Raw genomic sequence first — 72,089 nt, 5'->3', positions numbered from 1 at the left:
CCTAGTTGTCCAGGAGAAGGAAGATTCAGTGAGGAAGGAACAGGAATCTGTTTCCAGGAGAGTCCTAACCTTCCTCTGAAAGCCTTCCAAGTGACTAATCAGGCTCAGTCATGATAATCTTCCTTTTGATTAACTTAAAGTCAACAGATTACAGACTTCAACTAGATCTGCAAGTTCCCTTCACTGCAGCAGCGAGATTAGTGTTTGAACAACTGTGGGAATGTGTGTGAATGGCTCAAAACTGCTGCTGCCTCCTTTCCATTCTCCAGCGCTCAAGAGAGATTGTCTCTTGTGGGACTACATAACTGGAAACATCCTTGAAAGAGAATTCTTGGCCAGATCAAAATTATTAAGGGGAGCGGGTGTAGTTTAGTGGGTGAGTGCTTGCTTCCCATGTGCAAAGTCCCCTGGTGCCTCCTAAAAAATAAAAATAAAACAAAAATTATTAACCAAAATTTTCTTCAGGTAGGAAATACTCCTGTTTGGGGTTTTCTTAGTTACATGCACAAAGCTAAAACTTGTGGAATAATATTTGTAAATAAGTTCCCTCAAAGACAAAGTTTAAGCAATTACACAGCAAAGAGGAGGTTATTAGCTAAGACTCAAAACTTTCATATACTTACACTAAGCAAACTAATGAAGATTATTCTGTGATGATGCTCTCATTTCTTCATTCTCCAGACTTATAACCTTATGGTAAGGACACTGTAGAACTTTTTCCTTCTATATGTGGCATTTATGCCAATGTCAGTAACTGAGTGAATGGCACACATTATTTCATTCTAGTATGTGTGTGGTGGGGAAGGAGCAAATGTGTAGAATCATCAACTATTAGAGATGCTATTAGAGACTTTAGAATGAAAAGATATTTTAAACTTTGTCCTTAATGAGAATTCAAATATTTTTCATTTAAGTCAACAGCTGCAGTAATTGCTATTATGTTACACTTAACTCTGGGTAAATATTCTGTATATTTAGTACATTACAGATTCTTCTTTTTCACATTATAAAAAATGGAGTATGCGCAAGGATCTCATAATTTTGCATCAGGCTTTCAAAAGACTGAATTCCAAAATAAAGGAGGATGTGGGAAAACAGCACTTTATCAATAGTTCTCTATTTACATAAAACTTACCTAAGGATGATAAAAATTAAGAAACTAGGGTTCAGCTGCAGAGATCTTTATTTCATAAGACTAAGGGAACTAGTATTTTTAACAAACAGCTAAGGGTATGAGTCTGACAAAATTGATTTCCATTCCCAGTTTGAAACTGGATGAGAGAGATTATCAGAACTTCTGTTAGGTGAAAGCAAAACTCAAACTCCCTACTGATGTCCACCACGCAGGGTCATAATTGTCCTTGCACTGTTTCCCATAATTCACAAGTGAACATCACTTGGTGCTGGGTCTTTAGCAAAGGGGTTACACAATGAATAAAATTTCCTTTTCTTGTAGTTCAGGGTGGGAGTAGGGTCAGGAAAAGGGCTAATCCTGCCTGGGGGTAGCAATGTCAAAAAGGAATCACTGTGAGCTCAGATGTGAAATATTCAATATACTGAATTTCCCATTTTCCTGTCACCTCTTGGACACATAGACGCACACTAGTTGTCTTTAATATCTCATCTCCTCTCTAAGATCCCACATTCTGAGAATCGCTTTCATGAATAAATATAGTGGTCAAAGTCCAAATAGATGAAGAAAAGATGTATTTGGTCTGATGATGAAAAAGCAAGAAGTAAAATGCCAACTGGCAATTTTTTTATCTTCGCGATAAATATTCCTTTATTCTCATATCTAACACAAACTAATTGATAATCAAAACACTTTTAAAATGGAAAGAAAGACATTTAACCCTTTAGGAAAACATTTCTATTTTTAATTAAATAAGATTTGATGGATAATAAGAAGGAAAAAGTAAATAATAAATTTAAACATTATTGTAGAATGAAATGGGTTTATAAAGAACATAAATCTTCCTGTCTCTCCAGTGTAATTTCTCCTTTAAAAAACATATTGGTTGTTATTTGCTGCAGAACATTATATGTACCCCATTTTCCCAAGGATTTTATTATATAAGGTAATCAGAGTATAGTAGGCTTATTACACAACTTGAAAAGAAAATATGGTTCCCTATTATTTGGGTTTGTTCCTTTTCCAATAAATAAACTTACCCTATGCGTAAGTGTAAATCTTGTAGTTGCAGTATATGATAAGGCAAGCACAGAAAGAATCATAAATAAGGTTTTACTCTTTTCTACAGAAGATGAGATACAAACTATTGGGAAATAACCCTAGAATTTTTGTTCTGATTTAGTGTGGCAAAGCTAATGGTGAAGGATGAAAATCTGCTTGTAGGCAGAAAAAAGACAAACTTCTTGGTATTTACTGGGATATACCAGGGGATCTGTGTGTGCACACAGTGGAAGGGTGATACCTAAACAGTTTCAAATTTCTCATGAATAATTATCCACTTGGCTGCTGTCAAATATTTCAAGCATCACCTAACGATAGAGTGATTTCTCTGGAATGCCAAAGAAGCACGCCCTTGTGGAGAGTGGAGCACAAATCAGTACTGTGATTTTAAAATTAGGATTGAATAATATCAAAATATCTCTTAGGAAAAGGAAACAGCAGTTTATTTTCCTATATGTGAGTAAATAATTAAATCATGTTTTTTTTGTCAAATCTACTAGCAGAGCAGAATAAAAGGCAGTCTCTAAAAGTTTAAATTTAAATATTCAATCCTGGTAAGTGTGCTTTGAGACAGGCACTCATACAATATTACCACAAAATTCAGATCATCAGGAAGAAAATCTATCATTAAACATTATAAATTTATGCATATATAAATTTATTAAACATTAAATAATATTAAACATTATTAATTATTAAACATTATAAATTTATATATACATCTACACCAAAAAATTTCACATCTAGAATTTTACTCTGTGGTTGGAGTCAACATTCTTTGTTCTATAAAGGACAAGTTTGTAATATTTAAGGCTTTATAGTCTAAACATGGGTTCTGTCCCAGCTAGTCAACTCTGCTATTGTAGCATGCAAGCAATCTTAGACAATATGATTGCTTGTTCTGATAAAACTGGCAGTGCTCTGATAAAACTTTATTTACAAAAATAAGCAGGAGGCCATAGTTTGTCAATCACTGTCCTAAAAAATTAAACAGAGTTAGCAAGAATTATTTACAGTTATTCTGCACATGTTATTTATAATAGCAAAGATTAAATATAATGAAAATGAGCAATGAAGTGTAAATGAATGATTAGTGCATATCCACATAATGATATAATATTGGTCTGTTTATACTTTGTAGTATTAGGTGACTAAAGTAGAAGATACAAATATATATATATATACACACACACATAAAATATGACCCAAATTTTACCATATATAGAAATACTAAATATGTGTATCTTTAAGGGGAATACACAAAATATTGACAATGTTGCCTCTGGGTGAAAGGAATTCAGAGATTTTATTTTCTTCTTTATTATTTTCCCTTTATCCCAGATTTTTGTAATGAGTAAATATTACCTTTTTGGTAAGAAAACTTATTTTTAATTAAAGCTAAATTTAGACTGATCTAAATTTAACAAAACATAACTAAAATCTTTATTTAGCTGATTACTGGATTCCATAAACATTTAGAAAATACAACTTATGCTGAGGATTTAGTTGAAATATATGATAGCAAATTTAAGTAATATAAAAATAAGCCAAAAGCAGAGTAATCTATGGAAAGTTTGAATGTAATAAGGTTGTCAATTTTCCCAAAATTAATCTGTAAACTCAATATAACATCAATAAAGGTCACAACTTATTTTCATGGAACTTGACAAAGAAAAAGGAAGGACCAAGATAATTTTGAACAAGAAGCACAAGTTCATTCTTCTCATCTTACATAAAAAATAATTTAAAACTATTATAATTAAGAAGGTGTGATAGAGACACATGGATAGACTAATAGCCTAGAAACAGACTAAGATCTACAGAAAAACTTACTGTATATCAGAATTTTGACAATAAGTGACAATGTTGAACTTTATCTGAACAATGTGCTACCAGAAAACTGCAATGGTTAAGAAAGTCATCACCCTGCCCATTTGTTCTCTAAAATACCACCCTCCTTGCTTTTCTGACACTTTAGTGCTCCAGGAAATGGCTAACTGCAAAGAACATCCCTGTGGACAAATATTCCCAGGTAAGACACTTCTGCATTCTTCCTCATGACTTTCCTATGATTTTCCTATAGCTCTCTTTTTATACCTCCCTGTAAAATTCCAGGTCACCTTCCTCTCTTTTGAGACATTCCCCATTAATAAATATTCTGCTGATTACAATAGCCTGAATAAAATCACCTCCTTACTTGTCTGGTGCATTTTGTCTTTCACAAATGTCAAAGGGGGAAATATGGACCATTCAATATATGGAGCTTGGACCATTGGTTACCCCTGGTAAGATTAAAAACAAAATAAAGCAAAAATAAATAAAAACTATCTTTTTTTTCACAACATAGAGAAATTTGTATGGGAATAAGGTATAATGTAAAATGTAAAACTTTAAATTCTTTAGGAAAAAATATAAGAGAATATGTTTATGACTTCAAGGTAGGAAAATATTTTCCTAATCAAGACTCAGAAACACATACCAGAAAGGTAGAGGGTGAATCAGTTTGAGTCTCTTAAAATGAAAACCTTGTATTTTAAGAAATATTGAAAAAAATGAAACAGAAAATAAAACTGAATGGGAAAATCAAAATGGATTTGTTATCTACAGTTAATTTGTGTCAGAAATATTTCAAAATTTTTAAAATAGTAAGTTTGAGATTTCATCTTTGGCAATCATTGGCACTGGGTAAATTATTCAAATCACTTAAAGCTCTCAGCCATTAGTCACCAGACCCAGTTCAGATCAAGCAATGGTCATAGATAGTATTCAAAGTCACATGCTTTAGGAGCCTAATCTTAAATGATACTGGAGGAAAGACAAAAGTCCAAATTACCCACTCTTTGGATGACAGGGGATTTTCCTCAGCATTGTTCTAAGTGGCCCTGTCTAATCTGTGTCAGGGCAGAGCACTGGCCAATTAGCCAAGTCATTTCACCATGTGGGGTCTTGACAACAGGACTTGTTCCCTCTCAGTGAGTAGCATGATATTCTCTTGGGAGTACAGCAATGCTTCTAATACTCAGGTTCCTTTGAAGGTTGCTCTTAGAGATAATGAAATAATATATGTGAAAGGAATATTAGAAAGATAAGCTCTGCTTTGGGAAAGAATGTAGGAAAAAGAGGAAGATAGAGATGGCTTCCTATTGAGGAAATTAATTCAGTGGTGCATAAAAGAGAATAATAAAACTGCCCTGGATTTGTAGATCACTGTTTCTTCCTAAGAGTGCTGAGGGATTTCTCATTCTATTATTTTGTTTTATCTTTGTGAACAGATACACAGTGGAGACTGGAGCTTAAGATTTCTGAAGTTAGAAAATGGCCAAGTCAGAGGTTACAAATAGTTTTTGTCTTATTGACTGAAGATTGGTATTTGTCTTGGGGCAGACCTTCCTTTATTTGGGAAGGACAACTTGGTTGGACTAGCCTTTTATGTCATACAAAATAACAGACAAATAAGGTAAATTCTTAAAAGCATTCTTGCGAAAGACCTGATTCAAAAAAGAGAGACAAATTAAGATGCTTTTATAATAAATAAGAAGTGGTTTATTTAATACTGTAAATTGTATGGATCTATATGGCAGCAGCAGCTCTTGGTGAATATGAGTATGTTATTTGAATTACTTTGCTGAGCTGCTATGATAAATACCACATAATATGTTGCCTTCAACAAGAATTTATTGGCTTCGCTGTTTCCAGCAAGATGGTATTGGCTTAAGAGTGCACTCCTGAGCTCTCTCACAGAAACAAAAACAACAATACAACAAAAAACGACTGAGAAGGGGCAAAATCCTTCCTGAGTGAGCTGTTTTGGGAACCCACAGAACAGAAGGCTTCAGGGCATCAATCTGAACCGAGAGATAAAAAGCCCAAGGGAAAACATGAGTTTCTCACCTCTGTAGCTAGAAATGGTGGGCAACTAAGCTCCACTCCCAAAGCAAAAACTTATGGAAACCCCCTGACTCCCATCAGCCACTGGGAGGAAGAGGGCTCTGGCAAAAGGTGGAGAGGGGTTTCCTTTTTGTGGGTTTGGTTACCTGGTTTCATTTTGAACTTTGGGAAGCACACCAGCCAGCACCGAGGTGGCCTGGGGAAAAAGGGAAAGGGTAATCTGTTCAGGCAACCTGATGTACTCAGCCACACTGGGAGAGAGGAACTCGGGTGGGGAGAAGGCAGAGAAAGACAACAGACTAGAAAACTATCAAAATTCCAACTCCCCTAAGGGAGGCAAGTGATAGGAAGCCTCAATAAGTTTTCAAGGGCCTATTTAGGGTCCCCTGGGAGGAAGAGGGGTCTGGAAGAGGGTCGAGAGAGTTTTCTTTGTGGTGGGTTCCATCAAAGTGTCCCTTTTGAATCTTGGAAGGAACCTTGACCTGACCAGGAGTGGGGGAGAGGGGAACCACTCTCACATACTGTCATGCCCAGCTGCCCTGGGAAAGAAAGCAATTAGAACAGAAAGGGGGCAGGGACAGACAGGACCCTAATCAGCAGAATCTGGCCAAGTGCAAACATTCTAACCTGCTTGAGGGCAAGTGGATTGATAGCTTTCTCAAAGGCTAGTTGGCCCAAGGAGAGAGTTTAGCTCCGTGAATTTCCTGCCTTGAATAAAAGAGGTACCTGGCTAGATTCCCCGTTCTTCTTAAAGAAGTGATCTACCAAGTTATCAGCACACACTTTAGGACAGGAAACATGTAGATATTCTTTTTGTATTAGCCTTTCTTGGATCTCTTATTTTTCCTAAAAAGTTTCCTTTTTACAATTTAACTTAGTTTTTCAGCTTAAACCCAGTTCAAAACCTGCAGAGGGCAAGCTGCAGGGTAATTGTTTCATGAATATTGGCAGACTGAGAAGCTCCTTAGGGACCTAAGATGTAAGGCTGTTTTTCCATGGTTCCTGTTTTTTGCTTATTTATTTGTTGTTCTTTTTTTTTCTTTTTCCCCCATTTTCTTTGTTAAACAGTTGTTGATGTCCTGTTTATTCTTTGTTGTGTCTGTCCTTCCTTTGTTTCCCTTTTTTTTTTTTTTTGGTTTACTAACTTTGTCTACCTATGCTTTTCTTTTCCTTCCTTCATCTTTCTATCTCATGTTTTCTGTTGTTATTCTTTCATTTTACCTCTTTTTATTTGGTCTTCAGTTTTTCTTGTTCTTATTTCTCTCTTCTTTTTCTCTGTTTTTTCTCTCTTTTTTTAGTTTTTTCTCTTTTTGTCTTTTCTTTTTCTCACTCTTCTCATCATCCTGGCCTTTTAATTCATTCTATAATATATATTTTTCTCTTGTGGGTTTCTCATTTCACTGTTTGTATTCCACTTTTTTTCCCTATTTCTCTGCACTTCTTACTCTAGTTAATTATTCATTTTCCTAGGTCTTATATAGATCTTCTTCTACCTTTTACTATTATTATTACTATTATCCTTTTCCCCTTCCCACTCCTTTCCTTTTCTCTTTCCCTAATTTTTTTTCCCAAAGGATACATAGACAACAGCAAAGAAATATAATAAGAGGAATGAAGTGTCAAAGTGAAAACTTCCCACACATACAACAACAAAATAAAACCCTAGATTTGAAAAAAGAAGCTAATCAACTGAGCAAACCCATCAAGATAAACTGATATCTAGATGCCAACAAAAAAGTACAACCCATACTAAGAAACACAAAGACATGGCTCACTCCAATGAGCCAACTAAAAAACAGGAGAAGATGCAGAACTGGAACAACTAATCAGAAATGTCCAAAAAGCATTATGAATTAATGAAGTAAAGGAAGAGAATAAGGATATTAAGAAGACACAGAGAGAATACACTGAAGAAAGTATAAACATACATAAAAAGATAACAGACATGATGGTGATGAGAGACACAAAACAAGAAATCAAAAATACAATGGAGCACATAACAACAAATTTGAACATGCAGAGGAAAGAATCAGTGATGTGGAAGACAGTAAAACTAAAATCAAAACAATACTAGAACAGATAAATAAAAAGGTAGAAAAAAATCCAGCAGGGATTCAGGGATTTGCATGACAACATGAAACATACAAACATACACGTTATAGGCATCCCAGAAGGAGAAGAGAATGGAAAGGAGATAGAAGGTATGTTGGAGGAAATAATGGCTGAAAACTTCCCAACCCTATTGAAGGACATAGACCTACATGCCCAGGAAGCACAGCACACTCCAAACAGTATAAATACTAACAGGCCTATTCCAAGACATTTACTTGTCAAATTGTCCAATGCCCAAGACAAACAAAGAATACTGAAAGCAACAAGAGAAAAGAGATCCATCACATACATGGGAAGTGCAATAAGATTAAGTGCTGATTTCTCATCTGAAACCTTGGAGGCAAGAAGGCAGTGGTGTGACATAGTTAAGGTGTGAAGAGAAAAAAAAATTTCCAGCCAAGAATTCTCTATCCAGCAAAATTGGCACTCAAAATATTGGCACTCAAAATATTCACAGATAAACAGATATTAAGAGAGTATGTTGATAAGAAATCTGCACTTTAAGAAATACTAAAGGCAGTTCTGCAAGTTGAAGGAAAAAATGGGAGAAAGAATTGGAGGAGAGTGTAAGAACAACTAAAAAGATAAGAAAAGAAATGAAAAGAACATATGGCATACATGTGCCAAAAGAACATATGTCTAATGTAAGTAATTCCTTGACAGTAATAACATTGAATGCTAATGGATTAAACTCACCAGTCAATAGACACAGACTAGCAGAACAGATAAGGAAATATGACCCATCTACATGCTGTCTACAAGAAACCCACCTTAGACCCAGGGATGCAAAGAGGGTGGAAGTAAATGGTTGGAAAATAATTTTACAAGCAAACAATAACCAAAAAAGGGTGGAAGTAACTATACTAATATTGGATAAAATACTTTAAAAGCAAAACTATTGTAAGAGACAGTAATGAACACTATATAGTAATAAAAGGGATATCCTTTCAAAAAGAAAGAACAATCATAAACATTTACGCACCTAACCAAGGTGAATCAAAATACACGAGGCAAACAATGAAAAAACTAAGTGGAGAAATAGATGCCTCTACAATTATAGTAGAGGACTTTAATATACCTTTATTGCCATTAGACAGAACAGCTCAACAGAGAATCAATAAAAAACAAAGACTTTGAATAATACATTAGAGTATCTGGACCTCGTAGACATATACAGAAGATTACACCCAATACAGCAGGATATATATTCTTCTATAGTGCACATCTATCATTCTTCAGGACAGACCACATGCAAGGTCACAGAACAACTCTCCATGAATTCAGAAAGATTGAAATTATGCAAAGTAATTTCTCTGACCACTATACAATGAAGCCGGAAATTAGAAAGGGATAGAGAAACAGATTAGATATGAAGATATAGAAGTTGAACAACACACCCTTGGACAAACAGTGGGTCAAGTAGGAAATTGCAAAAGAAATCAGTAATTACCTTGAAATGAATGGAAATGACAACAGGACAACACAATGTATCAAAATCTATGGGATAGAGCAAAAGCTGTACTGAGAAAGAAATTCATAGCTATAAATGCCTATATTAAAAAAGAAGAAGGGGAAGGGGGAAAATAAATAAATAAATAAATAAATAAATAAATAAATAAATAAGAAGCTATGGTGTTTCACTTTAAAAACAAAATCCCTTTCCCTTATGTTTAAAATAAATAAAGAGCTAAAATCAAAGACCTAAATGCACACCTGGAGAAATTAGAAAAAGAACAAATAGATTGAAAGGAAAAAATCAAATGATCATTTCAAAAGATGCAGAAGAAGAGTTTGATAAAATACAATACCATTTCCTGATAAAAATACTACAAAATATAGGAAGGGTAAGAGGTTCCGAATAGCCAAAGATATATTTGAAAAGTAAAATGAAATTGGAGGGATCACTCTACCTGACTTTAAAACATACTCAGTCGAAATTTCATGGTATTGGCATGAAAACTGAATTGAGAGTTCTGATATAGACCTCACATATATGATCAACTGATCTTCAAAAAGGTCACCAATCCCATTCAAGTGGGAGAGAATGACCTCTTCAACAAATGGTGCTTGGAGAACTGGATACCCATATGCAAAAGAATGAGAGAGGAATACCATTTCACACCATATACATCTATATCTAAAGACCATAAAGACGTTGGAAGATAATATAGGGAAGCATCTACAGGATCTTATACTAGGAAATGGATTCATGAACTTCACACCCAAAGCATGAGCAGTGAAAGAAAAAATAGATAAACGGGACCTCCTCAAAATTAAAAACTTTTGCATCTCAAAGGAGTTTGTCAAGAAAGTGAAATGGCAGTCTGCTCAAAGGGAGAAAATATATAGTAACCATATATCTGGTAGGGGCCTAATCTCCTGCATATATAAAGAAATTCTACACCTTGAAAACAAAATGACAAATAATCCATTTAACAAATGGGCAAGTGATTTGAATAGACACTTCTCCAGGAAGAAATAGAAATGACTAAAAAAAACACATGAAAAGATGTTCAACATCACTAGCTGTTGGGGAAATGCAAATCAAAACTACAATGAGATATCATCTTACACCAATTAGAGTGGCAGCTAAAAAAATAGAGGACTGCAAGTGTTGGAGAGGATGTAGAGGAATGGGAACACTCATCCACTGCTGGTGGGAATATAGAATGGTGCAGCCACTGTGGAGGACAGTTTGGCAGTTCCTCAGCAAACTATTTATAGAACTGCCATATGATTCAGCAATTCCACTGCTGGGTATATACCTAGAAGAATTGAAAACAAGAACGCAAACAGATATATGCACAACAATGTTCATAGCAGCATTATTCACCATTACCAAAAGTTGGAATGAACCCAAATGCTCTTCAACAGATGAATGGATAAGCAAATTGTGATATAGATAGAAAGATAGATAGATAGATAGATAGATAGATAGATAGATAGATAGATAAATGATAGCTAGATAATGGAATGTTACTCAACTGCAAGAAGAAATACAGTATTTTTTTTTAATTTTTTTAATTTTTTATTGACTTTGTAATAATATTACATTAAAAATATATATGTGAGGTCCCATTCAACCCCACCCCCCACCCCCCCTCTCCCCCCCCCCCAACAACACTCGTTCCCATCATCATGACACATCCATTGGTTTTGGTAAGTACATCTCTGGGCACCTCTGCACCTCATATACATTGGTTCACATCATGGCCCATACTCTCCTCTATTCCATCATGTAGGCCCTGTGAGGATTTACAATGTCCGGTGATTACCTCTGAAGCACCATCCAGGGCAGCTCCATGTCCCGAAGACGCCTCCACCTCTCATCTCTTCCTGCCTTTCCCCATACCCTTTGTCCATTATGTCCACTTTTCCCAATCCAATGCCACCTCTTCTATGTGGACACTGGATTGGTTGTGTCCATTGCACCTTTATGTCAAGAGGAGGCTCAGATTCCACCTGGATGCTGGATGCAATATTAACATATGGGCTAACATGGATGCATCTTGAGGATCTTATGTTTTAATGAAGCAAGCCAGGACCTGAAGGACAAATATTACATCACCTTACTGATATGAATTAAGCAAATTGAGCAGATTCACAGCATTAGAGTCTGGAAGATAAGTTTACAGAAAATTGAAAGGGAGAAGAAGGTTGTGAGCCAACATCATAAAGGCAAAATCTCTGATAATGTGGAACTGAGTAGTTGTACAGTGGGTGGGAATGACAGTGGTGTAATGATACTGTTGGTATGGGCAGTGCTGGTTAGTAAGAGGGTGGGGTGGGGAGGGTGGGTTGGACTGTCCTTGGAACTTGGGGGAGGGTTGGCGGAAGGAGCAGGTGACACTGTGGATTGGTGGGTACATGGTTGAAACTACAATGTTGGAAATGCTCTTGGAAGTATGGCAAGTTAGGGTTGCAGGTTTGGGGTGTTGGATATGTGGGGCATTTGCGATAGGGCGCACCTGGGGTAGGTTTCTAGAGAGTGTGTATCTTGCCATAATGTGTTATATCAGTGGGAAGAAACCCACATAATGTGCACCAAGGTGGTGCATTCCCATAGGCCCACTATGTTCTCAAATAGAAGAGTAAGAGTCTCTTGAAAGCATGGGAGGTGCCTAATAGTAGATGACAGACCAGTGCGTCAAGCCCTCAGTGTTGCTGAATGTAATTATGACTCTTCTTTCAAGAAGTGCAGCCTGGTGGTTGCCATGGGTCCCAGGGGAGAGGGAGGGAGGAATAGAATAGATAGAACAGGGGGCATTTTGGAGGAGATGGAAGTGTTCTACATGATCTTGGTATGATGGATACACGCCATGTTAAATTATATCAAAACTTATAAAAGTGTATGTTCCAAAATGTAAACCATAATTTAAATCATTGACCATGGTTGGTACATCATATTTGTACATCAGCTATAACAAATGTACCATCCACATATAAAATGTTATTAATAAGGGAAGGGGGAAAAGGAGGATGATACTGGGTATATAGGAGTTCCCTGTATTTAGTTTGTGACCTTTCTCTAACTTAAAACTTCTTTGAAGACAAAATGAAAAAAGTAAGACACTGAGAGAATAATGGGAAGAAAAATGTCACTGTACATTTGGGACAACAGATCTTATAGTGATGAAAGGCAAAATGTCAAAAAAATTTTAATTTTTTTCATTAGTTTCTATTATCCCAATTTTTTTATTAAAACTTTTTTGTACTTTCTTATTTTTCAAACTCATTATTATTTCATTTTCTTATTAATTGTACTTGACTATTTTATTGGCTTCAATTTTAAAGAAGTTTTGGATCACAGAAGGGTAACAAATGTGGTAGGGAAAGATCATTGTTTTGGGGTGTCAGTGATGGAGGATATATGGGAAGAAGCTCACCTGGGCATACATATAAGGCATATAAATGTGTTTAAGTGTTCATGGGGCATTGTCACAGTGGGTGGAAATTCACACAATAACCGAATGAATATCAAATTCCCATCCTGGGGAGCTCTGCCACATTCTGTAATGGAACATCAAGGATTCCCTGAGTAGAGGGGCAATGACTAGTGAAGGAGGATGATCCATTGAAGGCCCTTGATATTGGTGACTGTGCTTATGAAATTTTATTCCTGAAATGGAAACTAAGCCTTGTATTATAGTTTGCCTAAAAGTTACCTCCTGGGAACCTCCTTGTTGCTCAAGTGTGGCCTCTTTCTAAGCCAAAGTCATCAAGTAAATATATTACTATCCTCCCAGTGTGGGACATGACCCCCAAGGATGAGCCTCTCTGGCACCAAGGGATTACCACCTAGCACAAACTAGCAATGCAACTGGAAAAAGAACTTGCCCCAAAGGGGTAAAGGTAAAGACAAATGAGTTTATATGACTGAGAGACTTAAAAATGAGTTGGGAGGTCATTCCAGAGGTTATGCTTATGCGTGTCTCAGCAGGATCTCATTGACTGCCAAAGTAGAAACTACCCAAAATAGCAGGGGTCCTGAGGGCTCTGAAGATATCCAGATATCAGGACAGATAGCTCAGAAGTTTGGTGCCATACCAGTGGACCCTACTTTGGAATTTATGCTCCCCAGGGTGACAGAGTAGGTCTCAGTTGTGGTTTCCCTACACATGGCTCTTCTGTTCTTCTATTTGATCCTATAATTAGTACTAGAGTTGGTAGGTGCACATCCAAGAGTCTTAAATCTTTGGGCCTTCCATGTGCCAGCTGGGCCTCAAATCCCAACGGAGTTTCAATGCCTACTCTCCAGTTCATTGTTCTCACCTAGAATAACTAACAAGGAGGTGATAATGGTCAGCTACCACTCTAGGAACTGAAGGAGTCTACAACTGCAAGAGAGCCCCATCCATTGGCCCTAATGGATTGCAGCATCCTCTTAATTAGAGGTGGAGTGGACATCGCCATCCCAGAATCCTCAGGATTGGGGAATGAACAAGGGACTAAAGTAGACTTACTGGTATTCTACTATTGACTTACTGTGATTCTAGCAATGGAAGAGCTTCTATCACTGATGTGGATGCATTGGCCATTGGAGGTTCTAAGGGCAGGGAAAGGAAAAAACAGGTGTAATTTTGGGACATTTTTAGACTTGGGAATTGTTCTGAATGACATTGCAAAGACAGATACAGGTCATTATATATCTTGCTAAAACCTACAGAATTGAGTGGGAGAGAGGGTAAACTACAAATGTAAACATTAATCCATGCTTATTGGCAATGCTTCAAAATGTGTTCATCAATTGCAATGAATTTACCACAGTAATGAAGAATGCTGTTAATGTGGGAAAATGTAGGAGGTGTGGGGAGCAGGGCATGTGGGAATCCCTTACATTTTTTTATGTAACATTCATGCAACCTAAGTATTTAAAAAATAGGTAAATAATAATAATAATTTATTGGCTTCTGGTTTGGGAGGCTAGAAGTCCAAAATCATGGTGTCAGCAAGGTCTTGCTTTCTCCCCAAAGTCTGTAGTATTCTGATGATAGCTTGTTGCATTTCTTGAGGTTCAGTGGCTTTCATCTCTGTTTCCTGCCACATGGTATCTCTCTCTCCTTGTGTCTGCTCATCTGGTTTCTGCTGACATTTGGCTGTATGTCTGGTTTCTTGATCCTACTTTTTGCATCCAAATGTCCTCTTTTTTATAAGGCCTCCAATTACATGGATTAAGACCTACCCTGATTCAATTTGGCCATACCTTTATTAATGATAATATCCTCAAATGGTTTAATTACATTTGGGTTCATTCCCACAGGAACATGAATTAAGATTTAAATATGTCTTCTGTGAGGACATGAATAACCACAATATGAGTTTAGTTTAGTCTGGTTTTCTCTAAATCTGGATTTAGAAAATTTTATGATTCAAATTTATGTATTTGTGATGCATGTGTATGTACGTGTTACAGAGAGAGGGAGATTGTGTTTTGCCTTATGCAATTATTTTGCTTTCACCTGCAGCCTAGATAATCCTTAGCCAGAATAGAAGTTCAAATCTAATTTTTTCTTAAAGTCCCAGTGGTTGAAAGGCAATCAGAAGGAGGTGGAATGAGGAATCTCACGTAGAGTGTTACATAATACAAAATATCAGATTTGGGAAATATACTGTCAATTACTGAGTTTGCTGAAAGCTGCCCATGTGACCCAGACCATGTCATATTCATGGGAATGGGTGTTAAATTCTAATGTGTTGGGTATTCTGACAGTCAGTAGTCCTGAAAAGAAAGTAAGTGGGATGAAATTAATTAGAACTTGGGGGTTCAGGAGAGTTTTTCTCATGTCTCTGGGGATTAGGTAAAGCTAGGCTTAGTATTTTTGCTGTTGTTTGTTTGAATTGTATGATGTATTAATACATATTAACAAAATCAATTTGGGAAAAATTGTATGTATCCTCTGATTACAGCACTATAACCATTAAAAATGCATAAATTTAAAAAAATGGAAGAAACCAAGTTTCATAACAGGTGATGGAGGTAGGTCCTGAGACGGCTTCTCTATCTTTTCTAGTTTGAACTTGCTTACCAAGTATTGCCACTGAAACAACATGTAATTAAATAAAAGCACTTTGGCCTCCACCCTCAGTCTGCCTGTGGTCTGTAGGGCTCAAAATTTACCTGCTTTCTGCCACTTTCTGCCCCATGTGGCCTGCTTCCCTGCTCCCCTGCTGGGAGGGGGTGAAAGACAGCATCCTGGACCAGCCAGCCCAGCCCTCTTGCTCCTACTCCCCGTTGCTAACATGCCACCTCCACCTGCAGAGGGACCCATGTGCAGCCAGACTGGCTCCTCCTACTTTGAAATTTGTGTTCCTGGGTGTGATGGAGTTGGACTCAGATGTGACCTTTCTACATATGTCTCTTCTGTCACTTTTACTGAACCTGTGATTGGTGCTAGGCTTGGTGTATACTCAGAAAACGAATCTCTGGACTGTCCATGTGCCAGCTGGGCCCTGAGCCTCAGCAGAGCTGTAACACCTACTCTCCGGTTCATTGGACTTACCCAGGCCAGCTAATAGGGAGGTGAAGATGGTCAACCACCACAGCAGGAAACTGAGAGTGCCTACAACTGCAAGCAGGAGAACTGCAACTATCATCCATGTGGAATCTAAGGCCTCTCTCGATATAGAGGTGGAGTGGACATCACCACCCCAGGGTCCACAGGATGGAGGAATAAAATATGGATTAAAGTGGATTTACTGATATTCTACTAAAGAACTATAGTGACTAGTAATGGAAGAAATTGTAGCATTGATGTGGAGAAAGTGGCCACGGTAGTTGCTGAGAGCAGGGAGTGGGAAGAAGAGATGCTGTATGGGGGCATTTCCATTACTTGGAGTTGTCCTAAATGATATTGCAGGGACAGATGCTGGACATTATATATCTCTGAGGGAGAGTGCAAACTACAATGTAAACTATATCCATGTGGCTTAGTCTTGTAGTCATAGAGATACTGTATATTTCCTTTTGTTTGAAATAAGCTAGAACCCAGCATGTAAAGGCCTAAATATATTTAGGCAATGGCTTGTTTGGGAGTTTTGGTCTGTGGGGCCTAAGAATAGCCCCTTCTCATTCGGGCTTTAAGTTCCCTTAACATTTTACTTACCTTAACATCAAGCTTTTTGTAAATTTTTAAAAAATGTCACTTCATGGTTTGAGTTGCACTGTGAAAACTAGGTGAAGCAGTAGTTATTGCCAGGGAAGAAGACTGTTCTATCAGATAATCTAATATAAATGAAGAAGTATGATAGCAAAACGAGTAGACAGAAACAGGACAGCCTTGTTCCGGGACACCCAAGAGGCAATTACAGGGGAACCTTTAGAAGTAAATAGGAAACAGTCATGAGGAAGTCCAGATTTTTGACACACAAGATAATAAGAGGTCCAGCAAATAATAATTTGATATTCAAACACTATTTTTATGTCATCTTTGTCGACATCGTATGGTGAAGCTGTTATCTATGAGTTACATCCCCACAACATCCAGTAGTGTTTGCCACATGGTAGGTGCTCAATGAACATGCCTCAATTAAGGTTTGTTTCTATTTTAAGGTAGAGCAAATGAGGAATGGAAAGGATGGGAAGGGACAACAGACTTGGCATGGGTAAGGTTGAGACTTCAATACATGGATATGAAGTCTCCAAAGATGGCCCCCTAATTCCTCCCCATTATGTGCACACATGACACATTTAACATGAAGAAGAGCAAATTATTTTTCCTGTCCTTAAATCTGGGCTGGCTTTCTGACTATTTGGACCAAGAGACTGCCATTGAAGTGATAGCCTGAGAATTAAGAACTGGCAGTTTCTGCTTCCTTCCTTTGATTAGCTTGCTCTTAGGTTACTCTCTCCTGAAATCCAGGGCCCAAGCACAAGCAAGGTAGAGAGGCTATCTGAAGAAAACTGAATTGCTTTGGTTAACAACCCCAGCTCAGGTCCCAGATAAAGACAAGCATTAATTACTAGCCATAAAAATGAGCCATCTTGGACATCACAGCCACAGATCTCAGATGACTGCAAACCCATCAAACATCAGGTGGAGCAGAAGAAATCTCAACGGGATCCAATATCCCATAGAAACACAAAAGACAACCAATTATTCTTTCAAAATGCTTTGTTATCACTGGGTGGGGAGGTGGTGGTGATGATCGTCTATGTAACAATGAATAACTAAAAAACAGAACCTAACTGCCTTAAAACTGTGCTGCTAAAGCTATCCAGTGCAGAAAAATATTCTTTCTCTTTCATATTAAATGCAAGCTGATATGCTTTTGTCACTTTTTTTGCCATTGCACAGACACAAAGGGAGTTCAGTACTCTGAACTTGATGGAATGCTGATCTGATTATGGGTCTGTTGACTCAGATATCCATCTGACTTACCAGGATTGCAATGACACTTCAGACTAAAACTCTCTTAGATACCTGTCCATTCTTTATAGGTGTATGTACATGAAATGTCCAGAATGATGTAAATAAAAATCACTTGTAAATTTCTACCTTATATATTTTTATAATAAGCTTTTTAAATAATTTTAAATGCTTAATTATCACTGTGCAAATTGTAGTTAATTTCATTCTAATCCATTTCATTGTAGAAACTGGAAAAGTGTGAGCTCTGACCTCATTATTTATATGCTATTAAAATGAACCCAAGAAAATTAGGTTGGACACAAATATTACAGGCATTTGAGTTTTTTTGCCTCAAAGCCCTGCTCTCTGACTTTTATTTGGGGTTAGGAATTGCTGGGGTTTTGCAAAACAAAGGTTAGATTAAAAATCTGTGAGGTTTTCTTCCCAGAGAAATATGTTAGAGAAAACAAACAAAAAGCATTATGTGAACATTATAACCATGTATGAGAAGTTGATTGCAATTCCTCATTGCCAATTTATATGTAAGGTGGCAAAATATCTTTGTCTTATATTAAAATTATAGACTAGCAATCAACTTAATCATGACACATGGATGATTTTTCAGAGACTTCAGCTATGATTATTTCTCCCTCAAAACAAAAATGACATTGGATAAAAATGACACAATAATGCCTAAAAATATAATAAGCAATATACTCAAGAAAAAAATTATGACCCCTTAGAAATTATTAAAGATCTACAAACACTTTAAATTTCCTTAAGATCCTTTACATTTTCTAATGATTTTAAATTAAAGCGCCTTTGTAAAAATCAAGGATTATCTCTGGCACATTTATTTTATAGAATGGAGAAACAGAAGAGCCACTGTTTTACAGTATGATGTTTAGCAAGGTTGATTCAATCTAAGGAATAATCCTTGAGTAATAGCATTTAACTCTTCACTCTATAAGCCTTATGAACTGCAAGCAAAAGAGTGAACTGATACATGAAATGATCAATGGTCAAATACAATAAAACATCAAGCAAACATAATAAAAGGCATTGGATTCTCATGTTTGATTTTCTTTCCTCTAACCGCTCTGATCTATTTTTCTGGAAGTACAGTTCATCTTTTAATCTTCAGAGACCAAAATCTGTTACCTAATACCTGAGGTGGCTCAAGAAAGGACAAGATAAGTTTGAACTTTGTTCTTTCTCTTAATCCAAACCTTTTCCTATCTTTGTCGTATTGATGAGACAAGTCAGTAATACTAATGAGCCAAATTAAATTAGCTGGGACATTTTGTTTTAGGAGTAAATACAATATTTATAATTTTTATAATAGTTTTTGCTTCAATACTGATAACTGGTGAGATGTGAATGACATTGGTTAGATCTTTCTTTTCAAATTGGGTAACAAAATCTGTGTGCAAGATAATATAAATTTGAACAGCAATTATGCTCTTTATGATGTATATAATGTGATGTATTTTCCACTTGATATATATATATAATTTTTCATGCATTTTCTATATTTACATATTTTTCAAAATATGATTTCTGTAATTTATTTAGATAAAAGGAAGTATAATTTAGTTCTTGTCTACATGTATGGCATTTTATAAGAGTCAAATTATTTGTTTTTTAACAGTGAGATACACAATTATATGTATATATTATAGAAGATATCAGTACAACAGGACTTCTTTATATGGTGGCTCTGATTCTCCTGAGTGAAAACAGAAGCTAAAGCCCCTTAAATTTTGATCTCCAAAGCTCCAGAACATGATTCCTAGCATTGCATTGGCAAAAGAGAGTCACAAAGGCCAGCACAAATCAAACAGATAGGAAAATCTACCCTATCTCTTGACAGCAGAACAGCAAAAACATTGCAAAGGAGTGGGATTCCTTGGAGGCATGATTCATTGGGAATCATTTTTAACACTTACCAGGCACACAAATTTTCTTAGTTTATAAAAATTAAAATGAAATATGTTACTACTTGGAGAAGTGCTGTGTGAATTAGGTAAATGGCTAATATTTTATTTTGGTTTGGTTTATTGATCTCCTTTCAAGTTATGAATTCAATAGAAAAATTTTCCTTTTATTACCATTTTCAAGTACTTAGGTACTATGGAGTAAAAATAATTTATTTTTAAATTAAAATTGATCATTTTAATATTATAGGGAATCTAATTTTTAAAGGAATAATAGTTGAAAATTTAGAACTAGTAACAAAAACTTTCTGACTTCTTTTCATCTCCATTGTTGCTGGTAAGTGGCAAGTGTAGATTTAGGGAGCTTTTCATGCCACCTTCTATAGCCTCCACATCTGCTCCTCTGAACTTCAAGGTAAACATCACTTTTGCTAGCCTCTTTTTCTTTTTTTAGTTTAATGATGATACTTAATCTATGGATTTAATAAAACTCCAAATTTCAAGGAGAATGTGGAGTTACCTATTTTTATTTATTTCATAAAAATTTATGAATCATCTGCTGTGTATTAGGTACTAGAATTACTTCCATAAGGCACACTCCTTCACCTCGAAGATTTTCTGGTGAGGAAAGAAATCAAGTAGTCACTTAATTGTTATACAACATGAACACTGCAACCATTATAGTATTGAGCAATAAAAAGGAGGAAGAGGAAGAGGAAGACAAGGAGGAGGAGGAGAAGGAGAGAAGAGAAGTGGTATCTGGTACAAAGGAGTTAAGCAAACACGAGTGGCATCACTTGATCCAGGGTGGAACTAACAACAGAAAATACAACAGATATATTTTCTGTTCTGCTCTGTTGGTAACTTGTGAAGAGACATGTGTAACCAAGCACTGCTGGAAGCGCCATGAGCTATGTTCTCAGTAAAAGATGGTGATGATGTGATTTAGGGTAGATGGAAGAAATGTGAATAAAAATGGATATGTAGCAGGTGTATATCTAACAAATTTGTTCATGCAAAATATAAATATAATTTTAAAAGATGTAAATCTTTGTCTTAGATGATCCTTCATCTTAGTAATATAAACTGACTCTTCTCCTTTGAACCCAAGACTTGAGATTTGTATTGATGGTTGGAATTAGTGCTTATGTAAGACCAAGGCAATAAATAGAAAGGGCGTATAAGGATGACAGTGACCAAAGAGCACAGTCTCTTCCTATGCCTTTATTTCCTTCCAGGTTCAAAGTGAACATCTTCCTCTGTTCTTTCACTGTGCTTCCAAAGCTACTAGGCAAGAGTGGGTACAATAGTCTCAGGTGTTTATTAATTTATCCTCATTGTAACTTGATATAGTTCCTCATGTTTTCCAGTATAACAGTCTAATCAGATAGCAGCAGAGTACCTCTTGTTCAACCAAAAAGCCTCCTAATTTATTTTCGTATTTATCTAAGTCCACAACATTCTCAGAAGAGAAAATGAAATTTGAATACTCACCCAAATTGTTGGAATATTTCAGGCTCTGCCTCAGAGCCTTCTATATAGAACATGTCGTGACAGCTTCTCCAGTTTTACCCTTGGGCCATCAGGATGGTGTAGGAGAAGGTTTAAAGATACTACCTTCTAGATTACAATCAGGTAATGATGCAAAGTGTTCCTCTGTTCTTGACTCTCCAATCAACTTGAGCAGTTGTCCAAAACCCCTATGGTTCCAGACAAACTGGAGGCGAAGGCTATTGCTTATTTCATTGACCTTCCTCCTTTCCCACAAGTGAATTACCTTTATTGTGGGTGAATAATCACAATTCCTCTGTTCATATTACTTAGGCTATAACCTGGGTGAGTACTTGATGCTCCAAAGCTTCAGAGATACTTTCCTCTCAAAACTGCTATCATTGCCATCTATGCTTTTGAATCCTAAAGCTAAATATTAGCTTAATTTCCTAAAATTTGTGTTGCAATAGCTCTATCTTAAAGATAATAGCAGTAGAATTTCTTAGCTTTGAGGGTAGGAGAATAGACAGAGAGTGAAGAGATAGATAGAAATTAATTGGATAGTGTTTTACAGTCTGATCCAGAGAGATCCCAATGATGAATGAGTTGGGTCAGCAGTATTTGATGGACTACATTGGCTGAAAGAATAATGAACAAAGCATGACCCCTAGGTAGCTTGGCTGTTTCATTACTAAAATGGACAGCAGGAGAAAAAGCAGGTTTATGGAAAGATGATGAACTATGCCAGATCTCAAAGCGCAGTGTTTTTGTCAAGAGCTGAGCTGAGCTGCCAGGTGTCAAAGATAACTGATTAAAATAACTATGAAGCCAAAATAGAAGTAACACTCAAGTCTTTAATCACTTACTGCATTAGAAAAAGCAAGAGGGTAAACTGAGGAAAGACACACACGTCCCCCATTACATTACATTTTTCCAAGAAATTGCAGCAGTGATCAAAGGTAAGATCGACCAGAAAGCACACTGCTGAGGTAGCCCCAAACAAAAAACTCCTGCAGTTTTATTTTCCCAGGGGCTGGGATGATGGAGAAGGATGGGAGCTGAAAGTGGAAAATAACTGATTTCTAAGTCAGAGTTAAGAAACAATCTCCCCAAAAGAAGGTCTCAGTAGATGTACTTAGGGAAGGCTGTGGGTTAAGAATTCAGAAATGTGAAAGGCCATGACTGCCCTGGGGAATCTCTGATTGTAAATTCATGTCCACCATGGGGCAGTCAGCCTTCCCCCATGAGGTCTGCCAGGTAAAGCCTTTGTAATTATGTACGGCTATGACTGAAAAAACCACAAATAGGATTTTGGCCAGGAGTCAGACTCCTCAGTTTCAATATTTATGACTAAGTTAATGTTTGAGATTATAGGCATTCAATTCCTTAATAAACTCATAAACAAATATGAGGAAAGAATATAAGTAAATTTTCATGCCTTCATCGGCCTTTATGATTAAAGTCATTTGTGGCATGGTTTCTCAGTACTTCTGAGGTAAATAAAACATGCCCAATATTAGCAAAGAATCTCAAAATACTGAAAACAGCAGCATGTTTTCCTCTCTCTGTACATAGGAGGCATTTCTGGAAGAAGAAAGCTTTTAAATTAATTTAAACACTTAAGAATAAAAATAGAGAAAGCTTCTGTCATTTTCTAAATAAACCTAACGGTGATATAGACTGCTAATAATTTTTCAATATCTATTCTCTACTTCTTTCATAGAAATATTTATCAAATCACCTATTTTTAGGTTGTTACCCTATAAAATGAATGAATTCTCTAATTGTCCAACTTCCCAGGCATAGGAGATGTATGAAAAGGTGCTTTGTGTTTCTTCTGCTTTTTTTTTCTTAAATCACTATTCTCAGAGGTTTTTTTTTTTAAGATTTATTTATTTATTTATTTCTCTTCCCCCGTTGTCTGTTTTCTGTGTCTATTTGCTGAGTCTTCTTTGTCCACTTCTGTTGTTGTCAACGGCACGGGAATCTGTGTTTCTTTTTGTTGTGTCATCTTGCTGTGTCAGCTCTCCATGTGTGCGGCTCCATTCCTGGGCAGGTTGCACTTTCTTTCGTGCTGGGCAGCTCTCCTTATGGGGTGCGCTCCTTGTGCGTGGGGCTCCTCTATGCAGGGGACACCCCTGAGTGGCAGGGCACTCCTTGCGCGCAATAGCACTGCTCATGAGCCAGCTCCACACGGGTCAAGGAGGCCCGGGATTTGAACCACGGACCTCCCATGTGGTAGACGGGCGCCCTAACCACTGGGCCAAGTCCCCTGTTTCTTCTGCTTGTGGTCTTCATTCAAATATGGCTAGAATGCAGACTTTGTCCCTTCATCATCCCTACCTCCTGCCTATTGGTTGTAATGTGTGCATGAAAGCTGGAAAGGACTATTTCATTTCAAATTTGCAAGGACCCTGGGAATGGAGCACAAGCATGACAAAATATAAGGACAGAGTTAGGGGCTGGTATTCTAAGTACATCATTGACCAAAGTTGCCAAAGCAAGCCTAGGCCATCTACTTTTGAACTTTATGCATGAGAGACATAACATTTTCTCTTGTGTAAGCTATTGTTTTTTGAATATCTGTTCCTCACAGCCAAAACTAATCCTAAGTGATATAGTGAGAGTTTCTTTTCTCAGAAGTTGAAACTTGGTCAGAAATACTTACATGAAAAGCCAGTGGAATGGAGTCCTGAGTTAAACATTGACAAAGATCTGATACTTGCTCCCCATTCCTATTTTTTGGGGGTCAGATTCTTAGTTCTGACTTTAAGTTAATTTCTTTGGTGAATTACTTTATCTTCTTATTGAATTCCTTAGCATCACAAGTCTACACTAGGCCAGCATTCTCTTTTTTGCTGCTATAGTGTGTCTGAAAATTTGGATCTTCAGATACTTCTTATACTTCACTTGCTTTGCGTATACCATCTCAAAACAAATTATTTTTCATATATTTAATTATCTCACTGGTTCAAACTTTCATGTTTCTCATAAGCCCTGAAATCTACACCATCAAATATTTCCACTTTCCATACATTTATGTTATCTGAAATAACTACTATTTTACTACTTTACAGGTGTTGTTGTCTCCTTGAAAGCTTTTAGTTTCACCACTTACTACCTGTTGACCCTGGGCAAATCAGTTATCAATCTAAGACCCTTTTTGTTTCTTATATCTAAAATGGAATATTAATGAAAGTAGAATTAAATAACACATATAAAGCAATTAACTCAGGTCCATATATACAAACTGGAAATAGTAACGGATTTTCTTTCCTTCGCTCCATTTTTTAAAAAATAAGAAAATCTTCTGTTGTTTTCCATTTTTAGGAAAACATAAGATACATTAATTCATTTACTCATTAAATATTTTTGCCTTATTTTTATGCCAAGCATTGGAAATACTGTGCAAAAGACAAACTTAGTCCCCACAATTATGACTTCTCATTTGTTCATTTGCATATAAAATTCATTAATTAAGTAATTGATTCACATTACTGGCTTGATATTTTTTCAAGTGTTTTATGCTTTGCTTTTTAAAAAAAATATTTATTTTTATCTTTTTTTTAAAGATATATAGATCACACAAAATGTTACATTAAAAAATATACCCCATTCCCCACATCCCCCACTTCTCCTACATCAACAACTTCTTTCATTAGTGTGGTATTTGATGAACACATTTTGGAGCACTGCTACACAGCATGAATTATAGTTTACATTTTAGTTTACACTCTCTCCCAGTACATTCAGTGGGTTTTGGCAGATTATATAATGTCCTACATCTGTCCCTGCAGTATCTATATTATGTTTTATGCTTTTCTTACGTCTCTTTTTACATTTTTGCATTGTCATACAGCCTTCTAACTAAGTGGTACTTCTCCATTTTAATTAATTTCTCTAGGTACTTGTATGTGAAACCATAGCGCTTAAAATGTATATTCATTTAATTAAAAATAGCTGGTGATCTGGGTGATAACTCATAAAGAAATGAGAGGAAGAGAAAGTTGGAATAATGGTCTAAAAGTAGAAGATTTTGCATTCATTTTCCAAGAACCAGATTCCAGTGAAATCTTAAATTGACTAAATCTTTTTATGTTTTGTTGTTCCTGGAAAAAATATACTTTGTTTCAGTCTTAAAAACACAGTTTGGATATTATAGACAAATGATATTTCAAAACTCTGAGCAACTTCTTACTATAATTCATGATAAAAGATGAATATGGAATATTAGGAAACAGCATAAGAAAAGAATATGGAATATCAGGAAACTGGCTCAGATGTAGATCATCCAAACCTAGACTCCCAACATAACACTTCTGTTTTCTCTTTTCCCTTCTTTTGTGAATTGAGTGATGTCCCCCCCACACACAAAATACATGTTCTTAATCCATATTCCCGTGGATTAAATCCATTTGTAGATAGGGCACTTTGAAGATATTATTACTAGCTAAGGTATGGCCAAAAATTGAATCAGGTGGGTCTTTGCCAAGGGGCTACTGATGCAAAATACCATAAATGTGTTGGCTTGTATAAAGAATATTTAGTTGGGGTAAAAACTCACAGTTTCAAGGCCATGAAAAGTCCAACTTAAAGCAACTCAAGAGATGCTTTTTCACCAAAGTCAGCTATTGTTGATCCTGGTGTTTTTGCCACATGGTGAAGCAAGAGGGCTGCCAGTCTCTATAAAGGTCTCTCCTTCCCCTCCAGAATCTACTATCTCTTGGAGCTCAGCTGTAAGCAACCAGGCATAGGACTTGTCTCTTTCCAAGCCTCCAATGTCAGTCTCAGCTGTTCTGCTCTCTTTCTAAGTTCAGCTGTAAGTTATATCAGGCTTATAGCAGGGGTGGTCACCTCTTGAGCTGCTCTGTGGACCCAGCCTCTTGGGGACTTTGTGTTTAAGCAATCTTCTTTCTCACATTGCAGAATCACATATGCTGGCTCTTTTTTTCCTCTGTCTGAATCTCTGTGTCTCTGTTTACTTCAGACCGAGTAAGAGGGCAGAGACTCAATATGAATCATGGCCCACTCTCACAATCCAATCAAAGGATCTCACACCCATAAGAATGGTTTTAGATTACAAACCTAATCTTTCTCTTTTTGGGATTCAAAAAATAACCTCAAACTACCACAATCTTAATTCATAATACTGGAGGCCTAATAAAGGGAAGCCAAAAGACAGAGAAGCCAGAAGTCAGAGACCAAGGACATCCTGTGTGATGGAGGCAGAAAGGCAAGTTAGCAACAGAACATTACAGACTTTGGGGAGAACACAAGCCCTGCAAATACCTCAAGGTTAGACTTCTAACCTTCAAAACTGTTATTATTACTTAGGACTGTCCATTGTGTGTTATTTGTCATGACAGCTCTGGTAAACTAAAACACTGCCCTTTACACAGCTTTTCACATCGATCATTATGACCCCTGCCTCAAAAATTTTTATTTATTTCTTATTATCATAATGTTCCTCCTACTTACAAGAAGAAAGTTTATCTCCCACAATTAATGAAAAAAAGAAAAAGTAAAAAGTTTTGGGGTAGAACTTCACATTTGCCATATATTTTTGCCTTACCCAGTGAAAGAAGTAGGTATATGAACACACTGCCAGGAACTTGAAATTGTATTACAGAGGAGAACTACTAAATAATTCCACAGGGCATCACCAGATTGTACCCTAAAAATCTTTCCTAGTAGAGATGATGAAGAAAATCCATTTATTAAAAATCTGCAGCATTTCACATTATGCAGTATAAATCAACATAATGTGATGCAATCTGACATCAAGTTAAAAAACTGCCTTTTCTGCTTCTGCTCAGACCATATGTTCAAATTATTAAAAATACCCTCAAATGCTTTTTTTTAGGCAAACTCAGGCTTCTCTCAAATAAGCCATCTTGACTTATGCAGTGTTTGGGAAGAAAATTATTTTCTTCTCTTGGGCACTGTGTTACTTATTTTATAGATAATGTTCTGATCTTTTGCCAGAAGAGTTTTTGTAAACGAAACACATACATACATACATACACACATACCCACACATATATATGTGCAAAAACTACACATCTACTGTTAAAAAGTTAGGTGTTACTATGTAGTGAAAACCATCTTATTTAGAGAATATTAAAGTTTGCTTGTAGTATCAGAGGCTCCTTTCAGTGAACACTTTTGACTGTTCTACCCTATATTGAGCTCCTAATATTGAAATATGAGCCCTCAAACATCTAAATATGAGTGCCTGTTAATTGTCACTAATTTTGACCTAAATTCTGTTTACTGAGCAATCTCCAAAAACTTGTTCACCCTTGGGTAAATAAAAGCTAAGCTTTTAAAATAAAGTTTTATTCCAGGCAACTTATGGGAAAACAGCCAATTTGGTGAGTTCAAACACACTCACACACACACACACACACAAGAACATCTTGACTGGGTTGATGACATGACAGCATTATAGTATACTACCAGCTGGGAGCTGGCTGGGGTTCAGAAATGGACTCAAGACAGTGGAAACAGAATGCAAAAAGAGTCTGCTCTCCACTAATGTGGCTGCTTTGTTAAAACCAGCAAGAAGACCATTTGCTACAACAGCTTTCCTTCACTCTGCCCTTAGCTGATTTCTTGTAGGCAACAGAAAAATGTGACATAAGGGGATACAATAGCATGTAAAATGATACTGCACAATCTGCTCAAGCTTCCATTGCAGTCTCCAGGCCTGTTTCTCATCTTGCTCTAGATCTCCCCTCCTGAGCTGATGCAAGCATGGAGTTCCTGTGGACTTCCAGTGGTGCCCCATGCTTATAATAGGCTAAAGAATGGAAGATAGAAGGTGAGGGAAGGTGAACCAATTCTAGTTCCTTGGTTCACTATCATTTCCTTAAATAAAGACCAATGGAATATTAGCTAAAATTCCAAAATCACCCCTCTATAAAGGTTTTGAAACTTACACCTGCCTTTTTAATGTCTTTGCACTTCTGTGTTTGTTTTTTTTTTTCCATGTCTTTTTCAGCTGACCCAGAGAATGCTGGAAAAGCAAGGAATGGCCATGCATATGGTATCTTTTCAGTCCAACTACCAACGTGATACTCTCAAAATCTTGCAAGATAGCCCTTTCCCTCCAGACTTACAGTTCAGTTTTTTCAAACACCAGAATTTACATCATTTTAATAAAGCTCAAGTAAACATCCTACAAACTTCAGTGTTTATCTGGACCAGCACGAAAATTGCATTTTAAAAAAATTTTACCCAACACTAATTACCTTAATATTTTGAGTTTACATATACTGATCAATAATCTTTCCTGGGGAAAAAAATCCTAATTTCCCATAAGAAGTAGCATTTTATTAATATCATTGAGGATCTTGAAATATTGGGTATTGTTATGTCAGCACATCTGTGTATCCTATTTGGGCAAAGAAATGAACTATCACCAGATAGTTACTGAAACAACAGGGGAATGCCTGAGGTCCTTTGATGGGAGGAAGGTATAACTCTAATGAAAATCTAGGTTTTTTGTTTTCCTTATCCTTCCCTTTTCAATTTATACTGCAGTATCTCTGGCCATTAGGAAAGTGAAGGAAATAGTGTAAGTTTCTTAATAGCTAAATGAGGCCTGAAATAGACCTACAAATTTAAAAGTCTATAATCCTAAGCATAAAAAGGAATTAATTACCTTCCAATATTATTTTAGAAATGACAATACTTTATCTAGTAATAATAATAAAGATTGGAAAAGTGTATATTTTAATTTAAGGGATGAGCATTTTTTAATTGCTTCTAATCTTTGTTCTTTATCAGTCATAAGAACAAAGACATTGAAAATTTCAACATCATTTATAAGATTTTTATGTTTGGAGTACAATATACCTTTGTTTGTAAAGAATATTAGTTAGCGCCTATAATCTAAAATTTGTGAGGTAAAATAATCCCTTAGCTGTGACATAAAGAGCTATCTTCTATGCAAGTGTTGATAACTTCTCGAGAAAGCAGCCCTCAGTAGCTCTACAAAGTCAATGTACACTTACCTTTCTTCTTATGACTTATATTTTCTTCTTTGACATAGATTTCCTGATTGAAATTCTATGCCTTATTGACACATTTCTTTATTTTCAATGGACTTTTTTACTTCTCATTTGTACTTGTATATTTATCCTACACCATCTTTGCTCACAGCTTGACCTCATTACTTTGCTTCTAATTACTTATAATTTGTCTTCAAAATTAGTACTGTTTTTAATAATCATAATAATGGTAATAATAATTGTTATATTTGAAGCATTGCATTTGATATTCCTCATATATGGTCTCATTTAATTTTCATAATAATTCCATAAGATGGGTGTTATTATCCCCATTTAGAAATGAGGAAATTGAGGCTCAAATTTAAGTAAATTCAGCAAGTTCACATAGCCAGTGAATAATAGAGCTTGAACTGACACCTTGTTCTCTCTGACCCCAACAACATAGTCATAACCACTAAATTAGACTTTTTCAGTTATTTTTGGTTTTATAATCTAGTGCCATTTAGTGTTAAAATTCTATCTTCAAAGCATATCTTTATCCTTGAAGAAATTCTGAGATGATGCAATTTCAGAACTTTGATGGAGTATAGGAGTCTTCATTTGCCTATTTTTTTCCCCTGATATTTTTGTCATTTTGTAAATTATCAGGTCTTTTGAAGAAGTAATTCACTGATATGCAGGAGGTCAGAGGACCTAACTGGTTTAAGATTTTAACTTGACTATTTCTGTCGGGTCAATCCACTGATACTTTAACCATGTCTTTATCCCATTTCCCAGGGGGAATGAATACAGGGAAGACTTGCCAGCACACTTTCTCTACCATTATCACACTTGAAAACCCAGAGAACTTTGGGATGCCGTCACAAAATCTCCAAAGATCATCCTAGGCTCTATTATTCAAGTGAAGTATGATCCTCCCCTTCAGTGTAGACTGGGTTTACTGACTCTCTCCCAAGATTAGAACAAGGAAAGGGAAAAAGAGTAAGTTCATAGTGGAGAAACCTAGAGACCACTTTAAGCAAGTGAATAAGGGTAACATCCAGTGATAAGTCATGTTGACATCCTATATCGTGATGTGATGAAGAGGGCAACTCAACTCTGTAACCCTGGTCTAATCATGAGAAACCATCAGGCAAATGCAAATTAGGGACATTCTGAAAAATTCTTAATTGGTGCTTTTCAAAAATGTCAAGGTCATCACGTAAAGTAAAGAATGAGAAAATGACACAGATCAGAGAAAACTAAGGAGACATAACATGCAAATGTAATGTGCTATTGTGGACTGGGTACTGCAAGAGAAAAAGGGAAAAATGAGTAAAATTCATATAAATTTAGTTAATAGTATTGTACCACATGTTAACTTATTAGATTTTACAACTGTACCATGATTCTGTAAGATGAACATTAAGGGAAATTGGGCAAAGGAGATCAATGTGCTATCTCTGAAAATTTTGCATAAATGAAAAATTATTTCAAAATATTAAAAGTTCAAAAAAGTTGGCATATGCACAATTCAGATATAGAAAATGATTTAGTTGAATTGTAGAAAGAAAACATATGAATGTTCCTTTAGTCATAGACTATGAGATAGTCTCCTGCTACAGACTGTGGAAAGAGAGGTTTCCACCTCCATACAGCAAGAACATCTTCAATCCTTTGTTATTTCTCAGTATATTATGAAGTATTGCAGTTTTTAAATATGAACATACAGCTAAGATTGTCTAATGGAAGACTCTATTTTGAAATAAATAAGTATTGTGAAGTAAAAGCCTATGTACGACACAAGGGTTCTTTGCATATCTTCTGAGAATAAACTTGGAGTTGACAAGGTTAAAGAAAAGTTTCATCTTTTTCCTTTTTAAAAATAAGCATTCCAAAATAACCATATTTTAACAATGAGAGAGAAACTAGTTGCTTTCTCGAAGATCCTCTGCTGTGGAGACAGCATTTTGAAAAATGACATGAAAATATGTCAATGTTTAGATGAGTTTCATCTATAAATAATCTCATATCAGCATGCTTTAAAAACCTAGTATTTTCATTCTCCAATTTAATTACATACTTCCATATGAATTGTTGGAATTGCCACTGAGCATATTTATAAAACATGAAAACAAAACACTTTCCAATTAAAAAAAGTGATGAACATCAAGTAAAGGCAAAACCTACTAGTTGATTTCAACAAAATATTTACCTAATTAGTGGATAGGATTGAAACAGGAGTTTCAAGATTTAGCAAATGCAGGCAAAGTATATTTTTCAATTTTTGTGAGTTGACTTTTTCAATAATAACCATTAAAACAATAGACAGAGAACCTCAATAGTCAAAACATAGAACTAGATCTGAAAAATCACTCTAGCAAAAATTCTAAATCAAGATTTTCAGGGTGATGTTGCATATTTAATCATACTGCAAGTACCAAGCAATTTTTAAAAAATCAAAAATCATTTAATGCTGCTAACAAATAGAGCAGAATAACATTTTCTAAAGATGTGATTTTTCCTCTTAATCTCATCCATTTTAATTTCATGTTTTGTGTACATTATATTAAACATAAATATATTACTATAGTAATACATGTGTATCTTCTATTTATTTTTTAAGCCTGTAGTTTTTCACATATCAAGGGATAATTGGCTTTCTTTTTTAACTGCAGACATTAGTACCCCCCTAAATTTGAAGACATCCACCTCTCATGAGCCCTTGATCTCTCTCTCTGAATTCTGGGCTATGTTCTAGCTCTTCTCTTTCTCTCCAATGCTTTGTCTTACTTATCAATAGGGAGCAGAGAAAGTTGACTGAATTCACCCATGTTAAAATATTTAACAGCGGATTTTCTGGTGTCTCATCAGCACTTGAATTTGTAGGGCAAAACTGGAGATATCATGTATTACCTTTTACTGTTCTGCCATTTTCTAGGGAAAATAAGAGCCTCATATTTTCTATTTTTCCTATGGTGTAGCCATAGGAAAGGATGAAATTTGTTAATTAATGTGATAAATTTCAACTAATGTTTACATATTTGAGTTAGGAAAGAACTACTGTGAGATTATTTAAGGAGTAAAATCCATCATGAGGCAGATACACCTTGAATGATTGACAATGGAATGTGTTTCTGAATTTACAAGGCAGATTCAGTCTCTACCCCAGGGAAGGGAGCCAAAGGGCAGCCAGGCACCAGGGTATTACAACCTGGAGTAGGTGTGCTTTGATACAAAAGGAAAAAAGGATCATGCAAATTGCATGTGCCAGTGTGGCACAGATTTTAAAGAATGAACCCTCAGGCCCTGAAAAAAATTAATGAGTTCTGCCTCTCTTTTCTGTGACCTTTTAATTAGGTTTTCATGGGACTTTGTTTTCTTTGTTTGACTCTGAATTGTTCTAGAAAGAGTCACAGTGAGAAGATGAATCTGCAAAACTGCTCTCATGGCATGGATTTTGTTATCTCTCGGGTACTTTAAGGTCCTGACCCAGGCAAATTGGCAAAGAAGTCAAATACTATCCCAAAAATTTCAACCCTGGGTTCCTCTTTCTGTGTATTTTCCTCTTTAACGGTGTCTTTCCTCAAAGAGCTTATTCTCATTATCACTCCTTATTCCATTTTCCAACTCCTGTTTCTATTAGCAGATCAGATTAATTCACTCTTAACATGTGACATGAGAGTAGAAAATAGGGAAAAAATCATTATACCGGAGGTCAGAAAGCCTGGTGTAAAAATCTGAAATTGCCTTTGCTATCTATGAAACCAAAGCCAAATCAGTCACTTTTTCATGTCTCCTCCATTTCTTAATCAATGCTATAGGGCAAATAACCACTATCTTGATCGAAGTAACAGTCTATGCAGATTGCCTCCCAGCCTCTGTTCCACTCTTTTACCTACCATCCATGGTTAAGGAGCTGGTAAACTTTGAATAGGATTTACCCTTTTCTAGACCCAGAGTGCATCCCCGCTTAGACTAAACTTGTAAATTGTCTTGTCAATTTGTAAATTATCAGTCTTTCTGAAGGAGTAATGTAGTTATAGACAGTTTATCTCACCCCATTTTTCATAAAGACTGGCAACTGAATAGACAAGGACTATTTGAATAGGCCTAATTCTTCTCATAGGGACTGGTCTAGGGGTGGGCTTCAAACTTAGTTTGTACTATCAACATTTAAAGAACTTCCTTTTCTTCATGTTATATTTGGCATGTGTATGAAGCTTGCTCAGATTCAAGAGATATTAAGAGATTTGAAAATACCAATGGCAGGTTAAAAACATCTAATATTCTCTAAATTATTTTCTTCATAGCATCGGATACCCTGCAAAGAAACCCTACAGTGCATAGGTGTTTCAGTATTCATTTAGTTTAAAGAACCCAACTACATAGCCAACCATAGGCCTTACAATGCATAGTCTAAGGAAGGCTGCAAAAAATGCCTTTTCTGTTTGTCTTCTATCAAATTATCATTTTACTTGAGTTTGTTTAAGAACAATTCTCCTAATTTTTGTGGAATTAAGAAAATAAAAAACAATAATGTGATTAGAAACACTGAAGGAAGAAAAGAGAAAAGCAAAGTTAGAATTATAAAATTATATGAGTAAGTCTAATAAAAATAAATAATGTGTTTTTAAACACATTGGCTAAGGTTATCATATAAAATTTGCTTAAGTCAGGTTAGTAATTTGGTTTTATATAAAATTTAAACTCTTACAGTTCGAAGATATCTACCTATGATACTATGTTGATAATATTCTCCACTGTGCCTTAACTCATCAGGAATATATTCTTTATTATTAGTGATACCTGCCATTGTCTATGAAAAATAATGTAGGTATAAGATATTGGGAGAAAATTCTCCATTTTTTTCTCAGGTTTTTCCTTACTTTTGATAGCCTTTGAATAGCGAACAGCCTTGAAAAAGAGAAATAGTCTCCTTTGGGAGCAAAGGGCAAGTTTATTTACTATCCAGTATAATAAAGGTAATGTCTCACTCTGGGACAAAGTCCAGCAACCTTTCTGTGCATTATAAAATATTTGTTTTCCCTATGCTGGGAGCAACTATACTGTAACAGAAATCCAATGCATATGCAGGCATCAGCTGGCCTTCTTTGCATTGCTCTGTGGGAATTGTGTCTCAGGGAACCAAATCCTGATACCCTGGCTACTGCTATTGTGAATAATGAAATCATTTGTCTTTGATCCAAAAGTCTCACATCTCCTGCCAGCATCCCTGAAACTATGGCAAGATAAATTTTGCAAGCAAAGTAAAAATTTTGTGTCCCTCACACTTCTTGCCATAGCAGTATGTATTAGTTTTCTGTTGCTGCATGACAAATTATTACAAACTCAGTGGCTTAAAAAACACCTGTTTATTAGCTCTGAGTTCTTTAGGTCAGAAGTCCTAGCATGGCATGGATAGGTTCTCTATTTAAGGTCTTAAAGGTGAAATTAAGGCACCAGATGGGCTGTTTCCCTTTCTGGAGAAGCTGGTAAAGAATGTACTTCCAAATTCATTCACATTTGCCAAATTCATTTACTTGCAGCCATAGAATTGAAGTCCATATTTCCTTACTGCTACTTAGGTTCTGTGCCCACATTCCTTGCTACACATCCTCATTCATCTTCAAAACCAGCAACAGAAAACACACCTCACATCAAATTCTTCTCACCCTTCAAACCTATGATTTCCTCTCTGATCTCTAGGCTCAGATTTGAAAAGCTCATATGATTAGATCAGGCATACCTGGATAATCTTCCTATTTTAAGGTCAAATAATTTGGTTCTGCATATACTCCGTGTGTGGGGCTGGAGTGGGAGGAGGCTTGGGAAGAGGAGATTATACAGGGTAAGGGATTGGAGGTTACCTTGGAATTCTGTCACCATGATTCCAATATTTGCCATCCCTGACATAAATTTTCAAGCAAACAATAGAAACTGGGTAACAAAATCAGTTCCCAAAAAACACTATCCTGGGATAAAAATAAGTCAATTAATTAGAGTAAAAACTTAATTTAATATTAATATTAGAGATGAAGATTTTGAAGAATATATAATAGGAATGCTGTGTACTATAATGATAACATCCTCAACAATATTCTTACCCTGAACATTGTGGTAAGATCCATAAAGATATTTCTTATAATATCCTTCAACATAGACTAATGGAATCATACCAAAGTACAATACAGTAGAAGGAATTCTACAGTCTTATTTTAAATGATCAGCATGCACCGTGCTTTCTCAATTAGACTTAATTTAAAGTTAAATAGATGTTAAATCTAAAACAAGAATGACAAGCTGAGATCAATTGAAATATCAAGCAGCAGTATAGTGGGGAAGACATTAGGGAGCAGTGACATCTGAGGTAAATTAGAAAGAGCATGCCCTGTCTAATGATACTCAATATATCGTGTGCTCTAAGCACTACACCTGAAAAACAAAATGTATCTGGAGATCACAATGAGATGATGCCAATTCTCATTTGAAACCCTAGCATTAGGGTTTATTCACGCAATCTCCTATATTGTTCATCTTAGTTGAACTTTAAATACTTGTGCGTTCAAGATCATATGCCTTGGATGCCCATGAAGTGCATTTGTTAATTGAAAGGCAGATAGGACTTTAATAAAAGGATTATTAGTTTTGAATTTTGTGATAGTTTTGGCAATGTTAATTCTACTCAAAACCTGTTGATAACTATGTTGATAGTTTGACTAAGAAATGTTGAGCTATTGATGAAATCACCTCTTTTGTGAATGTATTTATATAAGAATAGAACTGTTCATTTACTTCTAAGTAAATTGGTTTAACAGTCATTAGGAGTTCACATTTAAATTTAATTTATAAAAGTTGTGTGCCATATTCTAAGGCTGTGCTGAGTAGAATTGTCAGAATGGGAGTTTCTGGATTTAAATATAATTTTCATGCTAAGAAAATGTATATTTATACATCAGGCCTGTAGTACTCCTCTGAGATCCAGACTCTGCTATCTCACTGCCTACATGAAATATTTCAAATGTTACAGACATCTCAAACTTCATGAATTCAAATAGAACTCTTTATTTTTCCCTCAAATTTGATACCACAAGTGGTCCCTTACTCAGGAAATGGCACCTCACCTACTCACTGGTTCAAACTAAAAGCTAGTAGTTTCTCTTTTTTCTTTGATCACCACATCTAATCAAAGAGCAAATCATGTCTACATCAAAAATATGATTCAATTTCATGCATATTACCCCCTTTCCAATACCACCATCCTTGTTCAGGGGTTAACTATCTCTCATATTCTACAACAACATCCCAGTTTTTCTCTATTTCATTCTTGAGTTCTCCTCTCTAAATTCAGTAACAGTTGTCTTCCTACAACTTAGATATCACCACCCACCTAATTAAAAGCCTTTAATGGCTTCCTTATCACACCAACATGCTTTTCTCACATCAGGGTCTTTGCAGTTACCATTCTCTTTGCCTGGAACATCCTCCCCTGGAGATCTACTAGACTCTCTAACTCATTTGTTTTATATTCATGTTTCCTTCTCATTAATACTTTCTGCAACTTCAAATCTAAAACAATAACTCCTCTAGACTGCCCTATTTTGGGTTTCCCTTAACTCTTCTTTCCATCTATATTTTACGGATTTACTTTGCTGTTGTCTCTTCTTTAAGAATATAAGCTGAATGGTTATGAGGATTTTTGCTCCCTGCTGGAACAGTCTTCTCTCATCCTTGGCATGATAATCCTTTTCATCCTTTAGTGGTCAGTTCAAATATAATATACCCTGGGAGTAGTCTCTTCTAATCATTCCATCTAAAATAACTTCATTTTAGTGTATTATCTATCAGCCATTTTTAAAAACCATTACAGCCCAGCCTAAAATCATTTCCCTTGGCTTTATGCCCCAGCAATTAAGTCAATATTTGCCAAGTGACTGTTTGAATAAATGAATGGAGGAAATGAATAAAGTATATAAAGAAATAAATTATGACTAAGTAAAGATGGGTCCCAGTGAAAAATTACATATGAAAAGCTTTGATTAAGTATATAGATTTTCAATTCCATTTAGTGATCTGTTTTTTTCCAGTAGCATACATTATTTCTTTTAGCAATCAACCTTACATAAAAAAATCATGCACAATAACACTTGGAATAAGACCCAAAATTAAAATCCCATTCTGCTTCTTATTAGCTATGCAACCATGGACAGTTCACTGAACCTTAATTTCTTTATTAATATAGTTGAGGTAATTATACACTCATTATAAGTTTAAATGTGGTAACTTTCAATTAATGGTTTTGTTTTTGTTGTTAATAGTGTAAAAGGAAATTGCTCATAGAAGTTGGTGAAAGCTCTTTTGGATAAGAAATAAAATACATGCATGCACTGAACTAAGCACCCTGGGGGTAGATAAGTTACAAAGATGAGGGTTTGCATAATTGGTGTAATTCATAGTTTGCATTAACCTTATGAAGGGCAGCCATTTTTTTATAGGTGTTGAAAATAATGTTTAAGAATACCAAAACCTAAGCCCTCACAATCATAAAAGTTAGCACAGATTATTAAGCTAATTAAAACATCAGGACTCTGGAGAATGGAATTTTAATACATATTTTGCCACTAACTTATAATGTGACCCTAGGCAAGAGAACAGGTCTCTTTTTTCTTTGCTTTCTTCATCTGGGAAGTGAACATTACCTTCCAGAGGTGGTTGTACAGCATAGCAATGAACTAATGCAAAGCACACTGCAAGAATGGCATCCTTATGATAATTGCAAATGAGTAAAGACAATGTAAAATGGTTAAAAGAAATCTGCAGATAGACTGATTACATCTTGTCTCTTCAGCTGGTTTGCTGTTCACAACGGGAGGAGGAGATCGTTTTGTCTTTTGCTATTTGGTTTACTTCCCCCTCCACCCAGTCATGTTCCCTCAAATAGCATCCAAAAGTAAGTGATTAAATTGTTCAGAATATTGCAACAACTTAAAGACAAGCAACAATTTTATGGCCAGCAAATGTTAACTAACACCATGTCTTCACAAAATATATCTTACAATGAGAGGTCCACAGTTACCCTCACCAGAGCTCTCTTATTTATTGCTTTTGAATTAAAGTTCTGATGTCTCATTCTACTGATACTCTAGGCTGAGGCCCACAATAAGCATAATTGGGAGATAATGTTATGGTACTAGATGATGAACAAGTGTAGCACTCTCTGTGCTAAGTGCTACACAGGAATATAAAATGGATGTTTGTCATTATACTGTAAAATATGGTTTGGGTTTATGATAAATTAGCCTACCTGTAACACACTGCAATTTTCCATACCAAATTAATTTATTTTACCTGCCAAATTACTGCACATTTATTAATCTGTGAAGGTTATGCATTCCTTTACTAAGGAGAATCTTCTGTATGATAGTAAAGTGATTCTTGATTGATATTTTTGTAATATTTTACTTCATACCTTTAAAAATTCTTTTTCAGAGATCTTGCAAATTTGCTCTCAGCATGAAGAAGTAAGAACAGGAAAACAGAGAATACTAACTCTTTAACGTAAAATTTTTAATAGGTATTTAGGAAAAAACGTGTTCATTTAAGCAACTTTAGCAAATAACGTATTTTCTTTTCTTAGAGAAACCTCTAAGTTAGTGTACAGAAAGCTCAAACCATGCAAGGAAATTTAAAGTCAACACTCATAATTCCAGAATAATACCTCTCACAGAGACGAAATCTCCTTTTCCTGTTTATTCAGACTTAGATGTTTTATTGTGATGTGGCTATAGGTTACTTATGAGCATATTCTTTGCATAGTATATGATTTACCACTAAAGTAATATGAATAGAAAAAATAATGCAAATTTACAGAATATTACATGAGAATATTTGATAACTGTGAAAATCCTGTGACCTCCACCACATCAAATTACAGGAAAAAGAAAATTAAAGATGATTTCAGAGGCTTTCCTGACATTAAAAAATTCAGAAAGTAGTAGATCAGCCTGTTCTACTGAAATAGATTTTATATTTCTGTCTGTCATCTATGAATACAAAATCAGTAAGTGGTGTAGAATCATTAATGAATTGTTTTTATTTTGAAGTGAACTGCAACATTAATATTATCACATACATTCTAAAATCTTAATATAATCAACACTGTTCCAAATATTTCCTGTGTCTCATCAGAAAAGATAATCTCAAGTGCTTATATATTCCTCTAATTTTATCAATTTTACAGTCCTGCAGATCTCTTATGACAATTAGAAATTCTGGTGTGAAGTATGGAATGCCTGTTATTAAGGTGTTCCAAAAATTGTTGGTTTCATTTGCTCTTTCAACAAACTAATCTACAAGATAATGTCGACTTTATTTGACCTTCATGTAAGTGTTGCACTCTGAGTAAGGATTGTGGGATGACTGTCTCTGTAAATGTTTTGCTTGAAAATATAGTCCAATAACATTGATTTACGGTGATGTCTAGTCACAAAACCCTTATGAATACTACATTCAAAATGAAAAGGACAGTGACAGTACATCATTCTGGGGAAGGAGAACAGCTCAGTAATATGAATCATAGACACCCATAACTGGTGTCACTTAAAACACATTAATATTAAGGAATATAGCTTACATTGTAGAATTACTCAGTATGTGAAAACTTGTTTTCAAACAGCGCATACCTAGACAACAAGGAAAGCTATATAGCAAAGGTTCTAAACATAATGAAAACGGTCATTGTATTTTAATCCTATGTAATCGGCTATCAGTAGCAATTTTCTCTGGGCTAATACAAATATAAGTATAAACTTGTAGCAATAACAATAATTGTAACAATAACAATAACAAGTGATTAAGAAGTAATTCCAGAGACCAAATCAGGTTTCAAGATTTATTACTTAAAATGATGAAAATATTATATTGGCAACATTCAAGATAGGTGATGACTGAGGTATGTTTCCTCATTTATTTCTCAAAAGCATATGAAATATATAATAATAATGATGTATTGATGCTAACATAAAGAATAGTTAAGAGATTTTGTTGCTAAATCTTAAGCTTACAATCTTTTGGCTCATCTGGAGAGTTAAAAAAAAAAAAGGTATTTTGATATTTGATGAATAGCTTTCTACAATATGCCCCAAGAGTGGACAGAAAAAAAAAATACTTAGGTAATACAGACATTAGAAAGCATTTTAAAGCAGCTTGTTAGTTGAATTGAACAATAGGGAAACTTAGAATTTAACATCTTTGCTAGCAGGTGTTCCTGTTATCATGGTAAATGTTACGTGTTTTACTCAATAATGGAGATAATACAATGGTTGGCAATATCCCAAAACTGTACAAACTTAAGAAATAAAAGCACATTATGGTTTCTTTATTGCCCTAGTATTGTTTTAAACAGTGAGTCCCCAAATATATCTGTTTTTGAAAATGTCTGCTCTTTTAGTCAAGAGAAAAAATTATGATTTTGAAAATGGAATTTGATTTTACCATATATATATATATATATATGTATATATATATATATATATATAGATAGATAGATAGATAGATAACTTTTTTTCTCAGCCTTTCCACAGGTCATTAACAATGTAAAAATATCTACCAATAAATGTTAAGTCCTCTACAGTTACAGTAAGTAATTATAATAAAAAGAAATACCGCATTTTCCTATTAGGCTTTCAGATACTACATGATCTCCTCTGCTTATACACTTTTAACCTCAGAGCTTTTACAGAATCAAAAAAGCTTAGCCTCCGGGCAAGTTAAATCAGCTCACCACATTAAAACTGACATTAATTAGTTAACCATAATCATCTTAGTTTGCCATAGAAGATACTTTTTTGTATGTTTGTTCTGGTTTGTGTTTTATTTTCCATGTTTGGAGCACTATAAAAGGAGAAAGTAGAAATGAAAACACACAGAGAGTTTAAAATAAGCAAAAAGAATGAGACTACAATGCCATCAATGGCTATAATTCTCCCACTGATCTCTGACTGAGATTTACCTTAGACTCTGGTAGGTGAATAGACTTTCAATCCAAGATATTCATAATTAGAAGAACACCTGCATGTACCATCACAGTGGTCAGTCATTCATTCAATGTGGGTTTTTTCCAGTGAGGCATTTTTCCAGGTATTGAGGCTACACAGTACCTCATCTCTGTGGAGGGTTTTGCTGAGGACTGGACCTCCAGGGGCTCTCTGTCCAGTGGAAGATATACACGGGTAAACAAATAATTGTTGACTGCGTTGTGAAAGGAGATAGGAGAGCACATAGGAGAGACACAGAATTCTGCTTTAGGGTGTCAGGCAAGAACCTAAAGATTGCAGTCCCATAAGATTAGTACATACTGATCTATGCAGGGATCAAGGGCATGCACACCAGAGTTTAAAGAACAGCATTAATTTAAATCATTATTCATAATTTAATTCACCCAATGATGTCCATTTTCTACTGTAGGTACAAGTGCCATTTCTTCTGAGGTTTCATCTGATGAAAGTATCCACTGACTTAAGGTCACATCTATAAATATATGCATTGAATAATGAACTCTTATGGTCCTCGTAGACAAGAATGAGACTAGCCATAACAATTTGTTAGAAATAGGGAATTAGATGATCCTTTCTGTAACTATTTCCATAATTAGTGCATGCTTTGATGCAAATGGTGGCTTAAATTGAGGGAAAAATTCTATGGTATATATATTCAAATTTATTCCATTCATTTTTAATGTTTGATATGGTCTCATATTGGAATCATTTCTGTCAGCAGCCATGGTGGAAGAAGAGAGTGTAATTTTTTAAACCCTGGTAAATTATTTGTAACAAATCATGCAAAGATTACAAATAAATAAGAGCAGCTGAAGACATAGACAACCAATCCTAAAAAAAAAAGGAGAGAGAGAGAGAAAGTGATCCAAGTAGCTCAAGTTCAAGCAGGACATAGCACTCTTGCAAAATAGGGGAGAAGGCATAGGAGTCATCTGAGAGAGCTGCTTTGGAGATCCTAGAAGGCCAGGAGAGTATTGCACACATTGTCCTAGAGGTACTGGGGATGGAGAAGCCAAAGGGAAAACCGTGATACCCCAACAACTGGGAACACTGTCCATCCTCCACCGCCAAAGGAAACAGCCTTGGTAAAAACTGTGGCTTCATGGCCAGTGGAGAGGTGAAAGGACAGATTCCTCCCTGGGAAGAGGGAGGGGGTGGCATAGGGCTGAGTGTGGTCTCTCTGTGAAATTAAGTACCGTAGTTCACTGAATCAGAAAAGCTGGTGGAGTTTCAAGGATTCATGTCCATGGAGAGGTGGCCAAGCAGCACCATTTGCTGGCCAGCTAGGTAGGTAAAGAAAGACAAGCTGTTCTCTCCCAGTTTGTTCTCAGGCACAGCAGACCCAACTGGGCCCCATTAGCAGCTTCCTACCCCTGCCTTGACTATTTAAATAGGGTAATATTAAAGTTTTAGAAAAAAATTAAAATCAAAGAAGAGGAGAAAAAAAAAAACTATGATGGAAGAGAGAGAAATTGGTCAACAGAGCAAGAACACCAACCTAACTAGATGTCTCAGTATCAGCAAAAAGTAACAACCCACACTAAGAAAGAGGAAGATATGGCTCAGGCAAATAGACAAACCAAGTATACAGTTAAGACACAGATATAAGACAACTAAAAAGGATGTTCATACAAGACCTCCTTAATCAATTTGAGGAAATGAAGGAAAATATGACTAAAAAGATAAATGACATTAAGATGACATTGTGTGAGCATAAAGAACAATTTCAAAGTCTACCAAAAAAAGTAAGAGTTTATGGGAATGAAGGACAAAATAGGATGAGATTAAAAATAGATTAGAAGGATATAACAGCAGGTTTGAAATATTAGAAAAACAAATAAATGAATCCGAAGACAGAAAATTTGAACTTGCAAAGACAGGAGAACAAGCAGAGAAAAAAATGCAAAAATTTGAACAGATCTCAGGAAATAGGATGACAATATGAAATGCACAAACATACATATTTTAAGTATCCCAGAAGGAGAAGAGAATGGAAAAGGAGTAGAAAAAATATTTGAGGAAATACTGATAGAAAAATTTCCAACCCTTATGAAAGACATGAATATCCATATTAAAGAAGAACAAAGTATACCAAGTAGAACAAATCTGAATAGACAAGCTCTGAGGCATCTGCTATTCAGAATGTCGAAGGCCAAATATAAAGAGAGGATTTTGAGAGTAGCAAGAGTAAAAGTATATTACCTTCCCTTCCCACACTTTCCCACATTAGTAACAACTTTCATTAGTGTGGTGCATTTGTTCCAATTAATGAACACATACTGAAACATTGTACTAATCATGGACTATAGATTACGTGATACTTTGCCCAACACAATTTCATATGTTTTAAGAAAATGTATAATAGTCTTTAGCCATCATTTGAATGTCATACAGGATAATTCCAGTTTCGCAAAAATGCTCCCATGTTGCACCTATTTTTCGCTCTCTCTCCTCAGAACCTCTGGTGGCTATGGCCTTTATATCAATGATACAAGTTCTTCCATTGCTTGAATAATAATAAATCTACTTTAGTTCATAGATGTTTCCCCCTCATGTTTTTCATTCCTCAGTCTTGAGGATTTGGGGATGGTGATGCCCACCCTACCTCCAATTGAGAGGGTCTTAGATCCCATGAGACAGATGAATGGAACTGTATTGCTTGAAGTGGAAGACACTCTCTGCTTCCTGGGGTGGGTGTTATCCAATATCATCCTTTTGTTAGTTGTCCTGGGTGTGCCCAATGAACTGGAGAGTAGGTGTGGCAACTCTGCTGAGATTCAGGGCTGAAAAAACCAAAAACTTCTTGAAATGTTTGGTAGAATTCCCCTGTGAAACCATCTGGTCCAGGGATTTTCTTTGCTGGATTTTTGATTACTGATTCAGCCTCTTTACTAGTAATTGGTTTGTAGAGATCTTCTATTTCTTCTTGAGTCAATTTAGGTAATTTATGTGTTTCTAAGAATTTGTCCATTTCATCTAGGTTATCTAATTTATTGTCATAAGTTGTTCATGATATCCATTTATAGTCCTTTTTATTTAGAGAGGTTGGTATTAATGCCCTCCTTTTCAGTTCTGATCTCCATTATTTGTATCCACTCTCTTTTTTTCTTTGTCAATTTAGCTAAGGGTTTGTCAATTTTATTAATCTTTTCAAAGAACCAACTTTTGTATTTGTTTTATTCTCTATTGTTTATTTTATTTTTTTTCTATTTCATCCATCTCCACTCTAATCTTTCTTATTTCCCTCCTTCTAACAGGTTTAGGTCTTAATTCATTTACTGTATTACTTTATAAACACAGGACTCAAAACCCATAGGCACACAGAAAAAGCTGAATTGACAGAGAGAAGTCACAGATGGAGCAGACTAAAGCAGAACAGGCCATAGGCCTGGAGGAAAGGAGAGAGACCCTTATGTCCTTCGTGTGCTCAATCACCCACAGCTGAGGTCAGAGAGAAAGATTGTTTGGATGATGATTCCACGTGCCTGAATGCCCAAAGCTGCAGCTTGTTGAGACAGCAACTCTTGATAATGCCTTGATCTGGACATGCTTAAAGCATTGGAACTGTAAGCTTTTACCCTAATAAATTCCCATTATAAAAGCAAACCCATTTCTGGTATATTGCATTGGCAGCCTTCAGCAATACATTTTTATAATTGTTGTATAATTACCATCTATCATTATTTCCTTAGCCCTTATAGCTTGGCTTCCACCCACTTATTTTGTGCTGTTATGGGCAAATATATTACACATATATTACATTTCTATATGTGATAGGTCATAATATACTACATACATATTATTCTGTGTATTGTTTTTCAAATAAGTTGAGAAAACAAAGGAAAAATATACATTAACAGTAATGATTATAATTACATAATTCACCATAATAGTCTGGATTTGAATTACCATCTGGGGTTAATTACTTACAAACTGGAGAACTTCCTTTAGTATACCTAGTGAGATGGGTCTGCTAGCAACAAATTCTCTCAGTTTTTGTTCATATAGGGAAATATTTGAACTTTTTACCTTTTTTTTTTAGATAAAACATGCTTTGTTGACATATTTCCTTCTTTAAGTACTTCAAATGTATTATCCCTCTGCTTCTAACCTCCTTTGTTTCTGCTGCTAATCTTGTTAGGGTTCCTTAGTAAGAGATTGTTTTTCTCTTGCTGCATTCAACATTTTCTCTTGTCTTTGACTTTCAGCTTTTTACTATTAAGTGCTATTTCTGAGTCCCATTGAGTTTATTCTACTTTAGTTGGAGGATTCCCTGACATGTAGACTATTGTTTTGGGGGTATTTTCTTTAATAAATTTGGAAGCCTTGAGCTATTATTTCTTTGAATATTCTTTCTTCTCTCTTCTCTCCTTCTCATACTTCCATTAAGCCCATACTGTTGTGCTTAATAATGTCCCTAATTTCTCTGAGGCTCTCTTCATTTTTTTCTTCATTCTTTTTTCTCTGTTTTTCATCTTGCATAATTTCTATCAATCTATCTTTAAATTTCAAATTCATTTACATTTTCCTCTGCCAGTTCAAATATAGTTTTGAGACCCTCTATTGATTTAAAAAATTTTTTAGTTATTGTAATTTTAACTCCAGAATTTCCAGTTGGTTCTTTTTTAAATACCTATCATTGTATTGATATTATTTATTCGATGTTATATTGTCATCATACCTTCCTTTACCTCTGTAATCAAGCATTCCTATAGTTCTTTATATTCATTTAGTTCCATATTTATAATAGCTACCTTGAAATCTTTTTCTATTAAATATGACATCTGATTGCTCTCATAGTTAGTTCCTCTTTTCTGCTTTTTATCCAGTGTATGGGTCATAATTACCTGTTTCTTTGCATACCTTGTAAATTTTGTTGAAATTTGGATGTTTTAGATCCAAATTAGTGACTCTGGGTACTTACTCCTCCACATCAGGGCTTTAAACTTCTCCCTGCTTGTTACAAACCAAGTCAGGTCTTTTGAGAAGAAATTAAGAGCTATTTTTTTAAAGGGTCTACTTCTTCACCCAGACAAAATCTCTGAGCCAGGGTTGTGGAGCTAGAAGTGGGGAAAATGACAAGTTTCTCTCTAACAGTGATGAGCACTTGGTTGGGGACAAGGGTGGGGTAGGGATACAAAGTCTGAGGGCTTCCTGGCTCACCTGTCCTGGCAAGGAAAAACAACTTCAGGAGAAGGCTATTGGAGGTCCAGTATTCTTAGCACACAAAGCCCAGAGTAAAGCCCCTCCATTAATAGGATTTAGATGGAAGAAGAGAGCCACTGCATCTCTATTGCATTTTTCTGGGACTTGGGCTCAGCAACAGACAGATGGGACAGCAAGAGAAAAACTGAAGTCCTGCTACCCCTGGGAGAAAGTGTTCTAGCTGGGAGCTGGGAGGACAAGGGTAACCTGTTTTCTTGACTAAAGCATCCAGGAGTGGAGTTTCTGCCTTACCGAGCTATGAAGGTAAAGGAGGGAGAGGTTTTTGTTCAAATACAACAGACCTTCACCATTCTTACTGAACTTTCATATATTTTCTTCACTATATATTCTTTCATTTTCTGTTCGACATTAGGACCATTTCCAGACGCTTTAAGATATTCTTACGAATGTCCTCTTTTAATCTCTTACTATGTCAAAATATAGTCGTTGATTCATAATAAAATTTTGAAGCATAAAATACCTAGAAAAAGATTCATAACATAACTGTACAGCTTACAAAATTTTTGTATATTAAATCACTTGTGTAACTACAGTATCCTGGTTATTCCCACAATGATCCTGAAAAAACACTAAGATTTACTCTTACAAAGGTATCCATCTTCCTTACTACTAATGGCATATATAAGATTCCAACTGTGTAGAGCTGGAGTTCATGACAGCCAAAATGAAATATTCTTGAATTTTGCCTATCAGTTGTTAAATATAGCCATTATTACAATAAATTATATAAATTTACAATTAAAATATATTAACAACAAAGTTAACAACTACTGAAAAGTCATCACTATTTTATTGCATTTGCATTATTTACCATCTTGAAATTCTTTTACATCTATTGTATCTGTATTTTCAAATCCACATTTAGCGACTATTTTGGTACTTGCTTTTGTATACAGGATAATTGACACCTGGAAATTGGCAAGCATTTCATAGCAGGTCTTGATTTATTGTTTTACTAATTTTTTAAACCAGTTTCTCTAATGAAGAAAAAAGTATGGCTTGAAGGGTAATAGTAAAATAAGAATGGTAGAATATCCATGGTTATTAAACCTAGATAATGGTGAATGAAGATTCATTCTACTATTTTCTCTTCTTGGGTGTGTGCCTGAAATATTCCATAATAAGAACAAAAGAAATTAATACATGCACCAGAATAAAAGAAAACCCAGCAAATAATTAATGGTGGAAAGGATGTGTTTAAATAGGAACACTCGTTCATTGCTGATGGTGATGTAAAATGGTGCAGCTGCTGTAGAAGACAGTTTGATGGTTCCTCAGAAAGTTAAATATAAAATTATCATTTGACCCAGAAATCCCATACTAGGTTTATAGCTCAAAAAACTGAATGCAGGGATTCAAACAGATACTTGCACAGCAATTTTCAAAGCAGCATTTTCTACAATTGCCAAAATGTAGAAGGAACCTAGATGTCCATCAATTGATAAATGGATAAACAAAATGTTGAATATACATACAATGGTATATCATCCTGCAGTTAAAAGTAATGAAGTTCTAGTACATGTGGCAACATTAATGAACCTTGAAGACATCATGTTGAGTAAAATAAGACAGATACAAAAGGACAAATATTGTATGATATCATTGATATCAAATACCTAGAATAGGCAAACTCAGAGAGTCTGAATTTAGAATATAGGTTACTAGGAGACAGGTTGGGCAAGCGAAGGGAGAGTTAAGGCTTAAAAAATATACAGTTCCTATTTGGAATAAGTTAACTGTTGAGCTAATGGATGGTGGTAATGGTAACCCAACATTTTGCATATATTCAACAGCACTAAAACATATATCTGAATGAGGTTAAAAAGGAAAGTTAGTTTTATATAGGATAACAGAATGAAAGTTAAAAATTCCATGGAAATGCACCACACAGAGAGTGAATCCTAAGTTAAACCATGGACTATAGTTAATAATACAGGATAAAAATGTGTTTTTAACAATTGTAACAATATACCACACCATTGCAAGACATTAATAATATGGTGGTATATGGGAATCCTGCATTTTATGTATGATTGTTCTATAAATCCACAGGTTTTCTAATAAAAATCTGCATTTGTATAAATTTGTGAAGAATTTTAAGAAATTTCCATTCATAATAATAAGAAAAATATTAAAATACTTACAAATCAATATCACAAAAGATATCTAAACCTTATACTATGAGCGCTACAAAATGTGGTTGAAAGAAATTTAGGAGATCAGAATAAATGGAAAAACATTACATGTTCATGGATCAGAAGACTTAACATTAATAGCATGGCAATACTCCCCAAACTGACTTACAGATTCAATGCAATCTCTTTCAGAATTCTAGCTGACTTCTTTGTTCTGTACAAATGAACAAGCCCATTCAAAATCAATAAGGAATTGCATACGACTAAAAATAGCCAAAATTTTCCTGAAAAACAAAGAATAACGTAGGAAGAACCACGCATCCTGATTTCAAAATTTACTATGAAATAATGGTATTGAAATAATGGTACTGAAGATAGTACAAGGTTAGATGTATAGATCAATGGAATAGAATTAAAAGACAATCATGGTCAACTGAGTTTTAAAAGGGTTGCCAAGATCATCCCTAGTCTGATCTTGAATGATCATTCAAGATCATTTATGAATAGTCTTTTCACAAAATAGTGCTAGTATAACTGAATAACCACACACTAAAGAGTGAAGTTGGAAACCTCTCTCACTCTAAATACAAAATTTAGCTCAAATGGATCAACAGCCTAAATGTAAGAACTAAATATTTAAAAATTTAGAAGAAAAAATAGGGGTAACTCTTTATGACCTTGGATTTGGCAAAAGATTCTTAGATATAACACCAAAGCATGAGTAACAAAAGAAAAAATAGATAAATTGAACTTCAACAAAATTAAAAACATTTGAGTTTTAAAGGACATGATCAAGAAAGTAAAAAGACAATGCAGAGAATGGAAGAAAAAATTTAAAAACCACGTATCTGTCAAGGACTCTCTCTCTCTCTCTCTCTCTCTCTCTCTCTATATATATATATATATATATACACACACACACATATGTGTATATATATATATATATTTTTTTTTAGAACTCTAACAAAGACACATAACCAAATTGAAAAAAAAAATCTCAAAATATCTGAAAAGAGATTTTTTCCAAAGAGGTTAAGCAAATGTCCAATAATCGCAGTAAAAGATGCACAAGGCCATTAGTATCAGGGAAATGCAAATCAAAATCATAGTGAGTTAATGCTTCACACCTTCTCTGATGACTAGAATCAAAAATTCAGATAACAAGTGTGGACAAAGATGTGGAAAAAAAGAAACACTCCTAGACTTCTGCTGGGAATATAAAATGATTCCCTCACTTTGGAAAATAGTATGACAATTTCTCAAATGATTAAACATAGAGTTACCATATGAAACAGCAATTCCACCCTTGGATATATACCCAAGAGAAATGAAAACAGCTATCAACAAAATAACTTGATGTGATGGTTAATTTTAAGCATCCATTTGGCTAGGCTATAATGCACAGTTCTTTGGTCAAAAACTTTTCTAGATATTGCTGTCAAAAGCATTTTGTAGATGTGATTAACATCTACAATCAATTGGCTTCAAGTAAAGCAGATTTCCCTCAATAATGTGTCTAAGAACTCCCTAATCAGTTTAAAGGCATTAGCAAAAATTGAGGTTTCCCACAAAAGAAGAAACTCTTCTTCAGTATTGCACTCTCCACTCCTGCCAAGTTTCCAACCTACTGTCTGCCTTCCACATTTCAAATTTGCCATTCACCACAACTGCATGAGCCAATTCCTTAAAATAAACTCAATATATATGTATGTGCATTGGTTCTGTTTTTCAGTAAAACCTTGATTAATACACTGGTACATGAATGTTCATAGCAGCATTATTTGTAATAAGCAAAAGCTGGAATTAACCCAAATATCCAAGTCCAACAAAGGATAAAAGGATAAACAAAAGTGGTATACCCATATAATGGGTTTTGTTTGACCATAAAGAGTAATAAAATTTTGATACATGTTGCAATATGGATGAATCCCAAAAACATAATGTTAAGTGAAAGAAGCCATCACCAAAGGCCAAGTACTGTATAATTCCACTCAAAAGAAATTCTTCTACAGACACAGAATGTAAATGAGTGGTTTTTTAGGAATGGATGTAGAGTTGGGAGTAAGAGGGTAATAGATAAAAGATACGGGTTTCTTCATGAGATGGTGGAATACTAAATTTAATGTGGTGATGGCTGCACAATCTGTGGGTATACAAAAAACCATTGAATTGAAATCTTATAAGTGGATTTCAGTGTGTAAATTATATCTTAATAAAATTATTTTAAATATGAAAAAACATGGAATTTGTAAAATTCACTTCTTAGGACGTACAAGGATTGACATGTGAAGTTGGTAACTTCATAGTGTCCACAGCTAAAGCTTCACAGAAATATAAGAAGAATCTGCTAGAAACATGGCCATAACAGATTTTAATACAACAATTTTATTTATTTATTTTTTAAATTTATTTATTTCTCTCCCCTTCCCCTCTCCCATCCCGGTTGTCTCTTCTCTGTGTCTATTTGCTGCGTCTTCTTTATCTGCTTCTGTTGTCAGCGGCACAGGAATCTGTGTTTCTTTTTGTTGTGTCATCTTGTTGTGTCAACTCTCCATGTGTGTGTTACCATTCCTGGGCAGGCTGCACTTTCTTTTATGCTGGGCTGCTCTCCATAGAGGGCGCACTCCTTGCGCATGGGGCTCCCCTACGCGGGGGACACCCCTGCGTGGCAGGGCACTCTTTGCATGCATTAGCACTGCTCACGGACCAGCTCCACACGGGTCAAGGAGGCCCAGGGTTTGAACCGCAGTCCTCCCATGTGGTAGATGGCTGCTCTAACCACTGGGCCAAGTCTGCCTCCAATACAACTATTTTAAAAAGACGTAATTATAACAAGTGAACAAGGATATCTGTTTAAGGAATTCTGTGTCCTACAAACATTGAATGCAAATCGAGCAATCCATCTTTGGAATGTTTATTAAAGCTGACAATATACTTGGGTCATAACAAAACTATTATTTATTCCAAAAAATAAATTTTATAAGTACATCATTCAGGGTTTTCCAAAGAAATAGGAACAATAGGATGTTTAATTGTGTGTGGCTGTAGAGAGAGGGAGACAGACAGGCAGACCGAGAGAGAGACAGAAAGACATTTATTATAAGGCATTGTCTTTCTTCACTGTCAGCAAGTCTGAATTCTTTAGGGCAGGCCTCAGGTTGGAAACTTTGGTATATGTAATTCTGAAGCACTAGTTCAAATTCCCCAGGGGAAGCTAACAAGCTGGGAATTTTGGCAAGTATGGATGTTGAAGTTTTGAGAAAGAAATTATTTTGACCTCTGGAGCCCTAGGTTCTTGTTAAGACCTCCAACTGATTGACTGAGGCCCATCCTAAGTAGAACATTGCCTTTCCTTAAGGTTGATTGTATATGCTAATCTACATGCTACAAAACACCTTCACAGTAACAATGAGGCCAGTGTTAGACTAAAACAACTGGATATCATACCTTAGACACATAAAATTAATTGTCATAGTAAATGACGTTCTCTGTATTTAACCAATAAAAAACAACATCCGCAACAACAACAAAAAATGGTTGCTTGCCATGCCAAATTTAAGAAAGAGAATTCTAATAAGGAAAAGAAATAATGGAATAGGCAGGTTAATATAACTATATTTTCATAAAGGTGTACCTGTTCCTATACAAATATATACAGACCAGAAGGTGGAAGAAGGGGATAAACATTTGGATAACTATATTAAGAAGTGTGAAGCAGACTGAAAAATCTTGTGAAAATATGGAAGGCCACCTAACCATATGGAGAAAAATGAATAAGGCTTTATGAATAGAGATTGAAAATCTGATACAGAAACATAAAACAAGAACGAAGAAGAATTTCAACTTTTTATTTTACTTTGTGTTTCTGCAAGTCTTATTCTGCAAAAAGCAAAGACTGGATTTTGTATTTTCATATTTGAAGTGGATTTGACTAGAAATTTATGAGAATTACCCAGTTTTATTATCATTATATAGGTAAAACTATGAATTTCCAGGCATCCTATACATGTGGTTTACTAAAACTATTTTTTAAAATATGAATAAAAGATTAACAATGTAGCAAGAGATTACAAAAATGGAAATTGCATCAAGTTGATAGAAAGCTATTAAACAAAATCTAACCTGAAATAATTAATGATTCCAGAGAGCTTAGAATTTAAAAGAATACATACACAATATAAAGAAGAGGTATATATTGAAGGGTAAGCCATGAAGTAAAAAAATCTTAAGGAAAAAGGAAAGGAAAAAATATCCTAGAATAAGTGAAATACTGAGGAGGAAAGTACTTAAGGAAACACAGAAACAAAAAGTTGGGGTTATGTTAGCAGTAAATCAAAAAAAATACAAAAAAACAAGTTAGGCATATTTCTCAGTGAAACAATATAATATTAACACATGACAGTGAGAAAATAGAATTACTCAACTTCAACTTCTTCTCTATTAAGGAGAATGAGATAAAAATTGGACAGAGCAGAACTCCATGTTGAGCTTAGAGTTTAAAAGAATGTGTATAAAATATAGAAGAATAAGTATATATTGAAAGGTAAGTCAAAAAGCATAAAAGAAAAAGCTTATGGAAAAAAGAAAGGAAAATAAATCTTAGAACAAGTGAAATCCTGAGGGGAAAAATACTTAAAGAAACACAAACAAAAACTTTGGATTATGTTGGCAATAAAAATGAAATGAAACAGAACAAAATAAAAGTTAGGTATAGGGAAGTGCCTGTGGTTCAATCAGTTGGGCTCCCAGCTACCATTGGGAGGTCCTGGGTTCACGTCCCAGGGCCTCCTTTTGAGGGCAAAACTGGCCCTCGCCAGGGAGAGCTGATGGCCGGTGTGCCACTGAGAGCTGGCACAGCAAGACGATGCAACAAAAGGGAGACAAGGAGATAGGGAAAAAACGCACAGAGAATGGACACAGAGAAGAGACAGCAAAGAAAGGAACAAGCCGCAAGTAGGGAATAAATAAATAAATAAATCTTTAAACAAAAGTTAGTATATCTCTCAGTGAAAAAGTATAATATTAACAGATGACAGTGAAGAAATAGAACTGCTAAACTTCAATTTCTTTCTTCTCTATCAAAGAAAATGGTTTAAAATTGGAAAGAGTTGAACAAAAAAGGTTGAGTGGATTTGAAAAGTTTAACATAACTGTTCATGCTACAATGTCCTATATCCTATGTATTTTCATTGTGTCTTCCTTTTTTTGCAAGGGTGATGGATTACCAATACTCATTTATCTCTAATCTACTTCTCGTTATCACCAATGACACTCATTTTTGAGAAAAGAATGTGGTTTACATATAACTACCAAGTTTATTGAAAGATCAAAATTTGTTGAGGGAAAAAGTAGAATAATCCTTATTTTCTTCAACTCCTGCCTTCAAACATGCCTCATTTGCTCACATCTCTACCCTATAACAACATATTAGAAGAATCTTATAACTTTCCAGCAAATTTCAGGAATTAAGACAGTTTGTAATGTTCATATTAAATGTTTAATATAGCATGCATTGGAAAGCTACCCTAGTACCCCTTCCCCAGCAGATTCATGGCTAGGCAACCTTTTATAAAGAAAGAGTAATGATCCATTCTTTTATTTCTTCACTTCTCTGCCTGATATATCTGATTATTTTAGGATAGAATCAACAATCATAAGTGGCAACTTAGAGGGAAAGAGACAAAAATAATTACTGGCAATTTGTGAGACAAGTACTCAAGTTTTATATCTTTGTGGGGTAGAGTTTTGGAATTATTTTAGACTCACCCCCAAAGAACTATTCATAGTTTGTTGGACTCTGATTAGGACATGAACATTTATCAACTGGTCTCTTCATCTCCTATTTCCCAAAAGCTTACTGCTGGAATCTCTCATCCAAATAGTCCATCTCTTTGGATAGCATCCACAATGGCTTAGATTAATCTATGTTCTTCAGAAAGCACCTGGTACATAGGAAATCCATGCATGCTTGCCATACCAAACAACATAAATAGGCTTGCTCTTCTATTGCCCTTAATGCAATGAATCCCATCATTTTGAACTGTATCTGTCAGTCTCCTACCCCTTCAGAATTATATGGTTGAGAGGCAGGCACTTGCCTATTTTCATGCCATTGAAACTCCCAGGACCACCAAAAACAATTATCCCCAAGAATTCTCACTGATCTCCACTCAGGTACACTGCCATAAGTTAGTCAGTTTCTATAACTCAACAAACATTCCTTGTGACTTCAGTGTGTTACAAATCTACTACTCTAGCAAGCACCTACAGTTTTTATGGATGGTTTCCTCGGAGCCTATTAATTTTGCTTGAGGGGGCAAATATCCAACCACACCCCACAGAGAGAAAAGGGGGATCACAAAACAGTTTTGTCCAGGCCTCCAACTCCACTCTCTCCATGGTTCCCTTCAATTTTCCGGTATTATTTTATATGGACTTATTTGGGCTGTGAGTTTGAGAGACACAGGAAAGTGTCTGGTATAATTAGAATACTCTTGAGAAAAAATCATCAGAATACTATTGAGAAAAAAATAGGACAAGTCTGATATTTCCTTTTTATATTCCTCAAAATATGAGGACTCCCATTACCTAATTTTTTTGTTCCTAAGTTTTTATTTTTTATTTAATTTTTATTTATTTATTTACTTTTCTTTATTTTCTTTTAAATGTTACATTCAAAAAATATGAGGCCCCCATATACCCCCCACCCCACCCATGCCACCCCTCCCACATCAACAAACTCTTCCATCATTGTGGCACATCCATTGCACCCGGCTAATACATTCTGGAGAACTGCTGCAGCACATGGACAGTGGTCCACATTATAGTCCACACTCTCCCCCAGTCCAGCCAGTGAGCCATGATAGGACACGCAACGTCCAGCATCCATGCCTGCAGCACCACCTAGGACAACTCCGACTCCTGAAAATGCCCCCACACCATATATCTTCTTCCCTCTCCCGACCATCCCCACCCTCTCCACATCACTACTACAATTTCTTCCCTTACTAATCACAGTATTTCCCCAGCATAACACCAGTAAGTCCACTCTAATCCATACTCTATTCCTCCATCTTGTGGACCTGGGATGGCTATGTCCACTCCCCCTCTACATCAAGAGGGTGTTTAAATTCCACATGGATGATGGATGCAATTCTCCTGCTGGCAGCTGTAGGCACTCTTGACTCCCTGGTCTGGTGGTTGACCCTCTTCACCCCCCTGTCAGCTGGCCAGGGTAAGTCCAAGAAACCAGAGGGTAGGAGCTGCAAATCTGCTGAGGCCAGGGCCTGGCCATCATATGAACAGTTCAGAGATTCGGATCTCCTGAGTATACACCAACCCAAACGCCGACCACAGATCTGGTAAAAGTAACAGAAGAGGCATGTGTAGAAAGATTATATCTGAGTTCAACTCCATCACACTCAGGAACACAAACTCCAAAGTAGGGCCAACTGACATGGCCCTGAACTCCAGAGCCATCTACCTTGACATAGAACCTGTGTGTTGCTGCAGCCCTCAGGAGAACCAGCACCTTGGCTTCCATTACCTATTATTGTCAACAAAAGGAAAAATTCCATTCAGCATTAAGGTAAGATCTGTATCTTCATGTATATCTGTATATCTGCATCTCTATGTATAACAAGACAAACATTAAATTTGTAGCACTAGATGGATTACCACAGAATTCAGTTCACTTGAATTACCCAACCAACTATAGATAAAATATGGATAATTATAGACTATAAATTTTTGGACATTGAGTGGCTTTAATTTTTTTCTAAAGAGGTTTCATTTTAGCATTATTTCTCTAATTTACATGAATATATTCAAAGTTGTAAGCATGAAAATTAAGTTAACCTTTGGACATTCATAAAAATTCTTGGATTTCAATGATTCATAACTTTGAGCAAAATCCCTTTGGCTATTATAAAGAGAGAAGCAGGGAATAAGTATACTTTTGCAATTTTAAGTTCAATTTAAACTCAGTGTGCTTCAATACTTCAGAAACCAATGTACTTTAAAAACTGACAATTTCCTTTCCCAGCTAAGATTATTTCAAATTTAGATAAGATATTTCAGTTATATGAAAGCAATATTTTACAACAATATTTCTTAGGTTTTTAGTATAAACCTGAGTAATTATATCTCAAATATAGAATATAATATCAAATGAAATTTAGGTATGTTATGGTACTACATGAACTGATGGGATTACTTGTATACATTTAGTATATTTAAGATATGGAAAGGTAGACATCTTAGTTTTGATCTAAATAAAATCCTCTAAAACTAAGACTGAATACTAGTATATAATAAGATTATGCTAATAAATTGGTTTATCATATTTTAAATACATATTTACATATTATACATTATATGTAAAGGTTTAGAGTTCTTGACAGAAAGTGTATTACAATAAAGTAGAAATTTTACGATTTCAAAAATATAACCCTAGAACATCTTTGTCCAATAGAACTTGAATTGTTTCATATCTTCATTGTTCAATATTATAGTCCCTAGACGCACATGATTTTTTGATACTTAACGGAATTTTTTTAAAGCAAGTGCAATGATAGAGCTATATAAATCATTAAGATCTCTAAAAATCTGCCAACACATACAGGTTATTGATACTGGTATTCACCATGAAATCAGAATCGAACACCCCATGCAATGCAAGATTCATAGGTGTGCAGGATTTTTAAAAAGAAATTGACAAGGCAGAAGATTACTTCTATGAATTTCATATTTTAAAATACAAAAGAATGATCTTTTTTAGACATTTCCTTTCCCCACTTCTGGCTTCTCATCTCTATATAAAGTGTCTATATAAATACACATATTTATAAAAATATAAATGTTTTATATACCGCTTAGTTTATTAAATTAGGATATATTAAAGTAGAAAAATTAAAGAACTTTGGAAAATGTAAGCAGGTTGTTTCTTTCATGGCACATGTGCTCTCTACAGGGAACTTTGCAGTGCTGAGTTGCAAAAAGATTTCATACCCTATCTGCCCTTGGGACTGTCTGGCCTGTTCTTATTTCCAAAGATGAATGTGTTATATAGTCTGCCAAACACCAGGAAGAGTGGATTCATTCAGGGCCAAATTATTTGAAAGAAGTTTTTGCACGTCTTTGAGGGATGAGATTTTGTACTGTGTGTTTTTTCCTCTTTATTTCATTATGTTATCTTTTAAAGTAATTTCCAGGATAAGAATTATAAAAGAAATAAGAAGAGCATTAAAAATATTTTATTTAAATGCTAAGAAAGTGTGATGCAATATTCACTCCACTGATTTTTATTAACATTATTAATAATACCTTCTTCGTAAGGTTATTGTGAGAATTAAATAAGCTAATATAAATTGAACTCTGTCAATAGTACATGACACATAAAATGTATTAACAGTAATCTTTCATTTAAGGTAAAATTTTTATATAGCCCTTCTTAAATTTTATTCTGATGAAGGTAGTAGGAATTCAGATATTCTCTACCTTGTTATATAGATTGTGCTGCTGAGGAGAGGTAGTGCTTCCCAGTAACGCATATTTCTGTTATGCATAATTTATATGACAAAAATTAGTATTCTGTCTGTAATATGTCTAAATGAACATAGTGAGTCTCATCATTGCAGGTTGTGCTTTAAGAGGTTTCTGTGATAATGGAAATAGATTTGTCCTGGTCCACCCACATTCCCCTGCCCAGCCAATGTCATGTTTTTTCAAGAGTGCTGACCAATGTTACGAGAACACACTCACTCCCAGTAATAATTAACTCAGGCTGAACAACTCATTTCAGTCCCTTTCTATCTTTCAATCCAGGTAAATCAAGAAATCATGACATGCTTTTAAAATTCTATTTCTTTAAATTGACAATGCAGGGATTCTGTTTCTCTTTCTCAAGAAACTTTCTTAAATATATTTAAGAATTATTTGGGCAGGATAATATTTCTACGTATTAAGTGAAAGAATTCTTTTTTTTTTTTTTTTTAAAGATTTATTTTATTATTTATTTAATTTCCCGCCTTCCCCTGGTTGTCTGTTCTTGGTGTCTATTCGCTGCGTCTTGTTTCTTTGTCCGCTTCTGTTGTCGTCAGCGGCATGGGAAGTGTGGGCGGCGCCATTCCTGGGCAGGCTGCTCTTTCTTTTCACGCTGGGCGGCTTTCCTCACAGGGCGCACTCCTTGCGCGTGGGGCTCCCCCACGCGGGGGACACCCTTGCGTGGCGCGGCACTCCTTGCGCGCATCAGCACTGCGCATGGCCAGCTCCACACGGGTCAAGGAGGCCCGGGGTTTGAACCGCGGACCTCCCATATGGTAGACGGTCGCCCTAACCACTGGGCCAAAGTCCGTTTCCCATGAAAGAATTCTTGTAGTGATATTCTTACACTATTTGTTGACAGAACAAATTTTAAGAGAATACTGATTAAATGAGCATTTTATAGGTTGAGAATGAATATATAGACACCATTATACTGTGTCTCCTTTACCCAAACTAGGAGTTAATTCAATTAAAAATTAACTAATCATTAACATTGAACTAATATTTGTCAAAAGCCAACTTTTCAAGGATATCATGCGCTAAAAAAAGTAATATTAAAAACCTTTATTCCCTTTAAATAGTTTAAAATCAATGTGATGTTCAAAATATAATTGTAGTAAGCCTTAATACAATATGGAGTGCCATACTATGATTACTTCATACAAAGTAAATTAAAAAAAGTGATGGTAAGAGAATTTGGAATGAAGTCAGAGAATTTTCTTAACAGAGATAGTAACATGGAGGGCAGAATTGGATGTACAATGCATGGACAGGAATTGTACCTGGAAGAAGTACGTGTAAGGAAAGCAGATTGGTGTCTTTTTACGGAGAGTGTTAAATATCAATTCTAGGCATTTAAACTAGTCAAATACAAAAAGACAATGACATTTCATGTCTGTATTCTGATAATCTTCAGCAAATTAATCAGTTGTTTAAATAAATGGACTTGAAAAGGGAGAAATATATCAGGGAGAAGAATTATGATTTTGTTGTGGTGGTGGTGGTAGGAGTAATATAGTAGCAGCACTAGTAATACTGCTAGTAGTAGTAATAATCAATGTATTGCACTTTAAAGTTGTCATTTGACAAATCTCCTTTACATATTTTATTTCATGAATATGTTTGAAGTAGGAATTATAAATGACCAATTTAGGCAATTGGAACAATTAAAAAAGAAGGAAATTGAGGTTTTGGTTATTTTTTTAATAAAGATACATTGATGGTATCAGGATATGGGAATAAGCAAGATACAAGAGAGAGCTTTGAGATATTAAGAGAAACAAGGAAAAGAGAAACTGGTAAATAGTTTCCCGAACAGTTAGGGAAACAAATAGGGAAAAGGACTGGATTGACAGAAAACCTTGTCCTCTTTTCTACAGTGTTGAATTTGGAGTGACAGTAAGACAATTAAGTCCAAATGCCCAGTAAGTAATTAAAACCTTGCTACTCACTATATAGCAGAAAGGTCAGGGTCTGAGATAAAAGTGCTTAAATCTCTAAGAACATCTTGAGAAGAATAGAGGTGGGAAATTACTCTATTTCAAGAAAGAAATTATTAGAGAATTTGGAAAATCAGGAAAATTTAGTATCATAAATATAATGAAACTAAAGACTAAAGCAAGAGAGAATCATTAATAGCTAAGTCAAATTTTCAAAGATCCTAAATTTCAATGAGTAAGAGCTACTGGGTTGGGAAGGAAATTACTAATGAACTTCATGTGTAATCTTTCAAGTCCCAGACTTCTGGAGAAATTACAAAGCAAAGGATAATAAGAAGTATCAATCAGCAATATCAAAATAAAGGAAATAATACAACAGTTTAATGGATAGGAGAAGGTTTAAAGGCAAAGGGATAGAGCAGTAGGTAAAATTGAGCAGACTAGAGGCAGAACTTAAATAAATAAATAAATAAATAATAAATAAATAAATAAACAGGTAAATGCAAAGTTCCCCAGGAGACAAAGGACACAACTTCAAAATCAGAGGAAAGAATATATTTTTTTTCACCTTTCTACCCTTGATATAATATCCTAATTGAAGTTCATTTCAAGTACAATACTAAATGAAGTATTTTTAGATAATCACTTTATGCAATAATTAAATAATTTTACTGATAACATTTGAATAATATGACTAAAGGAAAAGATTGGGCTTCAGCCCACCTAGAAAAGGCATCCTTGGGTCATAATGAGTTGTAAAGTCATTTGTATGTTTACAAAGCCTTATTGATCCCAAAAGTGGGCTCAAAGAGCAAGAACTCAAACCAATAGGACAGAATGAAAATCCACATCAAAGGATCCAAAGTATTACTGTCATATTTTTATACACAAATCCTGATTTTTATAGCTTGTAAAATTGCCTTTTTCAGATAACATACATGAATGAAATTTATAGTGTTTTGTTCTTAATACAAACCATGCTCTCTGCTTTTACTAGTTCTATCCTACATTTGTTGTAATAGTCAGTTCATTTCCTTACCACATAAAGTAAAAAAAGCCTTCTTGTGAGGAAGGATGGAAAGAAATACTTAAAACTAGTGGAACAATAAAATCCTATATATTTCAGAAAATAGAAAAATAGTGTTCCGGATAACTTCTTTCATCTGCAGTAAACTTCTGTGACAGTTAACTGCATAGTATTCACTGCACAATATGTTCCTATCAGTTTTGTTTCTGAGTCAAACAGCACTGGCAATGTTAACCCATTAGGACTAAAAACTCTGTATAGAAGCAAAGAAATGAGTGTTTATAAGTCAAGAAAATCAAGTCACTTTTCCAAAATAAAGCATAAATTATAACCAACCTTAAATTTGCCCTCAAAACTTGAATGATACCAAAGTCCTTAGAGGATCATTTTTCTTTCATTCTCTCATATTATTGAAAGGTAGTTTAGATACAGTTCTCTTATGAAATGATAGTTCTCAATTGGCACTAATATCTCTTGATGTTTCAGTACCTTAAAGATTTACACTAAAATGATATTGATTTTTCCTTTAATGTACAAGTAAAAAATACTGACCAGAAATTTCCATCTTTCTACTCTTATCTTTAGGATCTCTCCACTTATTCTCCCAAGAAACCAAGAGTATTAAGTCAATTCATCACCATCAGAAACAATTTTGTCCAACATTATTACAATTACCGGTCATTTTTCTCAAATTAATTAAATGTAAACACTGCTCTTCAGATTAGTGACATCAGCAAAATGTTCTGGCCAATGTGTTTTCCAGAGCTAACAAACAAACAAACAAACAAACAAAACGCAACAATTCTCCTGACTTTACTTATGATACGGAATATAGAGAATCGATTATACTTAAGGGTCATTCTTGTTTTTATTATAATCTTTCACTTTTCGATTTGAAAGTTTTGTGTATACCATTGCCTTGTAGCTAAACCTTAAATAAAGCAGTATAGTGTTCACCAAAATGATTTCCAAGTATTGTCTTGGGGTATGGTATGTACTGAACAAATACTAGATAGTATTGCTTTTTTTTTAAGCATGCAAATAATATAGTGAGAAAACAGAACTATAGATTTAAATCAGAGGATAAGAATGCAAATGCCTATGAAACTAATACATGTAAGACTTGCTTGCTTTCTACTATATATTTGACTAATTAGAATGGAATAATCAACACTCTCTGATATATGAATTTTCCATTGATATCATTTGAATAGTATTTACTGGAATGATTAAAGTGTCAGCTTAATACACTTGGGGTCATGTAATATCTCATTCTTTGTGCTGAGGCATATAGCCTAGGAAACAAAAATTAATAAATGCACTCCAAATCAAACCTCTACTCACAAGGCATAGCAATATGTACCATAGATCCTCTATTATTACCTCTTGCTTTTTCATTATAGGATTGGTTGGTAGCAGCTACTTTCTCCAAACTTTAATTTTCTCCCTGATTCTCAGAACCTCTGCAAAACTTTGCAAAAGTTTAGTATTTGAGGATTTCTTTCCCCTTCCTACCCCTTCTGCTTTCCTTTTATGTATGTTTTCTCCTTTTTCCAAAGAATAGCTGTCACCCTTGAGGTGCACATTGTCCATTGCTACATCTCCTGTTCTCCTCCTCTTTCCTCCTTTCCTTTCTTCTCTTCTTTTTTCCTCTGCTCTTCTCTCCCTCTCTTCATCCCACCTCCCCTTCAATTTACTCTCCTCTTGAATCAATTCTCTATAACAAACTCTCAGGACTCAATCTGCCAATGACAGAATTCTCCATTGAGAATGAGGGAGAAGAATTTTAGAAGGCAACCATTTTTCACTGTTTTTTAAAATTATTTTTTAAAGATACTTAGACTACATAAATGATACATTAAAAAAGTAGGGGATTGCCACGTGCCCTACTCCCTCCCCCTCCCACACTTTCCCGTATTGACAACGTCCTTCATTAGTGTAGTACATTTGTTACAATTGATGAACACATATTGGAGCCTTGCCATTGAGTGTGGATTATAGTTTACATTATAGTTTAAACTTTTTTCCACACAATTTTGTAAGTTATAATAAGATACATAATGGCCTGTGTGAGTCATTGCAATGTCATTCAGGACATTCCAGCAGGCAACATTTTAAGGTTAAGGAAAGGTGTGGGGTGGGTGTAAAATGTCTGTGTATATTCTATTGTTAGTTGATTTGTCTTTGTTTCAAAAAATATTGTCAAAGAATGACTATAGCAACTTCCGTACTTAGCCAAACTCATGAGGACATGCCAAACTCTACCTCAAATTTTTATCCTAAATTTAGGCCAGAAACAAAGTGAAATTGCAGTCTAGAGTTTAAAAACTTGTTTTACAACTAACAAGATTCCCCAATACAATGTAAGTGATACCTGTTAGGTATTATCAAGTTAATGACCTATTTCTATGGGTATTTCTAATTAAAGACTGACCTAGAACTATTTAAGTCACCAAGAAAACTATGCCCATCTTCAGTTCTAGGGACCTTAGGACAATGATTTACATGAATAAACTTTATTTTTGACTTGCTAAAATGATGCATAAGAAAATATTTCCAATTGCTCTTACCTGGCATGCCAGACAAGAGACACTATGGTCAGTAGCAATACTTTAAACTGTTATACTGTACAATTTCTAAAACTCGTTCACTTACAGTATCTCATTTGACCTACAGAACCCTGTGAGAGTTAGCTATTATTAATTCAATTTCACAGATGTGGTAACTCAAGCTCAGGGAGGTTAAACGACTTGCCCAAGTTCAGATAGTAAGTGACAACAGGTCCTGGAATATATGACTTGTAAGATAGGCTCTAAAGATAGCTATTCATTTTTACAGACAAAAACTGAATCTAAAACTTATTATGTGGATAATGGGTTATTCATTGCCTTTTCTGTTTTCTCACGAATAAGAGGCACCAGGGCCGAGACATTCGACATATTGAAAGTGATCCAGGGTAGAGAGATCAAGCAAGCTGATCAGACCAGAGTTCCTCTTATTTCTCTATATGGTGCCTCATGAATACTCTATGCCTTCTGCCACAATATCTCCTGTACCTTGAATCCTTTTAACAATCATAAAAGATACAATGACTGGGTCTCTATAACCGTAGTGAACTGAATGTGAAAGCAAAATTTTTTTTTTTCCCCATCCAATTTGCCAGAAGTCATCCTACCATTCCATGATCAGACACGCAACGGGAATCACGGTTGGGTCTTTGATTGAGGTTATTGCCACCTGGATGAGAAGCAATAGGGCCAAAACCCACATGACCACATTAACAGTTATTCTCTTATCGCTGGGCTCTGAACACAGTGGCTGCCTCCTAAGTGTCTGCTTGACTGAAGCATGAAATGAGCACAAGAAAGTAGCTTCTGAAACCCTGCCTACTTTGACCTCTGGGTCTATGGAAGTGAATTCCTTGAGATACTTTTTCCTCACAGGTACTGCACACTTGGGAGTACCAGCCTAGAGCTCATTCTCATAACCAAGTCACAATTCTGCATGGGAAATAAAAGTTTTCAGGGCTCTTTTCAGAGACCAGACTTACAGTGATCAATAGTTAAGTGGGTTCACAAAAAACTGTCTCAGCTTCCAACCTGACTGCTGCATACGCTCCGGTCAACCCCTAAAGAGATTCTCTGCTTCCTCTTCTCTTTGCAGTTGTTACTTTGGACACTATCCCTCTGAAGTACTTCTTTCTTTTTTCCCAAGAAAGCTGTTACATTTCTCTTATTTAAGTGCTGTAATCACCTTATCCCATCAAATCATCAACACAAACACATAAACACATTATGATAAAAAATATTTCTTTTCCACATTTTCTCTTGAGTAAATCTGCATTTAGTTCTAAAGATCTTATAATGCACTTAAAACTTAAACCTTCTTTTTTATAAGGTCCCATTTTTTCCTATAAATCTTTAAAGAATTTGCTTTGAAACCTCTTCAGTCATGTGCATAAGACACAAGTTATTAAAACAACTCTGCCATTTACAAAGCAATGTGATCAGTCAACATACCACCCAGAATCTCTCTATGTAAACAAAAAATAATTAAGATCATCATTTACATGGATGTTTATTCTTTTTTCTGATTAGCTGAAAATTTACAATTCTGGATAAAAGTTGGAAACAAAACTAATGAACCCATTATATGAGAGGTAAACCTATATGGACTCATTTATGTAATGAGTTCAAAACACATAGTTTTTGCAAACATAACAATTCAGAATGCTTTAATTATTGTGTTAGTATGAAGTAAAATGAAAGCATTTGTGGTATGATTAGGGTAGTTTATGTTTCCAAACATAAAGATGTTTGTCATTTTACTTAAACAGATGTTTTGTGTTCTGGATTGGCCCCTCATTACTTCAATGAAAGAAATAGTTTTTCTTTAACAGCACTTCCATAGTTCTTTATTATAAATTTAGAATAGAAGCTATTTGGAAGTGAATCCTAGGTTTTTAATATATACTATGCACATAAATTTTATTTCCATGATTTATAACGTATAATGCATTTATGCCATGATATGTTATCATTTTTAACATTCAAAGTTGAGAATATATTTTACTAGTAGACTCTGATTGCCTTCTAAAGTATAATACAATATAATATATATAAAATAAATTAGAGAGAAAGATTTTACATGTCAAAAATCTATCCAGAAATTTCTTCTTATTGTAATAAATTCCTTAATGGTGTTTTTTGGAACTATCTACATGCAACTTTATTCTGGTGTGATAGAGCAACTGATTATTTTCTGTTTATCTGGTTAGGTTTTGTGACTCATTCCTCAATTTTAAAACTACTTTTATATCATCATATAATTAAATATCTAGAAAACAATCAAATAAAACTCTGAATTATCATCTTTATGGTAAAAATGTTATTAATAATGGAAGATTAATTATTTAATCAAATAATATACATGTCCATATGGTCTTGTACATTATTGCCATGATTATTTATGCTTGAAACTTAAATGAGACACCAGAATTACTCTACAATGCCTTCTGTGCTCCCACTTCCCATAAGATCAATTCCAAACTTTCACCACTTTTCTCTACATTCTATTCCCAAGCTCTCTTGCTTTTCATCTCCTCTTCTTCTGACACTTCCCTTCCCTTCCCTCTCTTTATTTTTTTCTGCTTTTATCTAATAGTCAATTTCCTTCATCTTAAGATTTACATTAATCACTATAATTGCATCTTTAACACATATCTCTCTCTCCTTAGCTCCTGACCCATATTTCCTACCAGTTATCTCTGGTTATATGTTCTATAAGAACTTTGCATTCAACTATTCAAAAAGTGTTATTCTAATTTTTAAATATTTTTGCTTATACTAAATAATGAGGTATTCAATTGGAAAAAATGAAATATAAATGATTTAATATCAGCCTGTTAAGATAAATCCCTATAATCTTTCATATTCTTAGTTAAAATTTTTAAATAAGTTTTCTGATGTGTTATATGTAATTGTGGATGATATTAAAATAGTTGACAATCATGTTGGTATAAAACCCATACATAATTAGATGATAAGAATAAAAATGCTTTGCAAATCCAAAGTATTCTGTCTATATATAGATTTATCTCCATTACTTAAGAAAATTCAATAATAATTGGAGATGCACTAACTTATTATTTTATTATATGTATGCAATTTTACATGTGTATAGATGCTAGTTGGATTGTGAGTTTCTAAAATAAGAACAGGCAATTTATCATGTTTATTCAATATTTAAATTCAGATCAGGTTCTATAGAGGAAACATCTGAAGATAGCCTAAATGAAAAAGCCAAGAATATTACTATCCTAGCTAAAACTAGACCCTTTTATTGAGAAATTGAGCTTAGATCCTATCATAATGGCAAAGCTGAACATGACTCCCATAAAAATTGAACAAAATAAATAAAACAATAAACAAACAAAGGAAAATTCTTAATGGCATACAATGAGTGTTAGTGCTCAGGTGTCTGGAGTCTGCATGTTGAAAGCAGAGGAACACAAGAGTACTGACAATCTGATTAAACAAAGCAAGTCACTCGACCAAGGCCACCAGCAAATGTAAAATCATTGGAAAGTTACAGGGGAAAGGCAGCACCATACAGGAATGAAAGAAGATTAGGGCCATTTTTGAAATCTAAATGGCCTGTTAATTTTCTCTGCAGAGGTTTCCAAAAATTTTATTATTAAGTCTTGTCATTTTGGTAGGTGTCTTATGTTTATTAGCTCATTTAGGTTTTAGAGCAACTGTATGATCTGTGTTATTTCTCTTAATAATTCTTAACATCTTTTTCTTTCAAAAATGAGAAACTGAAGTTTAAAGATGATAACTAACCCAAAGTGACAGAGATTGCAAATGGGATTTGAATCCAAATGGTCTGGCTCTAAAGACACTCTTCTTAACCACTATGCTAAGGTGCTCACAAATATCTGAATTAAAAATAAAGTGCCTATGAGGATGCACCCTCCTGTATATTCACGATTGGTATTTTTATTATATATGAATAAAAATATATAAACACTAATATACTTACACATAAATACATATAGAAAATATATGCTGCATCTCTGAGTTCCTCTTTTTTAGTAACTGAAATAATTAGAGTTACTTTTTATGATAGTATTATACTGTTTGTTATTTTAATTTCAGCTCTAATGATAAGAAGATCCATAACAATACTTGGGGTTCATAAAAGAATGTTAATTCTAAATCCTGTATCATAATCTCAGGTCAGGTGGTAAATTCACCTGACAAAAAATAACTGCCACAGGCTTCAATTTCCAATGCAAATACTAAAGAAAGAATAAACGGGAAGTCATTAAGTCTTTACTACAGGCTTTCCATGCTTTAAATTTGAAAGCTGGTTTAAGTCTGGATGCTGGAAGCATTTTATGATTTGGCTTATAATCAGTTAGGAGAAAGGAAAAGTAATCACCAAAACAGAGTAGTTTACTATACTGGAACTGGAACGCCAGAGAAATTTGGTTTCATATTAACATCAAAACAAAGGAATAGCTAACAAATACACAAGCCATTCTTTTTGACTGAAAACCTGTGCTGTGCAAAATCGTAATTTTAAAATTTAAACTCATAAACTCATATACATTATATAATGAGTTTACATGTTGGAAATTAGATTTGTTCCTCCAAAACAAAACTAACAAATAAAAATCCTTCCAATCACATTACAGCTTCTTTTTCCATTAAGAAACCCACTTTTAGAAACATGCAATTTACCAGTTCTGAAAACTTCCTGAAAACCGAAGAAAGAATGACAGACACATTAGTAAACTAAACAAGACTAGAATACCTATTGCAGTTATGTATACACTGCACTAATTGGAAAATGCTTAGGGTGGGGGGCCCTTATTGTCTTTTACAGCATTTTCAATTTTAACAACTTTGTCTTTTACAGCATTTTCAATTTTAACAACTTTTTTTAGATGGAAGCATTTATGAATGCTCTGATCTCACAGAATCATAACCTCTTTTCCTCAGATCAATCATACTCCTTCAAATTGAGAGACACAAAGCTGCCTACCTTCTTTAAGATGTTTAATTGACTCTTGTAAAGATCAAAACTAATAGAATGACTGCTGCTAAATCTTATACAATAAGATTATTTCTACATCTTGAACTTACATGAGTTAACAGTATGATTTCCTAGATGTGAATTTAAGAAAATCCTTACTTGCACTCCACCCCACTCTCTCCACAAGCTGGATCATAGTTTAAAGGAAGAATAAAACTTAGCAGTTGGTTGCCATTTCTTTTAAATGGGTAGCAATGGATAATAGCATTGTTCTGAACACTAAATAGTTCTCCTGCAGCACAGAACTTGGCAAGTATAGATTAAATCTCTATTTTTTGTCTGATTTCACCGTTAATGGGGAAATATTGCAAATATTGCAAATATATGTGTGTGTATGTATAGTCACTTCCACTTTATTCTAACCCAATCCTTAAAAATTAGTCAGATTTCCACTCAGAAAGTCAGCCTCTCTGAGTCCTCCTTTTCTGATCAGTAACATTTAATAATAATGATATTAATAGTCTCTTAAACTTTAAAGGTTAAAATAGTTACTACACAGGCTTATAACTTCTTGTTTGTTTAACAGTCCTTGTGACTTACTAGGAATCTTAGGTGGGGGTTTTGTTCTTCCATTTTTATATACCCAGAACTTATTGCAGTATTCGGGTAGACTCCACAGTACTAGGCTTGTAATCAGTTAATTAAATTTATTGGTGTCTGCCATCTAGGTGTTTTATAAGTCAGGAATGGTCCTAGGAAGCAGATTCTAAAATGGGACCTCAAAGCTGGATCACCAGTATATGACCATCAATGAAGACCTCATCATTGGTGGTAAGTTGTAGTTCCATAAAGTACTTAGCCCATGTCTTGTAGTAGTATAATTGGAAAAACACTCACTGGTTATAAACTAGAATGGAATACTAAGGTAAGAGAATGCATTGGCTGGTTTGTTACATAAGGGATTTGAAAAGAACAGGGGAAGTAGAAACTGTAAGGATTATAGAATTAGATGGTTGATGGGTGCTATTGATGTATTGGGGAGGGTGCAAGACTGAGAATCATCAATAATCCATTTAAGCAACATAGTAAAGCCAGAGGCTTCTATAGTAGCATGAAAGAGGATTTTCACCTTCTAAAGTTAGAGGACATAAAAAGCTGAGCATCTGGCCTAAGACAAACATAGTAGTAGAGCTTCAAAGAAATTTGAGTTCTCAAACCTGGAAAATCTCCATATGTCAAGGACAAGGACCTGTTCGGAAGATGTGGGAGGCTAAAACTTCAGATGGTGAAAACTGAGTCAATGCTCTTGAGAACTTTGAAATGTCATATTCCCCTGAGCCTACAAAGTGACCCTCCTCTCCCTGTTAATAGCTTGTTTCCTTATTCCACCTTATTCCAAAAAGTGGCAAAGGGTTCTGATTTTCAAGGCAAAATAAACCTGTTCAGTTTATTATAGGGTTGAGGATATTTTCAAATTTGCAACACACTGACTAAAGGACAAGCTAGATCTCCATAAAGAAGAACACCTGAGGATGTACTGAGAACTTAATCCACCAAAATGTGATTCCTCATAAAATCACTTATCAATATTCCCACTTTATTACAAAGGAAATGTGACAGAGGTTAATTCATGGAATCCACAATTCATATCATGTACCATACTACAGAAACTACTAGCCTAGTAGAGGTAGCTGTGTTACAGCTTCTTGAAGATGGAGATAGTAGTTGGAGGTAATACCTTAAAAGGATGGAATATGGTCCACAAGGACTAAGTATATACCCTAATTCAGTGAGCATAATATGATGCCATATATCCAGAAAGGTTGGTGAAACAATGGGTATTGATGAAGTACTTTTTCTTTCTGTCGCTCTCTATAAAGATCTGAGGCATTGTGCTTCCATTCTCCACAACTTTAGAGATTGTGAGTAGAGAAGTTCTGGTTCCCAGAGATAATTTCCATAAGACAATCAGAGTAAGAAATGGCATAAAGTCTAGGATCATTCCTCACTTTATGCCGTGACTACCACCTTATCACTTTAGGTTCCTCATGCCATGATGAAAGTATTCAAGAAAAAGAGTAATCATACTGGAATGGGTAAATTACTGATCACTGAGAGAAGACAGGACGGTATTTACTCAATGAAAAGAGAAAATTATGTTTGAATTAGAGGTACTCCTTTTTCTGATAGTATAAGGATAAAGGTAGCACCCATGGTCTGAGAAGGGCATGGCAACCAGGGAATTTGACTCTTCAGAGATGGGGGCCTGGGTCACTCCACCAGGTAAACCAGATAGTTAGCTGAAGATAATCTAGCATGAACAGTAGAAGAGACAGATGATGAGAACCAATTTTGGCCTTGAGACCAGCAATAGTTGGATGGTCCTTATTTGTCCCTTTAACCTTTCACATATAAGTTTCCCCAATAAAGGAGGTAAAACTGTATTATGGAGAAGCTGTTTCTAAATGTTGTAATGGATACAGTGGTGTACCATCAAGATCACTCACCTTCAAGTTTGAGGCACTCATTCAGTCACTCTGAGAATTGTATCTCACAATTAAGCTCAGTATTATCCTTCCACTAAATTGCCCTCCAGCATACTTGAAGACCAGGTGCTGCCATGCCTAAATTTCAATCTCTCCCCTGGGACAAATTTTAAACAATGACTGGTCTTTATAGGGATACTGGACTGAACCTCTTGCCTCAATTTGGGAAGCTCTAAAGAATGATGTCAGCTCAAAAATCTGGAATCTCAAAAAGCGGCACCAGGCCTGAGTTCTCTCTCTTGTCTCTGGACCCTGACTCTGGCTGCCTTTTCCCCTGCTTGGATTACCACGCAAGAAAACCTGGGGATTTATACTCTATAATGGGAAATTGTAGCCTGGAATTCAGCCCACTTTATCTCTTTTCAACCTCCTTCCTCTCTACCTGGGACCCCTGATCTGTTATTTTCTCCCATTTTTCTTCCTTCCCTATCTAAATAAATTACTGGCCTAACTCAAAAAACAAAAACAAAAAACAAAACGAAACAAAAAACAACATAGAATCAACAGAGTTGTCTATTGTTATACATGATAGTTTACCTTTTCCCTCTGCCTGACCCCATTTCCCTCAATTTAATTAATATTAGAGATGCCATTTGACTGCAGTCCCTAA

The sequence above is a fragment of the Dasypus novemcinctus genome, chromosome 9 (assembly GCF_030445035.2).
Source record: "Dasypus novemcinctus isolate mDasNov1 chromosome 9, mDasNov1.1.hap2, whole genome shotgun sequence".
In the NCBI taxonomy this organism is placed as follows: Eukaryota; Metazoa; Chordata; class Mammalia; order Cingulata; family Dasypodidae; genus Dasypus; species Dasypus novemcinctus.
Note: the sequence above shows the minus strand (reverse complement) of the source record.